Genomic DNA, 72,089 nt, shown 5'->3' with positions numbered 1-72,089 from the left:
ATATATATATATATATATATATAAGATTATTACTCGATTGGGGAATGTGACATATCGCTTGGAGTTTCCAGATGAGCTAGGTTTGATTTATTAAGGAGATAGGACTAAAGATAGTCTAGGGGCAACATCGAAATGGTTCATATTGGACTAGGGAGCTAGAAACGGAGGTATGAGCATGCTATCTAGAGTTGTTTGCTAACGAAGACTTGGAGGACAAAGTTTGATTTAAGTGGGGAGAGTTGTAACACCCCATTTTCCATTATTTGTATATATATATATATATATATATATATATATATATATATATATATATATACATATATATATATATATATATATATAATATTAAAAATAAATAAATGAATAATAGTAAATAATAATAAATAAATAAATATGTAATGATAATAAAAATGATTATTTAAGTTAAGGGATGAAAGGTGTCAAAAATTAAAACCTTCTATTGTCAAAGAATTAGTTTAAGGGACAAATCTTGACATTATGAGTTTGTAGAGGGGAGTGAATTGCAAGTTTGCATTAAACCTCATATTGCCGATTATGGGAGGAGGGTTGTGTTGGATAAGGTGTGTAAATCCATAACTTATTTGGTATATACTTGACCCGACCCGGCATGGTCCATTTGGGTTGCACTTCACCCAAACTATTTATGGATAATTTTATGAGAATTATATACTTATGATTTATTAATATATTATAAGTTATAATATATTAATATAAAGTCATGTTATTTAATTAGTTTTAATCTTGAGTTAATTATGAATTAATTTAGTGATTAAAAGGAAGACAAATTAAATCATGGGCTATTATATTTATATGGTGTGGGCTAACACTCATTTGGGAATGGGCTAAGCTTATATGGAAGTCCATGGATGATCCATGGAGCTTTAACCCATGGATCCTTGGAAGAGGGAAAGACATGGGTTATTAAGGTTTCACCCTAACCATGTACACTATATAAACAAGCTTATGCTGCTTGAAAAACACCCTAGAGAGTGTGTGTTATAGTGGTGGTCGAATTCTAAGAGTTAGTATACTCTCTCATACATTTTCCAAGTTTGTAGTGATTTGTGATTTACATTTGAGGCATTCACATTATTGGTGCTTGGCTCTCAAACTCCAAGGAATCAACAATCAACAAAAGGTATGTAATTCATCTAGTTCTTTTATGTTTAAAAGTACCCCATGCCATGCTAGATAGGTCATAAACCTGGAAAATAATATTTTGTATGTACCTTAGACAAACATAGATCCAAGGTTTATTAGGGTTGCATGTACACTTAGGAAGTGTTAGAAGGCTCAAAACCCAACAGTGGTATCAGAGCCAGGTTTGTTTGTTTGATACTTGATGCAAAATAGTGAAAAAGGTCGAATTTTTGTTGTCTTCCTGATGAACTCGCCGAGTCCATGGGGGGACTCGCCGAGTTCATGTGTAAACTCATCCTACTCGCCGAGTAGGTTCGTGCACTCGGTGAGTAGGAGCCTCAGAATGCAGATTTTCGACTTTTGCTGCTGGAAATGGACTAGAAACATTACCCTAAACTGTCTTGGTACTTGAAAACTTGTTTTAGTTGGTGTAATGGTTGTTCTAATCCATTTACAATAGCATATATCAAAATTCCATGCTTTGTATGTGTTCATATAATTCTTGAAACTTTGATGATCATATTCATGTTCTTATGAATTTAGAAGATGGTAGGAATTATTTGTTGAATTGTTTAGGATTAATTCTTGATCATTTATGTGTTTTAATGGAGTCCATAATTTGTCCTCAAGTTATGGATATCCAAAGGTCACCTCTTTTAAACACACATTTAAAGCACATAAGTTACATAAAAATGAAGAGTCTTCATTTTTATGAACCCTTAATTCATAAGTTATGAAATGAAAAGTTTTGGATAGTTACAAAACTTGCCCTCGAGTTTTGGAATTTGAAAAGTTTCACACACTTTAATAAACTTTAATTCCAACCCTTAGAGTTTTAATAGTTAAAATTCAACACTTATACTATTTATAACATTAATGGTTAATTATTATATATATGTATAAGAATAAGTCGTTTTACCGTTAGTAGGCCTCATTCAGGAAGTCGGTCTATAAGGGGGGTATAAGGTTGTTGCCTATAAAATGGCAGCTTAATGGGTGTCCACTCTCACCCACCGCTTCCTTGATCGGTGGAGGGTCGTTAGCCGAACGGATAGGACAATGACTTTAAATCCTCATTAAAAGTATAATGATTATTATAAAGTAACTAAATATTTTAATTCCCAATCTTAGTTACTTTAGGAAAAATGTGAAAATGGTGCTAGTCCATGGAATTCACACTTTGTAGTTTGTACCTTACCAAGTCGTTGGTGGAGCGTGTGTGGTTAACCGGCACACTAACTTGGACTAGTAAGGATCACGAATGGTGACTTAATGTTTTTCATAGATCAATGGAGCGTGTGTGGTTAACCGGCACATTGATTAGGTGATAATATTAAGGGTACCAAGTGAATTAGTATGGTTATTCACACCTTGTTTTGTGATCCTCGGCATCCCAGTCACAAAACTTGAAGGGCACAATCGAGATTGAAACATGTCATTGAAGAGTTCAATGAATCTCAAAAGAATCTAGGAATTTCAAATCCAATTAAAACCTAATAACGCATTTCATTTTTCATGGTGGAAATTGGTGAATCGTCATTCACCTACCTTTCAAATATGTTATTACTTAGATTACGACATCCCTCTTCTAAGTATAATATATTGTGATTGGATCCTAGCCTTAATATTACATTTGGGTGTCTTATTAAGGACTCTATATATCTAATCTAAACTTGTTTTCTTCTTTCAGATGTCTTCCAACACTAATGCTTCGGGCTCTAACCCAACTGGCTCTTTCTCTCTCATGAATCTTTGTGGGAGAGTCATATTTGATGGTTCCAACTTCATGGACTGGATCAGGAACACCAGGATGGTTACTCGTCATGAGGACAAGGAATATGTCCTCGATAAGGAGTTAAAGGAGCTTGATGAGTCCACTGCTACTTCTGAGGAGATCGTTGAATTCAGGACACATGAGAGAGATGCTACTAAGGTGTCATGCGTCATGATGGCCATGATGACAGCCGAGCTCCAAAAGTCCTATGAGGACTTCTACCCTTTTGAGATTCACCAAGATCTGATGGAAAGGTACCATCATAGTGCTCGTAAGGAGCGGTATGAAATAATCTCCTCCATGATAACAACTCGCATGAAGGATGGTGAATCCATCATAGGCCACATGCAAAAGATGTAAAGGTATGTAGACCGTTTGCTCAAGCTGAATGTGAACTTCCCTGAGGAGTTGGCAATTGACATCATTTTGCACTCCTTACCTTCTTGTTATGACCAATTTAGTATGACATATCATATGAACAAGGAGGAAGTTACTCTTAGCAAACTTGAAGGACTCTTGAAGACCGCGGAAACCGATCTTAAGGGCAAGGCGGTTGTTACCTCTACTACTCCTACTCCAACATCAACCCATGTTTTGGCTATCAGGCAAGGCAAAGGGAAAAAGAGGAAGTCCCCTTCGAAGGGTACCAAGGGAAAGTATCTTGAAGGCTCCTCATCAAGGACCATGAGCAGTTCTGTCACTCCTTCTGCCATTTCCAAGGATGCTGATTGCTACTATTTCCAGGACAAGGGGCACTGGAAGCGAAACTGCCCTAAGTATTTGTAGGATCTAAAGGATGGGAAAGTGAAACCCACCCATGCAGGTATTTACACAATATTGTCTAATTACTCACCATATTCTAACTCTTGGGTGCTTGATACAGGATGTGGTATTCACATATGTTCAAATTTGCAGGGCCTAAGAAGAGGTGAGGATGTGGAGCACGGAAAGATAAACTTGATCATGGGGAATAGGAAGGCTTCAACTGTTTCCAAGATTGGAGTTTATACTTTGTTGTTGAATAATGGGTTAAAATTAGATTTGAATAAATGTGTATGCTCGTCTGAAATGGCGAGAAATATTATTTCCTTTCATGCTTTGTACAAACAAGGTTTTACCTTTTCGTTTGATAATGAATGTGGTGGTATTAATGCTTTCTTTAATAATGTGTTTTATTTTAAAGTGTTACCTTGTGATGGTGTGTATGAAACTGTGTCGATTGTAGACAACTTAGGAAATAATGTATTGTATATTGATTCTTCTACTAGCCTAGATAAAGCATCATTGTGGCATTGTCGTCTTGGACATGTAAACAAGAAACGCATAGGCAAACTCCAAAAGAGTGGAGTCTTGGAGTCATTCGACCTTAAATCGGATGATAGTTGTGAATCTTGTCTACTTGGAAAGATGACAAAATCACCCTTCACTGGTACTTGTGAAAGGGGTGAGGGTTTGTTGGACCTAATACATACTGATGTATGTGGACCATTCAAAACTGCCACAATGGATGCTAATCGGTATTATGTGACTTTTATTGATGATTTTAGTAGATATGGTTATGTATACTTGATCAAACATAAGTCAGAAACCTTTGAAAGGTTTAAGGAATTCAAACAGGAAGTAGAAAATCAATTGGGCAGGAACATTAAGATGTTTCGATCCGATCGAGGTGGTGAGTATCTTAGTACCGAGTTCCTTGACTATCTTAAGGAGTGTGGGATTGTCTCACAATTGACTCCTCCCAGGACACCACAACTAAATGGTGTAGCTGAGAGGCGTAATCAAACTTTGTTAGACATGGTTTGCTCTGATGAGTCGAGCTTTGCTACCAATCTCTTTTTGGGGGTATGCCTTAGAGACTGCCGCCCATATCCTTAATTTAGTCCCTACAAAGAAGGTTACCAAAACACCTCATGAGATGTGGACTGGGAAGGTTCCCAATTTAGACCACATCAAGATTTGGGGTTGCGAGGCTTTCGTGAGGCGTGAGACTCATGATAAGCTCGAACCCCAAAGTGAAAGGTGTATTTTCATCGGCTACCCAAAGAAATCCTTCGGTTACCTCTTCTACAGACCCAGTGAGAATGTGGTCTTTGTAGCAAGAAGATGGGTCTTTCGTGAGAGATAGTTTATAAACCAAGGAGACAGTGAGAGACAAATTGATCTTGAAGAAATTCAAGAATCAATTGGTGAAGGAACCTCAGACACTAGAAATCAACCTGAGGAGGAAACTCCTGTTGAGCCAGCTGATGAGTCTATACCTCCGAGGCGTTCCACACAGGTTAGGAATACACCTGAGTTTTATTATGGTTTTCATATTACTACGGAAGGTGATACATTTATCAGCGATAGTACACTGGTAAATTTGGATGAACCTAGCAGTGTTAAGGAAGCCATGGCAGGCCCGGAGTCTGCTAAATAGAAGGAGGCTATGGACAGTGAGATACAGTCCATGTATGACAATCAAGTTTGGAACTTGGTTGACAATGTACCAGGCCGTAAAACAGTCGGGTGCAAATGGATCTTCAAGAAGAAGACCGACATGGAAGGAAAAGTGCACACTTATAAGGCTCGGCTGGTTGCGAAGGGTTTTACTCAGACTCAAGGTATTAATTATGATGAAACCTTCTCACCGATAGCAAAGATTAAATCTATTAGGTTCATGCTAGCCATTGTTGCATTTCATGATTATGAAATATGACAAATGGATGTCAAAACCACTTTTCTTAATGGAAATTTGGCTGAGGATGTGTACATGAATCAGCCAGAGGGTTTTATCAGTGCAGAATACCCTAATAGAGTGTGCAAGCTTGAGAAATCCATTTATGGATTAAAACAAGCATCTCGTAGCTGGAATCTTTGTTTCGATGGGAAGGTCAAAGAGTTTGGTTTCTCGAGAAGTGAAGATGATTCTTGCGTGTATGTAAGAGCTAGTGGGAGTATAGTTAGCTTCTTGGTACTATATGTGGATGACATACTACTTAGAGGAAATGACATCCCAACCTTGCAGGAGGTTAAGTCCTGGCTTGGGAGGTGCTTTGCTATGAAGGACCTAGGGGAAGTTGCCTATATCCTAGGGATAAGGATATTAAGAGAAAGGAGTAAAAGACTAATTGGACTTAGTCAGAGTACCTACTTGGATAAGGTGCTAAAAAGGTTCAACATGCAGAATTCCAAGAAAGGAGATTTACCGCTCCAAAGCAATGTCAAACTGAGTAAGACTCAGAGTCTGAGTACAGAGGCCGAGATAGCAGAGATGAGTCAACTACCGTATGCTTCCGATGTGGGCTCGATCATGTATGCTATGACTTGTACCCGCCCTGATGTGGCCTTTGCTTTGAGCATGGTCAGCAGATATCAGGGGAACCCTGGCAAGGCTCATTGGACTGCGGTAAAGAACATTCTCAAGTACTTGTGCAGGACTAAGGATTGGATCCTTACCCTTGGTGGGAGTGATGACTTGAGAGTATTAGGGTATAGTGATGCTAGTTTTCAGACTGATAGGGATAACTTCCGCTCTCAGTCGGGTTGGGTCTTTACTCTAAATGGAGGGGAAATCTCTTGGAAGAGTTCCAAGCAGGAGACAGTAGCTGATTCCACTTGTGAATCAGAGTATATAGCAGTGGGTGAAGCAACGAAGGAGGCGAAATGGCTGAAGAACTTCATCGGAGGCCTCGGAGTTGTACCAGCTATTAAGGAGCCTATGGAGATTTTCTGTGACAGCAATAGTGTGGATGCCTTAGCCAAGGAACCGAGAGATCATGGCAGATCTCGACACATTGACAGAAAATATCACTTCATAAGACACAAGATAGAAGAAGGACTCCTCGTGGCAAAGAGGATATCGTCAGATGAAAACCCTGCAGATCCCCTTACGAAGAGACTGACAAGGGTTAAGCATTTGCAGCATGCGAGGCGCATCGGGCTGAGGGACGATATTAGTTTCACAGATTAGATAGCCTTTTCTGAAACTTGTAAAATGTAATCGACGTTTGATGATGAATAAAATTTGTGATTTATTTATGAGTAAAGTGTTACTGTCGTTGTCAATTATTTACTATTGTTTCAGTTTTGCATGTTTTGACTTCCAGAATAATTAATTTATTCAAACCTCCACAATTGGTCATACGTCGGAAGTAGGTATGAATCAAGATTGTCATGAATTGGGTTTGTAGATGGCTAAAGGTGTTTAGACATAGCAATGGCTGCTACAACGTTCATGAGTGCTCATAAGTTATGAATATTGGAATAGACCCACGCTTACTTGTATCACTTCATGGAATTTATCTCGAGTGATCGTGAGATGATAGTATCATATAAGTCTTCAAACCTAGAGATATGAGTTGTTACCTATAAGTTGGTTGTGCATTGATTGCACGTAAACGCATCAGTAACTTGATGTTATAAAATGTGCCTTTGTGTACAATTCAACAAGTAGTAGAACAAGCATATGAGTCAAAGTTTATTTGTTCCTTCTAGAAATAGAAGCGATATCTGGGCCCCTCAATGATTTTGTGTTGACCCATGTATAGGGCCCAGTCAGAACTACATTGATGTGTTCAGTTAAGTTCTTTGTCAAACAAATCGGAAATCGAGAAACAACTGCCAGACAATAAGTAAGACATTGTTCCATGTATTTGTCCGGCTGATAGCATGAGAACAGAGGACTATATGATCACTTATATAAAATGGCGCTTCATAGTTCAACAGGGTTTTCGAGAGCTACTATTGTCGGTTGGTTCCTGAAGTAATATAGGCAAATACAGTTATTAGACTTATTCAAGTGGGAGTCTGTTGAAGGTGTCTAAGTCCATAACTTATTTGGTATATACTTGACCCGACCCGGCATGGTCCATTTGGGTTGCACTTCACCCAAACTATTTATGGATAATTTTATGAGAATTATATACTTACGATTTATTAATATATTATAAGTTATAATATATTAATATAAAGTCATGTTATTTAATTAGTTTTAATCTTGAATTAATTATGAATTAATTTAGTGATTAAAAGGAAGACAAATTAAATCATGGGCTATTATATTTATATGGTGTGGGCTAACACTCATTTGGGAATGGGCTAAGCTTATATGGAAGTCCATGGATGATCCATGGAGCTTTAACCCATGGATCCTTGGAAGAGGAAAATACATGGGTTATTAGGGTGTCACCCTAACCATGTACACTATATAAACAAGCTTATGTTGCATGAAAAACACCCTAGAGAGTGTGTATAATAGTGGTGGCCGAATTCTAAGAGTTAGTATACTCTCTCATACATTTTCCAAGTTTGTGGTGATTTGTGATTTCCATTTGAGGCATTCACATTATTAGTGCTTGGCTCTCAAACTCCAAGGAATCAAAAATCAACAAAAGGTATGTAATTCATCTAGTTCTTTTATGTTTAAAAGTACCCCATGCCATGCTTGATAAGTTATAAACCTTGGAAAATAATATTTTGTATGTACCTTAGACAAACATAGATCCAAGGTTTATTAGGGTTGCATGTACACTTAGGAAGTGTTAGAATGCTCAAAACCCAACAGGTTGATTGGTTTTAATAAGTGAATGGGCTAATCTATTTTATTTTTATATGGGAAAAGTAATTAGATAAAAGCCCATGTCTAGCCCTAGTGTGTGTGTGGGTCACGATTACTACAAGCCGAGAAGAGGGAGAGCGGGACATTTTCTGGTCGACGAGGAAGGCAAGAGTTAGGTGCTATTTTTTTTTAAAAAACCTCTTCTAACCACTTATTGTTGCGCCGCACAGCACACGCATACCACTTGGCCCTTCGCAGCTATTTGTTTTTCAGAAAACTTCTGACTTAAAAACTGATGCGCGTGTGCTACGTGGCGCAGCACTTGACCGTCTGCTTCAAACCTCTTCACGACTTACGTTAACTTATTGCAACAATCTGCAGAGATTAAAAAACAAACAAACTTCTTATTACATGTGGTCCCCCTCTTCTGCTACAGAGGGTTGCAGAGGTGGTCCGCGGACTTCATACATTTTCACTTCGAAAAAACAAACGGAACCTTAGAGTGTCAATCCAAGGAAGGAGAAAAAGTAGAGAGGTAGAGCAAGATGGTGGGATGAAGAGAATATCAGTTGTGAAAGGTGAATGATTGAATTCTTTTCTTCTTCTCTTTTGTTCGATTTTAGTATAACCGAGAATCACTATGGCCTCGGCCATGGCTGCCATTCACATCGACCATTAGCCAATGTACTATGGTGGCAATGGTTGGTGGATTTTTGGGAATAAGAAGCTACAGTTTGTGGAGAAACCAAACCCTAACTCGAAGGACTTACTAAACGGGGCATTATACTATTGTTTTCTTATTAAAGTTGTATGCTTTGAGTCATGATTTGATGTCGGGATTTTCATTTAGACTCGAGACAATATGGCTATTGCTAAGACATCATTTTTCAGGGATTGAAGTCATGGAGTGATGACTTATTGGGATTAAGATGCCAAATTAACCCAATAAATCAAAGCTGGGAAATTAACATAAAAAGTCTAATCTTTCACTGTCTTGTAAAAATCGTATAAAAATTATGGAACATCCTTTTAGGTCGAAACTAGGTCGAAAATTTTCATTCTTGCGTTCTCTACATTTCATTAGTTTTAACAAACAATTAGAAATGCGTCTAACTAGGGCGAAACCGGACATTTACCCAGACTGGTCCGTAATGAACTATTTTGCAAGGCAGTTTTGTAAAAATCGCCAAACATTTTAGAAAAATCGTTCTGAGGCGTGTGAATACTACTTTTAAAGATAAGCATTTGAACTTCATGCATATAAAACAGTTTTGAAAAATAAAGTGTTTAAAGGGGGTAAAACAGGTCCCGGACAGACCATAACTTTTATGTATAAATCTGAAAAAAAAAAAAAAAAAAAAAAAAAAAAAAAAAAAAAACATGAGTCATTTTACTTTTGAGATATCAAAGGACCATAACTTAACTCTTTTTGGTCATTATTAGGAAGTTGAAGGTCGATCTGGTGTGAAGGGGTGTTTGGATTATTTGAAGGGTGTTTGACTATTTGAGGTGAGTTCCTCACTTCATAACCTTAGGGTATTATATGTCTATTGTTAGGTCGGGTGAGACTAGGAACTATATGGTTGATAGTTAAAGTAATACTTGTTCCATTAGTTATATTTGATGTACTTATTTGTTATGCAGAATGTATATGCATGATATGTTTGGGCTCGATGGCTGAATATCGAGCCGACTAACCAAAGGCCATTGTGCCAAGTCTGGGGGACCGAAGGCAGAAACGTCAAGTCTGTGGACTCGACGGCTGAATACCAAGTCTTTATTTGGGTGTTGTTTGGGATGTGTTCACTAAGCTTCGTGCTTACCCTTTCCTTTATAAAATGCTTATTACAGGTACATATGATATGAATGAGACTTTAGCTTGACTGTACACTAGCGCAGTTGAAGATTGGGTCCTTGTCACAGACTCTTGATATGGGATTTTAAGAATATTAGTTTTCTGCTATTGTTTTGAAGTATAAATTGATTAATATTGTTGGAAGTCTATTTTGATTTTGAAATTTTATTTGAATACTTGAAACTTAATGGTTTTGGTTAATTAATGGAGTTAATGGTTTTTATTATAAATATAAATGTTTTGAAAAGTTTAAATTTATTGTAATTTTTGGGACGTTACACGCAGAAGTTCTAGAGTTCATCCAACTCCAAGAAAACAAAGGTTTTGGGACCAAAACATCACTCCATGGACTAAAAATCATAATACTTCAAGATCCAAAGACAAAATACCAAAAATCAAGGAACTTTATGGCTTACAGAGGTCCAAAAAGTGAATGAGAGTTGAGATCTTTTGGAACCAAGCTTCAATGACCAATCTTGCAAGAAGGCATCACCCAAATTAAACCACCAAAAACCAACATATAAGTGTAAGATTTGAGAGGATATGCTTAAACTATGAAGAAGGAGGCTAGGGTTTGCTCCCACGGAGCTTTTGATGTTATGGGGGATGCAAAATGACCTAAAACACAAAATCATTACTTATAAATATGGAGTAAAACCTAATTTTATGGGTTTGGGTTGCACTACTCACCGTGCCGTGGTAACCTTCCCATCGTGTTATGGTGATGGGTTTCACATAATCCATTCCAGCTTCAAACAATCATAAATTTTTCATTCCAAAATCGTATTCAGTGATTTATATGCACATGAAGGTATTAACAAGCCCCATAATTATATTCAATTACGTTCGACTTAAAACATATAGAACTTAATTCATTAATATATACATGCAAAAGTCTACAATATCACTTCTCCAAATTTACCTCTTTGGTTCCAACACATAATTCAAGGACTTAAGTCACTTATCTAACATTATCAACATCTAATAAGGTCCAAACTTTATTCTCTTGAAGCCCAAGATCTTTTCTCTATCAAATTACAGTCCCTACCCAAAATTACAAACATCCTGAAAACTAGATATTACATTAAGTGTTATAGATTTTGAAGATTTTATAGCAAACGTGTGGGTTTTACTATTTCGGATGAGGACGATATAAAAAATTGTTTATTACAAGAAAAAGTATTCATATAGTTTTAGTAAATGCTAATATTTTTATCTCAATACTTATAATTTGTGAACACCATCTATATCTATATCATTATATACTTATAAAGGAAACATTTTTTTTTCTTTCACCACATTCATTTGAAACTCCCATGCATTTTAACTTTCACCACATTCATTTGAAACTCTCATGACTTTTTCATTTCTTTCTAATAATAATTATAATTTGGTTAATTAGGTTAAATAAATATCAAACGTAAAGTGTAATCATATATAAACTATATTTCAATATTAAAATAATATTTTTACTTCTACTTATAAAGTTATGGTTTTTTTTTTTACTTTTAACATATAATACTTAATTTATTAGTTTTCATATATTGTTGGATGTAAACCATTATCATTTTAAAGATACAATTTTAGAACATTGTATAAAATACTTAAATTATTAATTTAAATATAACATTACAGGGTCAACTTAAATATAAATTTTAGTTTAAGCTAAAAAACCTAAAGAATATTTTGTAAATAGTTAAAAGTGGTAAATTGTAGTGTCTTTCTAATAACGATTATAAGTTTGTTAATAAGGTTAAATAAATATCAAATCTAAAGTGTAATAATAAATAAACTAAATTTAATTTTAAAATAATATCCTTACTTCTATTTATAAAGTTATGTCTTTAACTTTTAACATATTATACTTAGTTTATTAGATTTAATATGTTGTTATATGTAAATCATTATCAATTTAAAGCTACAACTTTTGAATAGTTTGGACAAAATACTTAAATTGTTAACTTAAATATAACATTACATTGTCAACTTAAATAAAAATTTCAGTTCCACATAAAAAACCAAAGACTAATTTGTAAATAGTTAAAAGTGATAAATTGTAGTGATAAATGCAAAAACTAAATTGTAATCTCAATTTAAATAAAATATTTCTAAAGATATTTTGTAATCGTTAAAACTTTTCAAATAAGTAGCTTAAAATAACTTACAATAACAATAGTTAAAAATAACTTTATATAAATGATTATATTGTTACCTTTAAAATAAAAAAACTATGTTTGATTTTTCTAAATAATTATAATGATAGAAATTAAAACACTAAGCAAATAAAATTTTAAAAAATTAACTAACAATAACAACAACTATAAATAACGTTAAACGATAAGTTATATATATAATTTTATTCATGTGTAAACCGCGGGTAGAAGTAATTCAAATGATTGAGATTATAAAGTTATAATATATGCATATATTAATCAATATATTATATCAATTTAGTATATGAAAACCTCCATGACTTTTTAATTTCTTTCTAATAATTATTATAAATTGGTTTATAATATTAAATTAATGTAAAAACTAAATTCTAATAATAAATTAACTAAACTACAATATTAAAATATCATTTTTTACTTCTATTTATAAAATTATGAATTTAACTTTTTAACATATTATAGTTAATTTATTAGTTTAAATATTGTGTCGTATGTGAACAATTGTCCTTTAAAAGTCAAAACGTTTTGATAATCTATGATTTTATGCATTATAGTTAAACTATTAATTTTAATATAATGGTAAATGATTAACTTTCGATAGACTATTTTATAAATAGTAAAGTTATAAATTATATGCAAAAAATTATATTGTTATCTTTAAAAACAAAAACAACGCTTGATGTTTAAATAATTACAATTATAGAAATTAAAATCTTAAGCAAATAAACTTTTTAAAATCAAATAATCATAACAACAACTATAAATATCATTAAAGTATATTTATATTTAATTTTATTCATGAGTAACCTCTACATAGAGACCATTGAGACAGTTGAGATTATAGATTTTTAAAAGATGTTTATATTATCATATATTTAAAAACAAATAATGTTTATACCAAATTATTATAAGATTTATTATATAAGAGCTAACAACGTCATTGATATATTTAAAAAACATATATTTGTAAATGTTTCAAGTATATTATTGTATTTTGCGCAACGCGCGGGTCTTCGCCTAGTATACTTATAAAAGAGACATTTTTACTTGCACCGCATTCATTTGAAACCCCATGATTTTTCAATTTCTTTCTAATAATTATTATTAATTGGTTAATAATTTTAAATTAATGTAAAACTAAATTTTAATCAAAAATTAACTAAACTACAATATTAAAATATCATATTTTACTTCTATTTATAAAATTATGATTTTAACTTTTTAACATATTATAGTTAACTTATTAGTTTAAATATGTTGTCGTATGTGAGCAATTGTCATTTTAAAGCCACAACTTTTTTATAATTTATGATTTTATGTAAAATAGTTAAATTATTAATTTCAATATGATATTAAACGAATAACTTAAATAAAAATTTTAGTTAAACTTTAAAAAATCGAGAGACTAAATTGTAATCCTAAATTAACAAAAACAACTATGAAACTAGTGTTATAATCATTAATAATTTTCAAATAAGTAACTTAAAAATAACATACAATAAAAATAATTAAATATAATATTATTTAAAAAATTATAATGTTGTCTTTAAAAAGAAAAAAAAACAATGTTTGTTGTTTTAAATAATTACAATCAAAGAAACTAAAACTATTCATCAAATAAATTTTAAAAAAAGTTAAATTTCTGAAACCAAATTAAAATAATTAAAAGTTTTCAAATACGTTATTTTAAATAACTTACAACAACAATAGTTAAAAGTAACATTATATACAAAAAATTATATTGTTACCTTTAAAAACAAAAACAATGTTCGATGTTTTAAATAATTACAATGATAAAAATTAAAATCTAAAACAAATAATTTTTTTAAAATTAATTAATCATAGCAACAACTATAAATATCATTAAACCATATATTATATTTAATTTTATTCATGAGTAACTTGCATATAGATGCCATTGAGACCATTTGGATTATCGAATTCTAAAAGATGTCTACATTATCATGTAATTCAAAACAAACAATGTTTTTACCAACATATTATAAGATTTATCATATAAGAATTAACAACAACGTCATTGATATATTTAAAAAAACATATATTTGTAAAGATTTCAAATATATTATTGTATTCGGCGCAACATGCATACAAGAGATGTTTCCCTATAGTCATAAGAAAATTTGTGTTGCGTCCAAATAAAAATTATCCCTCGGATCAAATGGTGACAACACATTAGAAGGTTGAATTGGCCACAGGTTTCTGACATTTATAATGTCGATAAGGATGAAGAACATTGACCTAAAATGAAGATGGGTGAAACTGATATTGAGGCAACTACATTGTACTATTTGTTGTACATAAAGTTTACATTGGGTGAGTTGTCCCCAATTCCTCTCCTATGGAGAACTATAGGTGACATGAGGTATCATCCTGCTCTCTCTCTCTTTGAGCAACACATATTCTTTCTATTCAAGGCAACGATCACCACCAATGACAATTGACCTTGTTACTACAAAATAAATATTGTCACGGTTTTAACATGTAGAAGAAGGATTAGAGGACATACGAAAGAGACCCCACAATATTTTGACATTGAGAAATATTTTGACGACGTGATGGGAACACCATGATGGTTCTCATTTAGACCACCTCTATCCCTCTCTCTCTCTCTCTCTCTATATATATATATATATATATATATATATATATATATATATATATATATATATATATATGTGTGTGTGTGTGTGTGTGTGTTTGTACCAATTATTTACTATAGAGTTATAATTAACAACCTTAATTATAATTGTTTGCCACCCCACCAACAATATCGTAGCCCATAAGGATCACAACGGGGTACTAAACGTAGGGATGAGCATCGGAACCAGGTACCCGCTTTTGGAACTTGAACCGCTTCGGAACTGACGGTTCTGGAACAGGAACTGCCTTAAGCAGTTCCGGTTCTAGTTCCTAATGTTACGGAACTGCCTTAAGCGGTTCTGGTTCCAATTCTCATTTTTTCGGAACCACTACCCGCTCGGTACCCGCCGAAACATATATATATATATATATATATATATATATATATATATATATATATATATATATATATATATATATATATATATGTGTGTGTGTGTGTGTGTGTGTGCGTGTGTGTGTGTTACTAAGACCAGTTTAGAATATATTGGTCCGATTCTGTCCCTCTTTGGTCCGAATTGATTCGATTTGGATTGAACTAAGTTGCAGTTTTATCGGCGAAAGTTAACGTAACCAGGTTACCTGCTCCGGGAACCGGAACCGCCGGTTCCGGGACTGGTTCCAAAAATTTAAGAACCACCTAGAGCGGTTTCGGTTCCAGTTCTAACTTTCTAGGAACCACCGGTTCCGATTCTTGCCAAATGAGGCGGGTACCTGCCTATGCTCATCCCTAACTAAACGCCCACCAGATGAAGATGATGTTGTTATAAATGTTGCTCAAGCCTAGTCTCGGAAAACAAAGTTGGCGGAGGCATGCACTATATGATTTTCCTCTATGGTCACCTTCGTTAGCACCTTCACCTAAGGGTGTTCACAGTTCGGTTTGAAACCGTGAAACCGGCTAAACCGGTCATCAGTTTGGGTTTGCGGTTTTCTCTTTATGGTTTGGCTTGCGACTTCAAAATTTTCAACCCGTAATGAGCGGTTTGGTTTGCGGTTTCAAAATTTTCAAACCGTATAAAAATCGGATTATATATATATATATATATATATATATATATATATATATATATATATATATATATATATATATATATATATATATATATATATTTGTAAGAATGGTCCCTGTGGTATGTTCAAAATTGCCACTTTGGGCCAAACATGTTTGGACTAGCACCAATGGTCCACAAGTTTCCATTTTGTTGCCACTTTGGTCCAATTTACTTTAATTTTCTTTGTAATGATGATTTTACCCTTGGATTTTATTTTTTCAGTTTTATTTATTTATTAAATACTTTTATAATTAAAAAGATCTCCCTCTCCCTCTCTCTCTCACACACATACTCTCTCTCTCTCACCACTTCGTTTTTTTTCAAAAAAATGAAAAAAAATTAGTCCATGAACACTACTACAGAAATCAGAAATCCATGAACACCACTTCAGAAATCAAAACTCATATTCATAGTTACAATTTTCAGAAAAATAGAATATCACCACCACCATAGAAGATTTGAACCATATTCAGGGGAAATAAATCGATATCTTGCCTTTAAACATGGACAAACACATACACGAACATATCTCGTTTCATCTTCTGATCTCCAAGAAAATATGATGGGGTAGAGAGATGGATTTCGATTTAGGGTTTTGTCCTCTGTCGGTTTGTCTTCTCTAAACCATGACGTCGATCTAGAAGATGAAATGATGATAAAATCACATACTTCTGCATAGATTCATCCAAATCGATCTTGGAGAGGAACCACCGTCTATCTAACCCTTTTTGAATCTGCCTATTAAAGAAAACACTACCACAAACACCCATCCCTTCACCCCAGGTGTCTCCTCTCGATTTCTAGTCGCCAAACGCCCCATATGAAAACCCTAGCCGCCAAGAAACCCTAAGTTTAGATCTCGACCTCCTATCTGTCGTCAGCGACTGTCGAGGTTCAAAGGGAGGGTAGAAACGATCGAAGTGGGTGTTTAGGGTGGTGCTACCTGACCAGAGGGAGGTGGAGGGGGATTCTAGGCCGATGATAGTTGTCGATTTCTTCTTCTTTGGATGGTAGTAAGCAAGAAACGAGAGAGAGAGAGAGAGAGAGAGAGAGAGAACGTTGATGATATGGGTTGATCAGGATGTAGACGACTTGCTTAATTTTTTGTTGGATATGGAGATGCTCTTTGAGGGTGGCTCTTAAGAACAATAGTGAAACACAAAGATGGAAGAGGGATGGGGAAGACGGTGAGTGGAGAGAGAGAGAGAGAGAGAGAGAGAGAGTATTTTCTTTCTTCTTTTTTTATTTTTGTAATAAAAAAGCTGAAAAAAATACAAAGGGAAAAATCATCATTTTGTAAAAAATAAAACCAAAATGGACCAAATTGGCAACAAAATGGAAAGTTTTGGACCATTAGTGCTAGTCCAACCCTGTTTGGCCCAAAGTGGCAAATTTAGACATATCACAGGGACCATACTTTCAATTTTGTCATTCACAAATTAATGTTTTATATGTATATATATATATATATATATATATATATATATATATATATATATATATATTTGCTTTTATTTTATAGTATATTTTATATAAAAGTAATAAGGGAAATGACACACAACGTATTTTGAATTTGCCCATTAAGTACCTTAACTTATTCCTGTGCTTTTTGAAGGAGTAAAATGTTGTCGACCTACTTTTTTAATCATTGCTACCTACTATAGCATGTTTTATAAGCCAAATAAGTATTTGAAGTTGACGTGGCTTCCTTTTTAATTCTAACTCACACCTTCACTTTCACATACACTCTTTCTGCTACATCCCTTTTTCATGCCTGCAGACTACAACTCGGTTGGAAATCACACCATTTTCCCAACACTTTTTGTTCCTCTATCTCCTTCGTCGCTTTCATGCTCACCACTAATATCGCCTCCTCATTGAATACCCCTTGTTGGTACCACTTCGGCGCCTTCCGGTAATCAATCCATATCCCATCATATTTACTTTTGGATTCAAATCAATTCATCCAAAACACTGATATCCATCGATACACAGCCACTGAACATTTCCAAATTGATTATCTTTATGATTTAACCAGAAAATCGAGACTAACTTTGAACAATATGCAAGTCATTGAATCACTATAAAAAAGTCAATATTTAGATCAAAATCAATCACTTTATGAAGATAATCCGAATTAATCACCAACCAGCAATCGATTTGATTATGTGTTAAAAAAAGATTTAATAAATCAAACAATCAATTTGAATAAAATCGAGATCACAAGTATAGAACTTTCTCGATTATGAACCATATGAACTCAAGAATCATTAATCAACTTTAACAAATCAAAGAGTCAACTTGTTTTCCTTGACCTTCCTATGAACTTTCAAAGTAAAATCGAACATGTTTGGGAGTGTACACTATGAGGAAGCTAGAGAAACTTTGTAATCAAAATTGTGACATCCCCAAAATCACGGCCAGAAAAGACCGATTTCATTTATGCTTTTTAAAAAAATTTCAGAGTAAATCCTTTTGATTTAAAAGAGTTGCGGAATTTGTTCCCAAAACAAAATATGATAAAATAATATTTATCAAAGCATTTCATCAAGAGATGCATTTTCATTATATAATCAAAACTCGGGATGTCATGTTCCGATATAGACCATAAAGCATAAACGATAACATTACAAGTCATTCAACAAATATATACATATACAGACTTGTAAACAAAACAACTCGATGATTCATCCATCTTATGCCCTTGCGCCACTTCCTGTAATACAAATAAAACTGAGTGGGTCAGGCTTGGGAGCCTGGTGAGCATATAGGGTTTCCAACCCACGATAAATAATTATATTTAATTTCACCAACCAACAATAACCCGATTACCCATTCCCGTTATCCTCACTTTATGTCCCTAAAAAAACATCTATCTCAAGGGACCTAATTTAGGATTTTCATCGGGACGGACATTACTGCTAAGGGGTTTCCTCAACAATAGATATCCTAAAGGCAACCATGAGGGGGATAGAGTACACCGGTGAACACATCGTTCACAACACCTACAGGTTATGAACCTGCTAGCGTTCCACAGGACTGTCTAGAAAGAGTCTATGGTCGTTATCCATACTCCGCTGAATAACTACAACAACATTGAGGTCTCTCATCTGTTTATCACACATCAACTATCTACCCATGTTCTACCCAACATATTAGTAGATAAAAATATATATTTTTATACATAGTTTTAAAACCTGTATAGCATTCTCATTCTATACATATTCCACATAACAGATGAGGCACACCCACATAACACGTATTTCATAGAGAATAAATCTGATCTATGAGATAGAAGAAAGTGAATATACATTCACGCATATAACAACAAAATATACACATAACACGTATTTCGTATAAAATATTTCATAATTATGTGTTAGAAGAAGGTAACTACACACTCACTTGATCAGAAGACGATTGGACAGCACTACGACTTGTAGAAGTAGTATTCTTCGGTAGATCTGGAAGATCTTCACAAAAAAACCGGGCTCCTCACGGGCAGAGCTTCGGCTCGAGAATCTTACTTCTCGGGATCTTCGGGGCTTCGGGACTTGCTTCGGGGCTCGGGAATGATACCGGGGCTTTAGGATATGATTGGCATGCAAAACGATGCAAAACTTAGAGAGAGAGGAAGAAAAATCGCAAGGAAAATGGCTGATCTCGAGTTCTATCTATAGGCTGTTGGGTCTGGAATTACGTTGGGCGTAATTTCCAAGTACGTTGGTCGTAATTTGGTTACGCTGGGGGTACTTCGACGTCACTGCATGCGTCATTTGGTGACACTCGAGTATTGGTCAGACAACTTGCACTCCTCTGAGTACGCTGGGCGTACTCAAATTACGTTCGATGTAATTTGACTCGTCAAACTTCTAAATTGCGTAACTTTCGCATACTAGCTCCGTTTTTGACGTTCTTTATATCCACGCGTAGGTGAGACTATGCTCTACAACTTTTGTTTAGACTCCGTCGGCTAATTTTGAATTTATTTTTATTATTTAATTTTAGTAGGCCGGGACAGGAAAACTCTGTTATAAATTCATAACTTCTTCATCCGACGTCTGCTTTCGCCTATCTTTTTATCGTTTCACTACATTTATTGAGATCTTCGATTCTCGTTTAGATTGTTTTGGCTAAAAACCACTCGGTCTCAAATCGAGTATTCAGGCTGCATACTGCTAAGTCGAAACTTAGAAAAATCATAACTTCCTCATACGAAGTCAGATTTGGGCGTTCTTTTTATGCACGCTCTCGGTTTAACGAACTCTACGACTTTTGTTTAGATCACTAAGGCTAAATATCGCTCTAACGTAAATGTCACTTTTTACGTCGTTCAGCGTTGTCGGTTCTGTCGCGAAACTTCGACAGGTCATAACTTCTACGTTATAACTCGGATTTTGACATTCTTTATATATTCGGAAACCTCGTTTCAACTACTACAACAATATACATATATATCCGCTTTATCTAACATTTTATTTTGACGCTTATTTTTATTCTTAATTACATTAAGGCACACAATTAAGCACAAAACACATAATACACTTCTATTATCTCAAAACGGGTTAGAAAGGTTAACCTAGACTATTACATCAACATTAATGACAAGCCCAAAAACACTGGCGTTACAAAATAATCCCAAATAATACTAGGATTATTTTCTCAGGAGTTAATTGGTTCATAGAAACTTAAATCGAAGTTTCGAATTTGGCCATTCAACTGCATACACAACTGCAACGAAGACGGTTTCCTAACCCTATCTTTCAAACGAGATTTCGCGATTGGTGTTGATTTACTACATTCTCCTTATCTACAACAGTATCCGAGTTCGTCTTCACTTTATTTGGTTTAGAGTTCTCTTTATTTTAACTTTTCTGAATGGTCAAAACGCCTTTGTTAGATTCACTTTGAGATCTGTAAGAGGCTTTTGATAGATGGAATTGTTGGAAAGGAGAAGAGAAGGCGGAAAGATGAAGATGAGAAGTCATTGATGGAAGAATAATTGGGTCAAACCTAGGTGGCATATTACATTGGTGATTTGGCAAGGGGTAACCCGTTTACCCCTTCATTTTGTCCAAAATGATTAATTAGACCTGACAAAAACAACTTTATTCCCTAAAAAACACGAAAATAAGTTAACAGACTGAATGAACAAATTTAATTTGATATTCTTTTGAGCGGTATTTGACATTTTTTAATAATATTAGATAGCTTTTAGAACTTTTTTGGATATTACAGTTTTTTCTAAATTAGTTTAATGGATTCTACTCAAATAAGCCTAAAAAGTCTAAACTGTTAAACCAAACCGGAGCTAAATCGTTACAAACGGTTCAGTTTAATTTTTTATGGTTCGGTTTCCGTTTTCGTTTGACAAAAACTGTTACCAACGATTTGACCTAAAAACAAAAAAAAAAAAAAAAAAAAAAAAAAAAAAAAAAAAAACGGACGTGAATACCACTACCTTCACTTTTATCTGCGAATTCGTAAACTCAAAACAAAACAAAAATATAGGTTAGCCGAAATCGCAAACAAAGGCCCGAAACCCAAGCGAGTTAAGCAAAAATGTGCAAATTAGGCTATATTTGTTATTTTCTCATTTTCTTTATTGGTTTCGAGAAAATGAGAATTAATTTATGATTTGATAAGATTTTCCAAATATATTATTATTTATTTACCACATAATTTAAGTGACCTTAAAGTAGAAAATATAAGGAAAAAAATGGATAAATCATAAAATATAGAAAAAATTACAAAAATGGTCCTTGTGGTTTGTTAAAAGTAACAAACTTAGTCCCTATATATTTTTTTTGATGCATTTGACCATTGTGGTTTGTAAAAGTTGCATTAGAGGTCATTTTTCATAACACCGTCAATTTGTAGCCGTTTAGGGTCATTAAGTTGGGGGTATATTCGTCTTTTTATGTTTGCTTCTCCACCCCCTTTAATAAGCCCTAACCAACGTTATCAAAAATCAAGCTAGCATTTCTGAAAAATCAAAGCTCTCCTCTCTTGCAAGAATGGTGATTTGTACGTGTGGAAGTGTTGCTGTGAGAGTCACATCTTGGACGGACCTCAACCCAGGAAGGCGATTTTGGTCTTGTGCTCAAAATGGTCGAAGTTGTCCATTTCATGGGTGGGTGGACGATCCGATGTGCCATAGAGTTGTGGAGGTGATTCCTGGCTTGCTGAGGAGAATGAACAATGTTCAAATGATGTTGATTCAAGCTCGTGCAGATGTTGTGAAGCTCAAGTGGATGCTTATTCTATCTTGGTTCTGTTTTTTCGTTTATATACGTATGCACTAAGTAGTAGTTAGATTTGGAGATGCATTTGGTCAGTGTATTTTGGATATGTAATGTCGGATGTTGTGTAGAACTGGAATGGGATGTCATGTATTATAATCTTAATGTAATGTATGGTTTTGGTTAATCAGTTTAATAGTGTTTTGTCTTATGTTAATTATAAAGCATTGTTTTTTTTTATTATTGATCAGGAATATTGGAATGGAATGGAAAGAGTTGTGTCCATTTATCAAAGATTGGAATGGAATGAGTTGTGTCCATTTATCAAAGATTGGAATGGAATGAGAAAAATACAAGATCAAAACCCTATAAGTAAACAAGGGAATGGAATGTGTTTTGGTCATTTATCAAACAATGGAATGGAATGAGTTTTGGACATTATCAAACAATGGAATGGAATGAGTTTTGGACATTATCAAACAATGGAATGGAATGAGTTTTGGTCATTATTAAACAATGGAATGGAATGAGAAACACACCATATCAAAACATGATAACTGAGATCATTATAACCAGAAATGTAGCATGACATATGGCTAGTATCAACTTAATTACATCACTAATTTAGGTAGTTGCAAAAAGATGTAATTATCTAGATTAAACATGTTTTAACAAAAGCATCAATACAAGTTTATAATCTTAAACAAAAGGTAGCCAAATAACTTGATTAGTCATGCTTTCATATGTATCCAACTTCACTTAGGTCCTACTTGAGGCTTTTTTCCCTTGTCTATCTTCTTTGCTCTTAACCCACCCATGGCATCTTCACTTGATCCACCCACTGAACCTTGACTTGTTCCACCAACTACATCTTTACTTGATCCACCCACACCACCTTGACTTGATCCACCCACTAGTCTCTGACTTGACCCCCTTTCCCTTTACATGTTCTAGAGTTATGTCCTTTGTTATGACACTTGGAACAAGTAAAAGTCAAGAATTTCCTAGATAGGTTTTTTGACTGGTTAGTAGGCTCATCTATAGCCCTCCTCCTCTTTTTCTTGGGTCTTCCAACCTACAAAAATATTAAGGAAATCTTAAAACTAGATGAATAAGAAACTATGTTAACTAACATTCAACTTACTTGTGTGTGATGTGTAGGTGGTTTAAGAGTGGTTGGACATCTAGATTTTGGCCACATGCTCCTGCCATTGATTGGATCTATTTTGTTAGAGTACATTTCCCTCCATGTTGCACCCAATATTCAGGTTGTTGGGCTTTTTCACCATTTTGAATATGTTCCCATATTGCACAAACTACATGCCTGCAGACTATCCCTGTTATCTCCCGGTACCTACAACTACATGTACCCTCTTTCAAGTTGACCACATACTGATCAAACATCATACTAGTCACTTGATATTTTCCAGAACCACAGAAGAGTGCCCTATATGTACTCTAAACATGTAATTATAGGCTTTTCCCTTCCATGCTCTAGCTTAGAGTTGAATACTTCACACAAATTGTTTAAAAGACAATCTGAATGGGCTCTACCTGAGAAATGAGACATAGCCCAATGAACTGGAGGAATCTTACTTAGCCATTCATGAGCCTCTGCACTGAAATCTTTGAACTCATCCATTGTCCTTTCAAAGTGCCTAATGGTTGTATTTGTAGCACACCTCCATAAAGTGATCTCTAAACTCATCTCCCCTCCATTGCAACTTCATGTTTTCATGTATATGTATCAAACACCATCTATGCTCTGCATTTGGAAACACTTTTGCTATTGCAAGTATTATGCGCTACATATAATGTAATTTATAGTTAGTATTGTTACAAGCTTTAAAAGATACTTATGTTATATGTATTCATACCTTTTGTCAATCAGATACAAAAGTGAAGTTGCATGATGCATCCAAATCCAAATCATCACCAAGGCATTCTAAGAACCATGTCTATGAACTTGTTGTCTCAGCTTCCACAACTGCATAACCTAGTGGATATATTCCATTGTTGGAATCAAGACCTACAACTGTTAGAATTTGTCCAGGGTGTGGTCCTTTCAAGAAACATCCATCCAATCCTAATAATTCCCTTTTTCCAGATTTGAACCCCAACTTAAGTGCTCCAAGATAAATGTATATCCTCTTGAAAATACGAGTTTGAACATCAGGATTTGGTTCATTACACACTTCTAGCTTCACTGTTGTACCTGGGTTATTGGTTTGTAACTCCAAACAGTAATCTCTCAGCAAATTATATTGCCTTTCGTAGTCACCATACAGTTGTTCCTTTGCAATTGATTTAGCCCTGAACACCTTCATTCTTGATATGCTTAATTCCAAATCCATTTGAAGCTCTTCTTGTAAGGCTGTTACTGGGATGCGAGGGTTAGAATCCATTTTTTGGAGAATAGTGCTTGCAAGATATCTAGATGTACATGCCTTCGCATTTCTACTTTGTAAGCATAAATGATCATCAATAATTGTCTTCACCAACCATTGTTCCTCTTCCGTAGATCTAGAAATCTGAATAGCAAAAGGACAAGAATCTTTTTGTGAAATTACAGTTTTTCCCTTCGATGTGGCTTTACTTATAGTGGAGGGCCCACCATCAGTGGAATCTGGAACCACCCCTTTACACTTGACTCTTAACCTCAATTTTTCATTTTTTTCCATGTGTAGGGCCTTCCTTGTTTTTATTGAAAGCATCTTCACGTGACCTTGTATATCTTTTTTGGTTTTAAAAGCTTGACCCACAAAAAATGGTGTAACATGAACTACCCCAGAAGAACAAGGCACCTTCTTGTTCATGTTTTTTTAACATTCTCTTCCTTAGGTCTTCCTCATATCCTGCGCTTTCAAAGTCATCGTTGTTGATCACACCTAAATCATCATCTTGATTTAAATCTAATTCTATGTTTGGACCTTGTCCAAACCATTCAACCTCATCCACACAACTGTGAAACTCTCTCATATCAACCTCCCAGTCATCTAAAATAGCTTACGGGTCAACAATGTAGTCAAAATCATCATCTTCTTCTGTATGCTCTTCTGAATCATCTTTTGAATCCTCTGCATGCCCTTGTTCATCTTCTTCATCCTGTTCTCTTCAGTTTCAACCTCTCTTTCAAACTCACCCATATTCTGATATCCATCACTACCAAAAGGCTCAAAATCATCTAGCATTTCCCTATGATTCTGGCAATTAATATCAACTGTAATTTCTTGCATTGTATCAGTTTCTTTTGGTACAGGGAAATACGAATCATCCTTAAACTCATTAACCATGTCTTGTTTGTTTGGCTCAAAAGGAACTAGGGACATGGAATAATCATACACACCATCTTCTCTCTGAGATTGATTAGCTGATTCTTTAAGTGGGACATTCATGTCTAATTTCTTGCTACACGAACCAATTCCCTTCTTCTTAGGCCTAATCCTATTAAGCTCAAGAGAAGGATCATCATCCAGTTGCTCAATAACAACTTTACTTGGGGACATGAAGTAAGTATGAAGTCTTGTAGAACCATGTTCAACGTACACATTAATCACTATGTTTTGAGGGACAAATTAAGTCATAGATATAACGTCTTGATCATTTCCTAAAGCCTTTAATCCAAAATCTAAGTCTAGATTAGGAATTCTATAATGATAGTACATTGTGTCATCCGCAGAATACCCTATCTCACGAATCATGTCATTTAGATCATGAACTGAAAAAAGATCAGTGTCAACAAAGTCATAGAATGCCAACCTTCCCTCAACGTACTTTCTTCCTGGGAACTTTGAAAAAAATCCACCATGATGTATCTTTAAAGTGAAGAAATTTCCGTGACCATCTGAAAAAGAAAAATGATGAGCCTTGAATATATAAACCAAGAAACACCAAACAAAAGATGAAACAACTTACTGTAATCTTTATCAAGGTCGAGTGCAATCGTATGAGGACCACGTAAATTCCACAAAGTACCATTTTCAGTTGATAAAACCTAAAATCGGATGGGAGGGATGAAGCATGAAGATCGTCAAGATGATCAGTAAGCTAAGGTGAAGAGGATATGAAGGGGGTTTCTTGGACTCTGCTTAATGAGGACAGGTTAATGACGTATTGCTGCCTAATCCATCTTAAATGAGCGCCAAACGTAAAAAGACGAATATACCCCCAACTTAATGACCCCAAACGGCTACAAATTGACGGTGTTATGAAAAAGGACCTCCAATGCAACTTTTACAAACCACAATGGCCAAATGCATAAAAAAATAGATAGGGACTAAGTTTGTTACTTTTAACAAACCACAGGGACCATTTTTGTAATTTTGTCTAAAATATAACCTGATTCTCAAGAAAAAGGAGATTTCTTTCTGTTATATTGTGCTTGGGGAAATTTGAAAATCTAGCCCTAATCCGGACACCCAAAACCCTAACAATCGGGCGGGAAACTTCGAACCAGTTTACGGGTGGGATGGGATAGATCAAATTTTGTGCAGAATCTGTGCAAACATCTACATGTTCATAGATCTCCGTGCTCTCACTGGACGTCGTTACTCATGAAGGTTAAAGTCGAAGTGCACACCAACTGTTTGATTAAAGTCCCATAAAGCTCCCTGCTTTTTGAACTTCTTCAAATGATTTTGCATCCACGCGATTGGATTTTCTTCAATTCTTTCCTGTCCTCTGATAGCAACCTGTATGATCTGTACATAAAAAGTCATCACTTTCAGCTTTTCTACAAATGTTTGGAGCTCCATTTCCGTTTTAGTTCCATGCGAGACATATAGTTTTCAAATATGCCTTTTTTCTACTATTCAATGCTTCGATTTACAATTTCCCCCATTATTACTCTCAATGCTCGCTACTTTGCTACTAAATCTTATCAGAACGCAGTCTCCCTTTACCTAGAGAGGGCAAGGCTCATAGATAAGATACGTATCATTCTCCGCTCTAATTCCCAAAACTCACTTCTGTCAATCTTGAATCATCCTTCTCTCGACACTTTTGTAGTCGCAAATGCCCTAAATTCAGCTCCATCACCACACTCTGCGCTTTCCTTAATCGAAACCCTAAAAACTATCCCTCATTTCACTCATAACCAAAACACCCTTCACGCTTTAGCCAAAATCCTTGCAAAATCCGGCCAAATTGGAAAGCTTAAAGCCCTTGTAAATGGCATAAACTCAGGGAAGTTCAGGAATGTTGCTCGTGTAAGCTTTATGGATCAAATGAAGCTGTACGCATCTGCAAATGACCTTGAATCTGTTCTTTCAGTATGGCATGAATGGAAACTCTCCCCAAAACCCCCAAATGTTGAATCATACAACATCATCATGTCACTTTGTGCACAAACAGGTAAAGATTATGAAGCTGTGAAGACTTTTAGTAGAATGATTGATGAAGGACAAGTTCCTAATTCTAGAACTTACACTGTAATCATCGAGCACCTTGTGAAATCTGGAAACTTGAATCCAGCAATGGAAATATTTACCATTTTGCCATCGATGAAGGTTAAAGTAAAACGCAGTTTAAGACAATACATGATTTTAGTGGAAGCATTCTGTGGGATCAATCAGTTTGATGTGGTGAAAACTTTGCTTGATGAAATGCAGGTTGATGGAATTTTGCCTACACAAAGGGTACTTTCGTCATTACAAAAAATGCACAATGCAGGATTTGTGGAAGAGACATTGGAGTTGATTAAAGAAATGTCACCTGATGAAAGAATTAAAAACGTTACATTATCCGATGACAATGATGATGATGATGATGATAATGATGATGATGATGATGTGGATAAAGTCAAAGTCAAAGTCAAACTAAGACCATGGTTTGACCCAAGAATTTTAGCTTCTTCTTTACGTTTTTGGAGGTCTGAAGAAGTGTCAACATTGGAAAATGCAAAATTCATTTGGACAACACGACTTGTTTCAAAGATGATTAGGAGCTTCACTTCTGCTGACTCAGCATGGGAGTTTTTCAATTGGGTTGCTAATCAAAAAGGCTTCACTCATGATGCTCACACCATATCCAAGATAATTACCAAATTAGCCCTCGAAGGGCGTGTTGATTTTATCCAACAACTCATTCCAAAACTCAAAAGTGAAAATATTCAATTATCTTGTAACACTGTGAAAACAGTTATTGATTACTATGGAATCTCACACAATGGTGAAGCAGCTCTTAAAGTCTTTCAAGACTTAAATACCCTTTGTGGGAATTTGTCAAAAAAGTCTCTTTTGTCCCTATACTCATCTCTCTTGACAACATTGGGGAAATGTAAGATGGGTTGTGAGGTTTTGGATACATTAGATGAGATGATTTTATCAGGGGTAGTTCCGGAAATTCAAACTTTTTGTAAACTAATGCATTGGTTTGGAGTTGAGGGGGATGTTAAAACGGTTCAGAGGTTGTTTTGGATGGTTAAGCAAAGTGGATTACAACCAAATAGTGATATGTTTAAGATTTTGATTTGTGTTTATTGTAAATTAAATAGAGTTGCTTTGGGTTTTAGAGCTTTTGAAGACATGAAAAGTTGTGATTTGATGTTTGATGTTTCTACAAAGAGTTTGCTTGTGAAGAGTTTATGGAAAGAAGGAAAGTTGAGGGAGGCTGCATATGTAGAAGAAGAAAGTGTAGAGATGAATGATGATTTAATGAGTGTGGATCTTCAAAGAGTTTATAGAGTTTATTATGATAGTTTTTCAATTACTAATGATAAAAAAGATCTTTGTGAAATTGAGAGTTTGAATACATGATGCCATTGAGATAGATACTTTCTCTAATTTGAAGAACATTTTATGTTTTTATATTCTTTGCTTAAGATTCTTATCTTAGTGACATGAGTAGGATATACGATGATCTCATCATTAACAAATGCTTTATATGACTTTTAGAATATAAGAAGTCAAGTTGTTTATATGTCACTATCAATTTTGTAGCAAGATGTTAAAATAATTTATTTATTTGTAGGATGATCTTATACACACATCACCAAAAGTTGGTTAGCTAGAAAACAAAACCCCACTTTTATGATTTTCCTTTCATTGTTTGTTTTGCAATATACATACCAAAGAGAAAGAGTCCATCAATTCCAAACATTAACATCATGATTCATGGTAAATTTACAACATGAATTTGATCCTATAGGACTTAGGTAATAAAGAAGTAAGAAGTATGTAGTCGTACCTCACATAAAGGATAAAAATAATTAGTACGAAGGTATATATTATTATATTGTATGAAAAGCATAATCAAATAAAATGAACTAGGGCTTATACTACTCAACTACTCTGATTTTAAGTCTCCATTGCTTTCTATGTAAGTGTTTGTCCTTAGAAACCGACAACTCCTTGAATATACAATTATACATCCTTCAACAAATTCTTTGCATCAAAGTTTAACCTTAAAACAATTAATCTTAAAAACCCTACACCATAAACATGGTATGTGACCTTTGTGCATCCATTTGAATCATCATAAGAGTAGAAACAATCTCATTCATACTTAATCTTCTCGATGGTTCACTTTCCAAACAACCAATACTCGGTTTCACCAAACGCAGTTCAAGTTCATCTTGATCTATAACAAACCCGAGGGCATGTCTAGCTTTCAAACGAGGGTCAATAATGTAATTAACCTTACATTTCACATTATTTTCATCACCCATAATCGAAACAACTTCTTCACACAACATCACTTGTCCCCCATCATCATTATCATCAATCTCATAGACTACTTTTTTCCCGTTAGTTACAAAAAACTCCAAATGCATACACATCAGTATTGGTTGTCTCAAATCCCGCCTCTAAATATTCGGGTGCAAGGTACCCCTTTGACTCAAACCGACATGTTATAGATGAATTTCCGTTTCCGCCCCTCTCTATTTACTTTGCAAGACCAAATTTCGAAATCTTTATGAATGTATGTTGGATTCACAAAATTATGAAGATATTAAAGACCTTTCGCAACATCTAAAACAATACGAATACGATTATTCCATGTTTGACTTTCTTGACAAGTCAAATCTCGAAGCCATTCGTTTAAAGAACCGTTTTCCATGAATTCATAAACAAGATAACAAGATTTATTGTGTTCACAAACTCCATAAAGACTGATAAGATTGAAATGATTAATTTTTTGTAGAAATTTCACCTCTTTATTTTGTGTGTGCTCCCGTCTGTTTTATCGTGACCTTGCTACCCTTTAAACTTCCTTTATAAACCGATGAAATTAAATTAGTTTTCGAGGGTAAATCCGTCCATAGCCTTCTCTAATTCTTCAAATTTGTAGATTTTGAGAACTTGATCAACACTAGCAATACCAAGTTGGATATCTTTAGGCAATATCCATTTTACGATTTTACCCTTATTCGTTCTTTTCCTTCTCGATACAAAATATATAACAATTACACCACAAAGAATCGCCAAGAAACCACCTGATATCGTCCCGATTATGATTCTTTTCTTTGACAACTTGTTAATCCGATTCCGAAATTGGACTAATGTTCTTGTTTGAGAACCTAAAGGTTCGGTGGAGAGAGGAACAAGAAGGGTAGTGAACGAAAAAATCAAATCTTCAACAGAAGAAAACCCGTTTTCTAAAACTAAATCTTGAAATTTCACATCAAACTGTTTACTAATTTTCTTGACTGAATCGTCCCAAGTAATCAAGTAAGTCAAGAGAAACCTGATTCCGGCCGTGGTTTGACTAAGGTCCCATTTGATAGTTGCTGACTGGAAAATGTCTGTCTGGATAAGAAATCCTGACCATGGTTGCAGAAATCGGGATTAATCATTTGGCGTTCTCCAACCGTCGAGGATTAGGGCATTAATCGGAAATTTCGGATTAATCGGGTTTGGCGGGATTAATCGGCCTTGGTGAGGTTAATCGGTCAACAAAAGTAAAAAAAATCGAAAAGAGTCAAAAAAAAGTTAAAAAAGTCAAGAAAAATGTCAAAAATTTTTAAAAAAATTCAAAAAACCAACTTTCTTTTTTTACTCCAAAATTTTCAAATTTTCAAATTTTCAAATATTATACCAAAATGTTCATATTTACGTATTTCCAAATTTCCAAATTACAATATTTTTTTTTCTAATTTTGAAGTACTTGTTTTTCGTAAGATATACATATTTAATTAATTTTAATATTTTATTAATAATCTATGGTCCCCGATTAATCCTCGCCAAGACCGATTAATCTCTTAACACCAGTCGACCGTCGAGCTACCGTCAAGCGATTTTTACAACCTTGATCCTAACTAAGTAATAATTAATGTTGTTTGACTGTACATCTGACTGAATGTGCTGAGTGATGAAAAATAACCATTTTACCCTGTTGTTATATATAGTGATGGATGAAGTTGCTGAATAATTATAAAAACATACATATTGTCATATAAAATGTAAATTATAGACAAATAAAAAATGTCATACAAAATTGAAATTAAACATAAATCATTTAATACCCAAATAAAAACATAACGAAATTTAAAATAACATAATAATTTAATGTAAAGTAGGTGAAAGTAGTTGATTTGCAATCTGATCACGCAAAACACACATATATTCAACGACTTCTGGATCCTATTCTATGCCTTGTACGTTTTCTCTATCAATTCCCCCACGGTCAGGAATAACGATACTGTCCTCCTCAAAATTTGTAAACAAGTCCTCTTCTATATTGTATTTCCTTATAAAATTATAGACCGTGACACAAGCAATGACTATGTCTCTTTGCACTGTAAAAGGATAAGGAGCCATTTGTTTTAAGATTGGGAATCTTGCCTTCAATACACCATAAGAACGCTCAACAACATTTCTAAGTTGTGCATGGGCATAATTGAACCTTTCTTCTCTAGTTAAAGGTCTGCCTCTTCGAAAATCGGCTAACCAATACCTAGTATCGCGTTATGGAGCCATAAACCCACGAGTGTTTGTATATGCGACATCACAAAGGTAATATTTATCTACAAATGAGTGTGACACATATTATATAAAGAAGATAGATAATAAAAATTATATAAAGATTACAAACCTAGTGGAGGAATGGAAATCCAAAAGTCGAATTGAATGCAACTTCTTTCAAAACTCTTGAATCATGTGCTATACCCTCCCATCCAGCCTAAAAAAAGGTGAATATCATATCAAAATCACAAATTCCTATTACATTTTGAAAACATTCACCTTTTCCTCTTCCCCTATAACGAGTTTGTTAATCAACGAGTACAATCGCATGTACAAGAGTTCCATCTAATGCACCTATTGCTTCGGAAAAAGTATTTTTAACCGTCTATGTCGTTCCGAGTTATGTCTTGTTGGTACTATAATTTCTTTTGCAAAACACATCATTGCAGTTAGGACCTTGTGAAAACATTGATGAATCGTTTGTGTGGAGTGATGAAATCTTCTCTTAACCGCGCGAAAGCGTTCGTTATGTCCTATAACATGTAAGAACATAACCATCTTCTCTTCAATGTTATTGTCCTACTAGCTTGCAACCAATTTTTTTGGGTAAAATGGTTGCATAAGAATGCAAATGCCTCTTGTGTAAGACGCATCATATCGCAACATTGTGTACGGTCTTCGTACATCAAATCTTGCGTATACGCATACCCGCTTGAATCATTATCTCTAATTCTATGAATTCCGATTAGTCTGCGCTGGTTTAACCTCAACCAATAAGACACAAGTAAAAGAAAAGCTACAACTTCACCATCAGAAACCATACTTGACCCGTTACAAACAATTAGATAACATGTTGAAGTAAAAAAAATCATGCACCAAAAGTCATATTCAATATCCAATAAAATATCATCCAAAGTAACAAAATTCATATAACATAGAATGCGAAAGTCATCAAACATCATCCAAAGTAACCAAAAAAACTAGTAAACATCATCCAAAGTAACATCCAAAAAGGTTATCAAACATAGGATCCAAAAAAACTAGTAACCAAATTTTTCTACTCGCACCCATCAAAGGTAACCATACTTCCTACCTGCACCCATCACCCACGACTCACAACTAGTATGCGAAATTCGTAACCAAACTTTTCGAACATCAGCACTTTCACCAAATAGCAAAAGAGCGGTCTTGTGTCTTTCATCTTCTTCTCCCCCATTCCATTTTGTTCAATTTCTCCGTACACGCATCAACATCCTTATCCATTTCACTTTTTTCAATTCTTTCATTTTTCCCGCTAACGACCTTGCAAGCTTGACAATCTCCTCTTCAACTTCTAATGTCATTGCATCTCTATTTTCCCACCAACTCTTTTGTTTCCACCAATTTCCGTATTTTTTGAACACCCCGAAGACTCTTCACTTGCACCTACATGTTGTGTTGAGGTTTCCATTGGAACATCATCATCAAAATCATGCTCACTAAACTCTTCTACAAGAAGAGGGAGTGTAGAAGATTGCCCCCAACGTTGAAAGCCGGTTGAGGTCGACCCTTCAAATAGTTGGGTGCAAAGATCAGGAAACAGTAGGGGTTTAGTTTTCAGTGACAACACATACTTGTTCAACTGTTTATAATTTTTATAAATATTAGTATTTTTTATAAAAATAATCATAATAGTATTTGTTATAAAAATATTGTAACATCCGGATTCCCAGGTATCCTATGTTAAGTATTTATATGGAATCTATGAGTGGGACTCGACGAGTAGGTGCTCAGACTCGCCGAGTAGGATCGCGCATCTTTTGGTCTGATTTAATGAAGGACTCGGCGAGTCCACGCTGTTTAATGAAACCCTAATTTCTCGGGTTTGGGACCTATTTAATGACCCTTATAGCCACCATTTGCGGCTACCAGACCCTTGAATGAAACCCTAATAGTGCTTGAGCGTTTGTGAGGGAGAAGAAGCCATTATTGGACCTTTGTGGGTTTGTTTTGCAAGAAGAAGTTGATTCCAGCTTAGAGGAGGCCAAGGAGGTTGCTTGTTTGTGCATTGCAAGCAAAGGACATCATCCTTGAGGTAGCATATCGATCCTTTTTCTGTTTTGTTAGAGAATCCATGGATCCAGGGTTTTCTATACCATTTATTGGGTTGATTTGTTGGGAATATGGTCCCTTATCATGTTTAGATACTGGATCTAGATCCATAGTGGCCCAGAGAACTTATTCCATCTTGCTTTATGAGGAGTTATGGAAGAAATGGACTTAGGATGTTGTTTTTGGGGCTAAATCATTAAGTAGTGTCATTTGAACGTTGCATGAGTATCAAGTTTGAACCTTTACCTGTTTATTGATCTTGGGGAGGTTAGATCTATGGATTAGAGGAACATATCTGACCTCAGAAGGTCATTTGAGTATGAGCATGGAATGAACTCGCCGAGTCCATGAGCGGACTCGACGAGTCGAGTCGGGGTTGCCCCGCGATTCGTGACAGGTGTAACTCGTCGAGTGGAAGGAAGACTCGACGAGCCATGAGAGCCTGAAAGGATTCAGAGGACCCGCTTGGACTCGCAGAGTCACCTTTGTGCACTCGACGAGTCGGGTCAAAGTTGACCGTTGAGTTTCGTTGACTTTAGGGTTCTGGTCAAGACTGATTCAAGAGAGTTCAAGGAAGGGTAGAATGGCCTTCTACCCAGTCTGTAGAGATGAGATCATGGGAGAGTATTGATCGGGAATGTTATTTCAATAATAGGAGGAGGCTAGGTCGGGACGTTGAGCACCGAGAGTTTATCCGACTTCATTGAGGTGAGTCTTCTCACTATACTTTACCTAGAGTGGTAATTAGAGTTATGTGACAGAGTATTTGTATGTTTTTGCATGATGTGATTTCTATGTGATTTATGCTATGTATGTGCTAGAGTTTTCAGAGTTAGGACCGTAAGGTCCTTAGAGTTAGGGCCAGAGGGCCCACAAAGTTATGGGACTGGAGGGTCCCACTGAGACACATTGACTAGAGGGTCAACCAGAGTTATAGCCTCGGGTGGCTGATATGTATTGTGTGTGGTATTTTGGGGAACTCACTAAGCATTTATGCTTACAGTGTTGTGTTATGTGTTTCAGGTACCAGTGAGGATCGCGGGAAGGCGCCGGCCTGATCAGTACACACACGAGGAGTTTTTATATTTTGATCTTGGGATGTGATGTTATGTTTGACTATGTGATACAATGGTGTTTTTATAACAATTATGAATGAAAATGTGTTTTATAAAATGTGAAAAATTATTTTGAAAATTTGGGTGTTATAAGTTGGTATCAGAGCCTTGGTTTGAGGGATTCGTGTACACCTTCGGGCGTAATTGAACTCAAACTGATGATTTGGGAGATTTTCAAAATAAAATTTACAAAATTTTCTCAAGAGTAACAAGTTTTTGAAAGAGCGGAGCAGAGCAGTGTGTACGATCAGCCAGCGCCCGAATGGTGATTTCCCAAAATACCCTTGCATTATGAGTTATGAGATATGTTATGATATGATAATGCATGCTAGAGTAGGCTAGGTATTCTTATTAGAACTAGAGTGGCCTGATTTGTGATGCCTTAGCCTAGGGATTTTGCTGCTAGGAGATGTTTGAGAGTGAATAGATAGCAACGAGGAGCTTATGAGAGATCTGCTAGAGAGTGGACTATGCATAGAGAGAGAATAAAGTACTTGGGATTTGGAATCCTAGGAGGAAGACTTGGGGTGAATATTGATGCGGTGTGGACGGTAGTATTGGGCCTGTACTACCGAAGGCACCGGATCAGTGCGCAGCCCAAGTAAGAATCCTTAGGGTACCAAGGATCAAGTAGGATTAGGATATCGAGTGTGTGTACACTCGAGCAAGTCTCTAATATCTTGTGTTGTATTTCAGAGAGACATCATGGTGGGGACACACCACATGCCAGGGACTAGTGAGGGGGGTTTGAGCGATGAGGAGCTTCGCCAGATGATTCATGATGAGGTGGCTGCTGCCATCCGCGCTGAGATTCCAGAGATGTTCGGGTCTATCAAGACCACCCTGATCGAGACTTTTGATGAGCGTTATGCTGCTCTTACTGATGCTGCTGTTGCTGCAGCCACTGCGGCCATTGCTGCTGCCAGACCGCAGGGGGGTGACGTGTTGCTATACCGGGAGTTCAGCAACACGAAGCCATTAGAGTTTGATGGGACTCAAGACCCGATAGCTGCGATGAGGTGGATCTCTGACATTGAGGGGTGCTTCTACACATGTTCATGTCCGGAGCATCTGAGGGTTCGGTTCGCGCTGAACTAGCTTCGCTTGGGGGCGAAGGGTTGGTGGAAGTTTGTGACAACGCACTATTCTTCTGCAGAGCTTGCTGCGGTGACCTAGGAGAGGTTCACCGCTATGTTTCATGATGAGTACGTTCCCCCGGTGGAAAGGGAGCGTTTGGCCCAGGAGTTCTTGACCCTTAAGCAGGGTATAAAGTCTGTTACTGTGATCACCAGGATGTTTCATGAGAGGGAGATATTCTGCCCTAAGCACGTGTCTTCTGAGCAGGCACGTATGAGCCGTCATTTGAGCATTTTGAGGAGAGACATTTGCGAGTTCGTGGCGAACTCGACATACCAGACATTTGCCGAGCTTCAGGAAAATCCCAGAAGAGGGAGATTGAGCTAGAGACTCAGGCCAGGGAGGAGGCGGGTCTCAGGGGAGGGATCGACGACCGGCGCAGTCCCAGCCGGCTGCCAAGCCGGCTAATCCCGCCGATTCGAGATCTGGGAACCAGAAGGGCCGCACTTGTGGCAAGTGCGGCAAGTTTCATGAGGGGGTGTGCAGAGCAGGGTCTTGCTACAAGTGTGGCAAGGAGGGGCGTATGGCCATGGATTGCCCCAAGGGGTTTGCAGTTTGTTTTCACTGCAACCAGTCTGGACACCGGAAGGCCGAGTGTCCGCAGTTGCGAGGGTCGGCTCAGGGAGCTTCTCAGGGGTCTGTCCTTGCCGTTGTTCGAGCTACAGAGAGTCGGCCGGTGAAGGTCGAGGCGCCGAAGGCTTGCAGGAGAGCCTTCCAGTTAACAACGGAGGAGGTCCACGCAACACCCGATGTTGTGGCTGGTATGTATTCTTTCTTATGTTTATTCTGAGTTTGTGGTGTTATGCTTATATTGCTATATGTGTAGGTACATTTCTTGTGTGGTCTGTGCCTGCCTTGGTGTTATTTGACTCGAGTGTGAGTCGGTCTTTCGTTTCGTTATCCTTTAGTCAGCACATCAGTATTTGTCGTGAGGCATTGAGTCGACCTTTACGAGTTTCCGTAGCTGACGAGAGAGCAGTGTATGCCACCGATGTGATTCGAAGATGTGTACTCAAGATATTCGGCGTTGAGTTTCCGATTGATTTGGTCTCGATTGTTATTGGGGATGTTTGTGTCATCGTGGGCATGGACTGGTTGAGCAGATTTGGAGCGGTTATCGACTGCGTGCGACAACTGGTAACCATACGAGACCCTAGTGGGGGAGTTCTTACGGTTTATGGCGAGGGTACCCGTTCTGGGTCGGCGTTTTGTTCAGCCGGGAGAGCGAGGCAGAGTCTACAGTAGGGCTGTAGTGGGTATGTGGCTTATGTGATGGATACAAGGATATGTGCAGAGAGACCGAGGTCGGTTGATGAGGTCCCGATAGTGTGTGAGTTCCCGTATGTTTTCCCCGAAGAGATGTCGGGTGTGCCTCCCGAGAGGCAGGTGGAGTTTCGTATTGATTTGGTTCCAGGGGCAGTTCCTATCGCCAAGGCGCCCTATCGCCTTGCACCTCCAGAGATGCAGGAGTTGTCCTCACAGCTTCAGGAGCTGCTGGGGAAGGGGTTTATACGGCCGAGTAGCTCGCCGTCGGGAGCGTTGATCCTTTTTGTCAAGAAGAAGGATGGTTCACACCGGATGTGCATTGATTACCGGGAGTTGAACAAGCTGGCGGTCAAGAACCGTTACCCCTTACCGAGGATCGATGATTTGTTCGATCAGTTGCAGGGAGCATCTTGGTTCTCCAAGATGATTTGAGGTCTGGATATCATCAGATGAGGGTGCGTGATGAGGATATCTAGAAGACAACGTTCAGGACTCGTTATGGACATTACGAGTTCGTGGTGATGCCTTTCGGGCTCACCAATGCACCTGCGGTGTTCATGGATCTCATGAATAGGGTGTGCAGGCCGATGTTGGATCGTTCGGTGATCGTGTTCATCGATGATATATTTGTTGGGTTTTAAACAAACAATCCTATGTGTGCATGCAACCCTAGATTTGGATCTATGTTTTGCTATTAGATACACAACATTATGAACACAAGAATAAAACCCTAAAGTACAATGCTATTTTCGAAAGTAATATATAAGGTTAGATTACATACCTCTTGTTGTTATATTGCAATAACAACTTAAATCTTCAAACCCTAAGTCTTGAAAGCAAGCACCACAAGTGTAGTGCCTCTAATGGCTCACAAACACCACACGCAAATGGAGAGGCTATAGAGAGAGAAGGGAGGAGGTAGAAATCGTCCAATGGGAGCTCTTAGAAGCAAGTACATGAATTCTCAAGGCCCAGGGGTCTTTATATAGGGTTTAGATTAGAGTTTCAGTCCTTATCCTTATCCAGTTGCTTGCCCATCAAGCAACCACAAGATAAGCCTTGAAAAACCCTTATCTCTTGGACCTTGGACGATTTTAAGGATATCATTATCCTTGAATTCGTCCATCCTTTAACAAGGATAATTATTGCCCTATCTTGCAACTATCTCATAATTACAATTCAGCCCCTATAGTTTAATTAATTACACTTGATCACAAAATTAATTCCTAATTAATTATTGACCAATATTAATTAAACAAATATGATTTTTCCTTTAATATATTATTCTTATAAAATATTAATAAATCATAATAACCTCTCTCTCTATTTAATTTCTCCAGTCAAGTTGCTTTGATGAAAGCAACCCAAAAGGACCATGCACAACCGGGTCAAGTACTTACCAAATATGGTTACGAGCTTAGACACTAATCCAACAATATTGGTGTATTCGAGGTCCAGAGAGCAGCATGAGGAGCATTTGAGGGAGATCCTCAGAGTTCTGAGATCGGAGAGGCTGTACGCCAAATTCTCCAAGTGTGATTTTTGGTTATGGGAGGTCCAGTTTCTAGGGCACCTCGTCAACCAGAATGGGATATTGGTCGATCCGACCAAGAATGAGGCGGTGATGAGATGGGAGGTACCGAGATCTCCTTCGGAGATCAGGAGTTTCCTGGGGTTGGCCGGATATTATCGGAGATTCATTCAGGATTTCTCCAGGATTGCGGTTCCTCTCACCAGGCTGACCTGGAAGGGCATAGCTTTCAGTTGGGGCCCGGAGTAGCAGGCCTCATTCGAGACACTTCGCCAGAGATTGTGCGAAGCCCCAGTGTTGGCCCTTCCGGAGGGAATGGAGGGCTTTGTGGTATATTGTGACGCGTCGATATCGGGTCTGGGCGCGGTGCTGATGCAGAGAGGGCATGTGATAACATACGCATCGAGGCAGCTGAAGCCTCATGAGACGAGGTATCCTACGCATGATCTGGAGTTGGGGGCTGTGGTGTTTGCCCTCAAGATCTGGCGTCACTATGTGTATGGGGTTCGGTGTACCATATACACGGACCACAAGAGCTTGAAGTATCTGAAGGGTCAGCCCAACCTGAACATGCGTCAGAGGAGATGGTTAGACGTGGTAAAGGATTATGAGTGTGAGATCCTGTACCACTCGGGCAAGGCTAACGTAGTAGCCGATGCTTTAAGTCGCAGGGCAGAGAGTGCCCCTTTGCGAGATGTTTGTACGAGGTTGACAGTGATGACACCGGTGTTGGACACCATTCGGGAGGCCCAAGTGGAGGCCATGAGACCGGAGAACCGCAAGCGAGAGCGGGTGATTGGGCAGATATCATAGTTCATTTCCAATAGCCGGGGGCTTATGACCTTCCAGGGCCGAATTTGGGTGCCATTTGAGGGTGGGGCACGTGTTATTTTGATGGAGGAGGCACACAGGTCGAGGTTTTCGATCCATCCCGGGGCCACTAAGATGTATTTGGACTTGAAAAGAGATTATTGGTGGCCCTGTATGAAGAGGGATGTGCCTTGGTTTGTAGAGAGGTGCTTGGCCTGTCGCAGGGTTAAGGCTGAGCACTAGTGTCCGCATGGCAAGTTGCAGCCGCCTGAGGTTCCCAGTGGAAGTGGGAATAGATTTCCATGGATTTTATCACCAAATTGCCGAGGATTGCGAGAGGCGTCGATGCAATTTGGGTGATCGTCGACCGGCTGACGAAGAGCGCTCATTTTCTTGCTATCAGTGAGAGCTCTTCCGCAGAGAGACTGGCAGAAGTGTATGTGAGAGAGGTGGTATCGCGGCATGGTGTATCGATCTCGATTGTGTCGGATCGAGATGTGCGTTTTACCTCTAGGTTCTGGAAGAGGTTCCATGAGGAGTTGGGTACTAGGCTGCATTTCAGTACCGCCTACCACCCGCAGACGGACGGACAGAGTGAGCGGACGATTCAGACGCTCGAGAACATGCTTCGGGCATGTGTGTTGGACTTCGGAGGAAGTTGGGACACGTATCTGCCTTTGGCTGGATTTTCTTATAACAACAACCACCATTCGAGCATTGGTATGCCTCCCTTTGAGTTATTTTATGGGAGGAGGTTTCGGACTCCCATTTGTTGGGGAGAAGTAGGGCAGCGAGTGATGGGCAGCACTAAGATAGTGTTTCAGATGACAGAGCAGATACAACAGGTTAGACAGAGATTGTTGACGGCCCAGAGTCGCCAGAAGAGTTACGCAGATAGGCGTCGATCCGAGCTCGAGTTCCAGGTTGGAGATTTTGTACTCCTAAAAGTGTCTCCTTGAAAAGGATTGATCCGATTCAGGAAAAAGGGCAAGTTGGGGCCCCGGTATATTAGACCGTTCAGGGTTATTGCGAGGGTGGGCAGGGTAGCATATCGATTACAGCTACTTGCGGAGTGATCCAGATTCATGATACCTTCCACGTGTCGCAGTTGAGGAAATGTTTAGCAGACGAGTCGGCAGTGGTACCTTTGGAGGATATTCAAGTGGATGTGAGTCTGAATTAAGCGGAAAGGCCAATCGTGATCTGGGATCGGAAGATCAAAGTTCTGAGGAACAAGGAGGTGTCACTGGTCCAGGTCCAGTGGTAACATCGGAAAGGATCCGAGCTGACCTAGGATCGGAGTTGGAGATGCGGGTGTAACATCCAGAGTTGTTTTTCGAGCAGGACTTCGAGGGTGAAGTTTGATTCTAGTGGGGGAGAATTGTAACATCCGGATTCCTAGGTATCCTATGTTAAGTATTTATATGGAATCTATGAGTGGGACTCGACGAGTAGGCGCTCAGACTCGCCGAGTAGGATCGCGCATCTTTTGGTCTGATTTAATGAAGGACTCGGCGAGTCCACGCTGTTTAATGAAACCCTAATTTCTCGGGTTTGGGACCTATTTAATGACCCTTATAGCCACCATTTGCGGCTACCAGACCCTTGAGTGAAACCCTAATAGTGCTTGAGCGTTTGTGAGGGAGAAGAAGCCATTATTGGACCTTTGTGGGTTTGTTTTGCAAGAAGAAGTTGATTCCAGCTTAGAGGAGGCCAAGGAGGTTGCTTGTTTGTGCATTGCAAGCAAAGGACATCATCCTTGAGGTAGCATATCGATCCTTTTTCTGTTTTGTTAGAGAATCCATGGATCCAGGGTTTTCTATACCATTTATTGGGTTGATTTGTTGGGAATATGGTCCCTTATCATGTTTAGATACTGGATCTAGATCCATAGTGGCCCAGAGAACTTATTCCATCTTGCTTTATGAGGAGTTATGGAAGAAATGGACTTAGGATGTTGTTTTTGGGGCTAAATCATTAAGTAGTGTCATTTGAACGTTGCATGAGTATCAAGTTTGAACCTTTACGTGTTTATTGATCTTGGGGAGGTTAGATCTATGGATTAGAGGAACATATCTGACCTTAGAAGTTCATTTGAGTATGAGCATGGAATGAACTCGCCGAGTCCATGAGCGGACTCGACGAGTCGAGTCGGGGTTGCCCCGCGATTTGTGACAGGTGTAACTCGTCGAGTGGAAGGAAGACTCGACGAGCTATGAGAGCCTGAAAAGATTCAGAGGACCCGCTTGGACTCGCTGAGTCACCTTTGTGCACTCGACGAGTCCGGTCAAAGTTGACCGTTGAGTTTCGTTGACTTTAGGGTTCTGGTCAAGACTGATTCAGGAGAGTTTAGGGAAGGGTAGAATGGCCTTCTACCCAGTCTGTAGAGATGAGATCATGGGAGAGTATTGATCGGGAATGTTATTTGAATAATAGGAGGAGGCTAGGTCGGGACGTTGAGCACGAGAGTTTCTCCGACTTCATTGAGGTGAGTCTTCTTACTATACTTTACCTAGAGTGGTAATTAGAGTTATGTGACAGAGTATTTGTATGTTTTTGCATGATGTGATTTCTATGTGATTTATGCTATGTATGTGCTAGATTTTTTAGAGTTAGGACCGTAAGGTCCTCAGAGTTAGGGCCAGAGGGCCCACAAAGTTATGGGACTGGAGGGTCCCACTGAGACACATTGACCAGAGGGTCAACCAGAGTTATAGCCTCGAGTGGCTGATATGTATTGTGTGTGGTATTTTGGGGAACTCACTAAGCATTTATGCTTACAGTGTTGTGTTATGTGTTTCAGGTACCAGTGAGGATCGCGGGAAGGCGCCGACCTGATCAGTACACACACGAGGAGTTTTTATATTTTGATCTTGGGATGTGATGTTATGGTTGACTATATGATACAGTGGTGTTTTTATAACAATTATGAATGAAAATGTGTTTTATAAAATGTGAAAAATTATTTTGAAAATTTGGGCATTACAAATATTATATTTCCCTCTTCCTTCCATTGTTCATTCGTCAGATTAAATATTTTTTTTTATAGGATCATATATATTGCCGGTTTTGTTTTTCAGTTTCACCCAAGCAACATACTTTGATTTGAAGTAGTCAAAGCGGTTTCTCATTTGCTTCTGATCAACCTCTTTACCATGCTTGTTGATCAATTTTTCACGTATTGTCTTCCATGAACTTGCCTTAAGCCCAGAACCCTCACGACCATTAATGGTTAGTTCGTGGATACATGCATGAAGAAAGGTTTTATCCTCACACTCATTCCAAGCCAACATCCTAAAATATAAATAACAATTTTCTACCGAAATCAACATCATGCTAAATAAAAATAGCACAACTATACAAAAAAAAAAGAATTTCATGACAGTTGTATTCTGATTTCATAGCATAAAACAATTTTCTACCAATAAAATCAATTTCAGATTTCATAGCTTATACACACAATTTTTTTTTTCTGATTTCATAACAATAGCTTATCTAAATAGAAGATTTCAAATTTTGTAGATTATACACAAAGAAAAATTATGATTTCATATCATAACCAAATTCAGATTTCATAAAATTAGAGCAATACACAAAAAAAAAATCTGATTTTATCACATTAGCACATCTAAACACAAGATTTTAGATTTTAAAGCTTATTGGTCACGAGAAGAAGTAGAAATTAGAGGGTAGGATTCAAATTTCATAAGAATAGCACATCTAATCATAGCTTATACATATTTCATAACAATACAACATGACATGAATTATAGAGAGTTGTAATTAACAAACACAATGATAATCATAATCTAATCAAGTATACTTAATTCAATCATAAAAGTGTACAACCAAAAAAGGAATCATATATCAACATCCATCATGTGCAAGTCCATTTATCTTTGTATGGAATTATATACTTATAAGACCAGAAGACATATTAGAGCAATCCAGTGTCCTATTAAGCACAAATAATGTCATATGAACTTTTTTAAGCTCTCAAATCAGCTTATTTGCAATAAAAAACATGACTTGCTAAGAGCTATTTCGTATGATCTTGTCCAACATATTATACAACCAAAAAACATGACACTTCCTCATAGCTTATACATATTTCATAACAATACAACAAAAAAGGATACAAATTTCATAACAATAGAGCAAAAATAATTCTGATTTTAGAGATTATAAACAAAGAACTTATGATTTTAAAGGTTATGTAGCGATTGGGAGGATGAAAATCTTACCTGCCAGAGAAGATGAAGATTTGACTAAAGGAAGGAGGAGGAGATCCGAAGCGAGATGCAACGATTGGGAGGGAGTGATGGAGGCGATAGAGGAGGCATTTGTCTCTTTTAGGTCACAAGAAGATTATTGAGGGCAGGAGTGTCTTTTGGGCGAGTCCGCGACTTCTTCACATCTGACCAAGACATACATTTGGGTCAGACAATCTGACCGAGACAACTCTTATCAAACACAAATGTCTGACCGAATAAGTTGAAACATCTGACACAAACCGAGTCAGATGGGTATCAAACAGGCCCTAACTGTATGACACACACATCTAAGTGGGACATGAAGCTTGCCACCAACTTGTAATTTATTTTCATTATAACTGATGGTGACGATGTGACGACGTTGGAGATTGAAGGTTATATCGGAATATGAATTGTGAATGGTTTTTTTTTTTGGGATTGAGTGGTATAAGTTCACGGGAATAAAAATTTTGAATAAAAATTTGTAGAGGGAACATCCAATTTATTGATGTGTTTTTTTTATTAATAGGTGCAGAGATAAAGCACAAATTTTGATGAGGGGTGATCATGAAGAAGTTTTATAAATTGGTGGTTCGAGAAATGTTAGCAATAGCGGCAACACCTTTAGCGGCGACCACAAGCAACAGCGGCGACATGTAATTGGTGTGTTACATGTCGCCGCTATCGCTTAGCGTCGCCGCTATTGCTGACACCGTGGCGATCCGCGTGAAATAATCCCTGTCCGTTCGATCATTATTCAATCCTACGGTTGTAAACTCCTAAAACGCGCGCTTTCTTTTCCCTCCAGGGGTGTCGCCGCTAAAACCAATATGTCGCCGCGAAAACCTTCCTGTCGCCGCTATTGAGTTGCGACAGATAACCCCCCAGTCGAACCTTCTTTCATTCTATTGCTGTATCTCATAAACCGGCTACGCCTTCACCATCTGCACCTTACGATTCCGACCACCGAGAGCCAGTTTACCGGTGACCGGCCTTGTTTACCGGCGACCCACCTTCATTACCGGTGACCCACCTTTATTGAGGGCAATTCCATCCACAGCAACATTTAAGTGAAATTGAGCAACCTAAGGTCGAATTTCTTTCCCTAATTTCTGTTCTTCTTGTGTTTTGATGTTAGTTTTATCATTCAAACATGATTGTATCTTTGATTTCTATGTTTTCTAAGATTTTTTTTGTTAGTGATTTTTAATGTCGACCAAGTCTTTTTTTGGCTGTAAATTGATATTTTTTGAGTGATTATGTATGTTTTATCATATTTTATGCAGCCTATTGTATAATTGATTTGTGTTTATGCTCATTGTGGTGTATTGGCATGAAAATGGAATTACACATGGTTTGTGTGATTTTGTATTTAGGTGTATATTTTTTAATGAAATTGGTATTGGATGTCTAAAATGGTAGGATTGTATGAAATTAAAGGTATTGCTTAATTATTTGAAAATGGAATTTGAATTTGATGTATTGTATGAAATTGGATGTATTGTTTAATTGTATGAAATTAATTGGAATATGAAAGTTGTATTGTATGTCTAAAATAAAGTGAAAAAATGGAATTGAATCTATTGTATATATGTATGATTATGTGATATTTAGGTTTAATAGTTTGGTATACATATGATTTTCTATTTAGAAGTATATTTTGGTATAATGAATTTGTGCATGGAAAAAATTGAACAAAAAAGTAGGATGCAATAATGGAAAAAAAAGTATGATGTTATATTGTGTATTTATTTGTATGCAATTTGGAAACTACAATGTTATAATAGAAACTGTATTGTTTTTGTATATGTAATATGTGTAAATTCTATTCATATTGTAATTCTGTAGGCTATATATGGGGTTTAGTTGGGCGATACTCTTCTACGTGATGGCGGATGTTATGGGCTTAGGACATGGAGGTGATGGAGCCGGGGATCCACCACCTCCCGGAGGCTTTGGTCGTGGTCAACACGAACAGGATGGTAAGTCTTATTATGATATATTTGTTAGATATTTTTATCCATTTATTATAAGCTATCGTGACTAATATTTTTAATTATATTTTCAGCCGAGCTCCCTAAGAAAAGAAGAGGCCTAGCAAAAAACATTCAACTATCAAAGATAATACGGGCAAACAAGGGAAAGCCTGTAGATTTGGATTTCGATAGGGAGATGACATATTCCCCTATCGGGAACCATGGTAATTGGTTTACCCGTGAGATTGGGAAGTATATATGGATGAACATCCCCTTGAACGTATCTGGTTGGGACAATGTTTCCCCGCTTTAAGGAATGCCACAGTGGTTCATTTAAAGGTAACTTGGACAATATTTTAAATTTAGTTCTAATTGGTATTTAACTAACTAACTTTTTTGTATTTGTAGAATAAGTTTGATTTAGATAAGGTTAACTTGGATCCTGAGCGTGCTCAGTTGTTGCAGAGCATTGATGCGACTTTGCAAAGAATTTATAGAGGTCGGAAAAATAAAGCGCATACTTATTTTGAGAATGTCGGGGGGCATACAGATATCCCAAGGGCACTAGCCAACCCCCACGATGGTATGTCACGTGAAAATTGGGCGCAAGTAGTCGAGCATTTTCAAACTCCTAAATTTCTAAAGCGTTCGGCGTCAAACAAAGGAGTCCGTGCACAACAACAAGTTGTAAACAGAGGGGGATCGTGCTCGTATAGCAATGCATGTTTCAAAGAAGTAAGATATGATATATTTAACTGTTTATTTAAATTATAATTAATCTAATTTTTAATGTAAAATAGGACATCGCTCTAATCGAAGCATTTCGTAAGGCCAATACTGATCGCCAAGGGGTGTTTAATAGTCCTACAGCCGAGCAACAATACATAAGTGGTTAATTTGTATTTTCATATAAGTGCTTATATCGTCAAGAGGTAGTTAGTAATCTAATTTTTATTATATTTTTTATTTTTTTGAAAATACAGAATGCTTTACTCTTTGAGATCAGTCAACAAACTCAAGCTTCTTCTGAAGCCAGCGGTCTAACATCGAAGGATACACAAAATTGTTTTGAAAAAATATTGGGTGTTCCACGTGGCCATATCATAGGCATCGGGCGTAAACCTTCTACAGTTGTGTCGATGTACGATCAGGAACAACCACTAACACAGCCACCACCACAATCACAGGTGACAAGACTATTTAATTTTGGTAATTGTTTAAAATGTTGGTAATTGTTGGTTTAGTAATAGTTTCAAAAATTGGTAATTGTTAGTTTGATAATAGTTTATATATTGGTAATTGTTAGTTTTGTTATAGTTTGATATATTGGTATTTTATAGCTTGGTAATTGTTAGTTTGGTTATAGTTTGATATATGGAGTGTATATTTTGTATATAGAATGTTATAATGCAAGTTTAACTTATAAGACTGTTGTTTTATTTGTAGTTGGAAATGCTTCAAACAATGTTAAAAGATCCGGCATGTAGTGCTGCACTTGAAGATTGGTTTCGTTCGTTGCCACAACGAAATGAAATTGGAGGAAACGAGGAGAGCGATGATGACGAGTAGATAGTTGTAGGATTTTTTTATGTTTTATCTGTGCAAGTATTTTAGACTACTATTTTCGTTATTTTGTTATATGTTAAATCAGACAAGTATTTTAAACGGATACTGTATTAATATTTTGGAATTGAATGTAGGATTAGATTAATTAATATCATACCAGTTTTTTTTTTTTCAATTTTAATATGAAATATATATATATATATATATATATATATATATATATATATATATATATATATATATATATATATATATATATATATAGGGTTAGGTTATTTTGTTTTCACTATCTATTGTGTGCATGTATGACTGATTCTGAACTAATCATTTTAGTTATTTTAAGAAAGTAATTAATGCATATTACATGTTGAAGATATAATGAATATTCATTATATCTTCAACATGTAATATGCATTAATTACTTTCTTAAAATAACTAAAATGATTGGTCCAGAATCAGTTATACATGCACACAATAGATAGTGAAAACATTTGAACCTAACTCTTTCTCTCTCTCTCTCTCTCTCTCTCTCTCTCTCTCTCTCTCTCTATATATATATATATATATATATATATATATATATATATATATATATATATATATATATATATATATATATATATATAAGAAAAACACCAATACCAGCGACGCCTTTAGTGACGACAGTCGGTTATTACCGGCGACAGGTTTTTAGCGGCGACATGAGCTTATTAGCGGCGACACGTCTTTAGCGACGATAAACAAGTATTAGCGGCGACAACTCGATCAATAGCGACGAAACATTAGCGTCGATGTTTTAGCGACGACACGTCGCCGCTAATGCTATTAGCGGCGACAAGCCCCACTTTTAGCGACGTCATTTGTCGCCAGTAATACCCTAGTTTCTTGTGTTCATATTAGTCGTGTAATTGAAAATAATGATGGATTAAGAAGTTATTGATGCGGGTTTTTTTATTACTAATTGGTGCGATTTGCTTTTTTTATGCGGTTTTCTTATTAATTGGTGCGGTTTATTTATGGGTGTGTTTTACAAAAAAATTGCACCAAATAAACATGTTTAATGGTACGGTTTTGGTCTACCGCATTAATAAATGCGTTTGTGATTCTTTTTAATGCGATTATATGAAAACGTCACCAATAAATATATTAAATGATTCAGTTTCTTTGTTTGATGATGCAAATCTTATTTAATGATGTGATTTTGAACATCAACCACACCAAAAAAAAAAAAAAAAATTAGGCATCGCACCATTAAATCAGTTTTGTACTAGTGATACTTAGCAGGTGTTATTTGATCGGTTCAAAAAAAAAAATTAAAATAAATAAATGTTGAACAAAGACAGTCACGCGAAGATTTCATCATGAACCTTTATAATCATCGTTTTAAAAAAAGGTTAAATGATGATTTTTTTTAATATATATCACTCAAATATCCAAACCCATAAAAGACACGATCGTAGGTAAAAGTTATATGCAGTATGATATGTTAACTAAATATTAAGAATAATTAATTTGCAACCAAAAACCCTAGACACGAACAGAAAGCTTTTAAACGCCAAATTAACCATATATATACATCGATCAATTAATTAAGATTAATCAGACTTTATCGTCCTTATTGTCCACGACAACAAAGAAACAAACGTTGAAATCTTTTCATGCAAGTAATTCTTCTTCTTCTTCATGATCATGGATTTCACATCGTCTCTAGGTTTAGTTAAAGGGTAGACACGCAGGAAATTCCGCATGTGTCGGATACGATCATGATCATTGTAGGCCAACAACATGGGTGTATGTCCTTCAACGTTGTCGTTGTTGGAGGCTGCAGTTAGCTTCTCGAAGAACAGTTTATCGGTTTCTAACCCATCGTTCCAACTGCTTTCAATATCCATAGAGCTTCAACACCTTCTGATCTTGCCGATTTGATTTTGCTATGTTGGTATGTGTATTATGAAGATTGAGAGGAGATGTGGATTTATACCGGATGTAGTTTCCTTTTTTAGTTCGGATGGTTATGTGTAATGACCAAATTGCCCATGTTCAAATCGGTAAGAATATGGAGGGGGAATGAAGATTAGAGGTGTATTGGTAATTTAGGAATGTAATATTTAAATATTAGGGTTTTGGATGTAAAGCTTCCTTGTGGGCTTCTAATTGTACATACATCCGGATAACTTCGTCTCCACGTAAAATCAATAACTAAATGGTTAACTTTCAAAATCTAAGTTTCTTTTGTTTTTTTTATCTCGTTAATGTAATAAATGCACTATATTAAATTATTATAATACTTAATAAATCCTATCCTAATCCTAATAAATAAGTACAACTCTGCCACGTGTCAATCTATAGAACCCCCAAAATTGAGTTTTCCCGCTCATTTATTCATCTATATTTAAGTAAATGTCATTCAATCCAAATATAATAAATCCGGACAATTCAGCAAACAAATGCTTTCAAAATATTCAACCAATAATTTTAAATGAATAAAAGTTATGGAAATAATTTGAAAAAATTGGTTAATCAATATTCAGATTTGAAATTCCCGATTAATTTTGAAAGTTTGTTTATTTTGATTGCAAATTAAATAATTTGCAATCATTAAATCCCTAAAAATCTGCAATATTATTCTTTGCAAACCTAATCTTCTTGATTCTTATTGATTTATAGAAATCTTTGCAAACATAAATACCATTCATACGGTTCTTTTGTTTTTACCATTCTACTCCATAGAAATCTTTGCAAACTTATTATTCTTCATTCTGCAACGCTTCAAAAATCAAATATCAGGTTAGTGTATTAAAATATCAGGATTACTAATATTTCTATGCTCTTCATGGTCTGATTTATCAGTTTTATCATTTTGTCATTATATGAGTGATCTTCTTCTTCTTCTTTTTACTAATTCTTGTTAATCATCATCTTCTTCTACCTTTTCAGTTAAAAAGACGAAAAAAGTAATGAACATGAGAACTTGATTTTCTTTAAAAAAAATACTCTGCTTCAGATCTGAGGCTTTAACTATTACAGTATGTTTTTTTTGTTTTGCTGTTACATTTACTTTGATTTGCTGTTACTGTAAACCTAATTTATGATGTCAATTATTATTACTTTGTCTATTTACATATGAATGTAGATGAGGACGAAAAAACTAATGAACATGAGAATTTCATTTTCTTTAAAAAAAATGAATAGTCTTCTTCAGATTTGAAGCTTTAACTATTAGAATATGTTTTTTATTTTATTTTGCTGTTACATTTACTTTTATTTGCTGTTACTGTAAACCTAATTTATGATGTCAATTATTATTACTTTGTCTATTTACGTATGAATGTAGATGAATAAATGAGCATTTAGCAGTACAAGTTCAAGATATTTACATTACCATTACTAATTGTTATGTTATCTATTAGTGAGTTGCAGGGGCATTGTCGGTATAATTGTCTTTTACATGTTAATTTTATATTTAAATATATCTACATGTTAAATATATTGTTTTGCTGTGATTTTTAATTTAGGAAAATGCCATCTTTTTTCAAACTGTAAATCCGAAAATGCCATTAGTTAAATCAGGGAAAATAAATCTGGAAAAAATTAACATAAAAAAATGCAATCAAATAATTAAAAATTAAAACAGAAGCGGGGCAATTTATATTTTTGTTCTATTTTATTATAAAAAGTTTTATTCAATCTAAAAAAATATTTCATATGAATTATTGGTTTTTGTTTGTATTCCATTTTATTAAAAAATATTTATTGAATCTAAAAAATTATTTCATATGAATTAATGGTTTTTGTCATGTGCTGATTTATAATTTTTCTGTTTTAGTTGTTAGTTAGGATGTTCTGTACATTCTTGAAGTTTGCTATTTTCCCTTACAATTCTATATGGTTTAAATTTTCTTACAGAATATGAATATAGGAAATAAAGTTTACCTAAAAAACATTGACCAGATAGATGAAAAATCACATATCAAGGTTCGGGTTCTTAAAATTTGGAACTTTGTGAGAAATAATAAAGTTTGTTCAATTGAAATGATCCTGATGGATGATGAGGTTTGTTGTATTTCATATATTTTTTATTCATCATTCAATATTACACATGTTTCAACAAAATAATAATTCTTAATTTTTTTTAACAGGGTACACAATACCATGCTCGTGTCTTCAATCAAAATTTCTCCAGATTTCGTCATCTTTTAAAGGAAGATGAAAGTTATATAGTTATAAAACTCAATATGGCTGTTGTTACTAATGGTTTTAGTTATACAGTTCATAAACAAACCTTAACTTTGGATTGGAAAAGCATCCTAAAAAAGTGTGATGATTTCTCGGGTCCGGTCAATGGATTTATGTTTGTTGATTTTAATTCTATCATAGAACAAACATGCCCAAGAGACACATTCTTTGGTTAGTTATAAAATTTTATTCAAATCATTTTTTATCATTTGTGTTCTTGGTTATACATTTTATTATTTAAATATTATGATATTAATGCAATAGTTTATCTTGTGTTATCTCCTGTGTAGATGTTATTGGACAGATTGTGTCATTTAGGCCTCTTGAAACTTCAAATCTATTAGAATCCAAGCATTATATAAAACTCACGCTTAGCAACCTAGAGTGAAATTATATTTTTTAATTTATTTATTATCTTTAATTATTCACAAATTAATATTAATATATGATTTTCTAGTTTATTTAGTTCTGTACATTTGAAGGTTACTATTTTTGGAAGTCAAGCATATCAAATGTCAGAATACCTAAAAAATAACCCGACTGTTAATTGTGTTGTTATCGTGATGCAGTTTTTGAAGCTAAACATTTGGAATGATTTGTATTCACTCTTTATATATACATGTTTATAATTATTGTTTTTATATACTTTTTATTAATTGGGTACACATTTTTTACAGGTATTGGTGAAGCTAAAAGTCATTTTAAAGTAACGAAATTGTTCATAAATTCTGACATTTATGAAATAAATGAGTTTAAAAATAAGTTAGTTTACAATTGTTTTTTAATTTTTTATAATGTATTTTAAGTTAAAATAATACAAATCCTAATATTTTTTTAATTTAATTTAAACATCACAAATTGAAATGTCATGACAATTTCGTATAACTGAAAAAACATAACTACACTTCAAAGCTACTCTTCTTCATATACAGATGACTTTAAGGGCAATTTTCCATTAAAAACAGTTTGTGAGATCACCAAACCAATTAAGATATATTGCATTATTTCATATGTTTTACATTTTATTTTTGCATAATTTATTTTAATAACTTTTACATTTAATTTGATACAGGAAATGAAGTTATTATTAGTTGCTTCCATTGTTAATATAAGGCAGAATCTATCATGGTATTATGAAGCATGCAACATATGTGGAAAAAATATAACCCCTGTTCCCAAAGCCAATCATTCGTATACCGACCCTGAAAAAATTTCAGAAACTATTGTTGTCGGGTGTACAAATGCACAATGTAAAAAATCTGAAATTCAGACAGTTATAAAGTAAACACATATTTATTTCTATTAATTTTATCAATCGGTAAAGAAAACTAACAATGACATAATTTTTTTGTTTTAGGTATATAATTCCAATCAACGTACAAGATTGTACTGGAACCATTGGATTGACTCTTTTTGATAGGGAAGCAAAGAGGCTGTTAAATATAAGTGCATACGAGTTAAAAAAGATACATGAAGCGGTATATTATTCATATCTTAAAATCATAAAACATTTACTTTTTTTTAATTTATTAAAATATATCTTACAGGCCGGAGACAGTGGTGGACTATTTCCAATGCAACTTAACGTTTTGAAAAACCGCAAGTTTGGTTTTCTTGTAGATATTACAGAATACAATGTCAACAACTATAATAACATCTACACAGTTCTTAGAGTTACAGAAGATATGTCAATTGTTTCTGAATTGGAAAGTAAAATAGAACTTATGGTACATAACCTTTTATTTTTGAACAATTATAATTCTTTACTGTTTAAATACATATGGAATAACATATTTCCATTTTATTTTTTAGAGTATTCAATCTGTCTCCTTAAATCAAGTTGCTTTGGAATCAGATGATGTTGTACAGCCTGTTCAAAAGGTTTTTCAATTCATTTTATTAACTTTTATTTATATTTAATTTTTCGAATACTATGTTGTATATATTTATAAAATTCATTGATATTTTATTCAACACTTTTATTTTACATAATATTTGGATCATGGTGATCAAGATATTGTATGTCAAACATGTCGTGCAAAGTTATGGAAAAATGAATCCATTAGAGGTAAAGAAAAGGGAACACAAATTATTCATTATGTTGTGCTTACGGCCAGGGGCGGAGCTTGAACATATAATTTAGGGGGGGGGGGGGGGGCGTAAGTATTAGAAACTAAAATTAACGTTTTTATAAATAAAGAAACCTAATTTCAGCAATTAAACATCAAAATACCAAAAATTACCATGATTGTATCTATAAAAATCAAAATGGAGGAAAAATTCATTCAAAATCAGCCTCTAACTTAAATCAAAATTAGGACAATACAAATCAAATATTAGATAAACAGAAGTAATGCTCATCACTCATCACTCATCAGCTCAATTTAGACAAAACATTAGCAAATTTCTACAAAAGAGAACATTTAACAGTGTATGAAGTCCTAATTGGTTGATTCCCAAATTCCAATCATCGCATTCTAGACAAACATTATAAATTATCTACAAAAATCCATTTAAATATGTGTGAAATCATAATTAGTTGAGTACCAAATCCCAACCACAAGCAAAATAGGGAACGGAGGAAACGAATTCAATATTCTAGTTTCAATACTCAATAGATTAGCTGCTAATTTCTAGTAGAATTGGAAAAGAGAGAAGACATAACAGCCAAACAGGAGATCACTCAGGAGCATACCTGATTTTCTTCAGTTCTGTGAACAAGAAAGAACATCAGAAGTGCAGAACAACTCAACAGTAGGTGGACGGTGGTGACTGGCAGGCGTCGGACACTCCATTGTCGTATGAAGTTTTTAACAATCCAACCTATCGTGGGGCCCCACGTTTACTTTGATTTTCTCTAAAGGAGAACCAAATCAATTTTTTTATGTTACTATGGTGTCCTTAATCGATAGCTTGATGAGCTAAGCAAATCATCAACTTGATGAGCTAAACAAATCATCAACTAGAGTACTAGACAACTAAGTAAAAAACAGAAACCCTAAACTAACTCAGGATATGAGAATTGAGATTTCAGATTTGTAAATTCTAATTCCTAATTATACTATTCCAATTTCAAGAGGAGATGAATCCGAGAGATTAAGAGAACGAGAGAACAGGAGAAGAAAGAAACACTGAGTATTACATACCTAATTTCCGATGAACGGTGACAGTTGTTGCGGTGGTGAATGGCATGACCAACAGGCAGCGGCTAATCGAGGTAAGGAGGTAGCGACTAGCGACGATGGGGAGGAACTGGGTAGGATACGAATCAATTTTGACTTCTTGTCGTTTGGTTTGGAAATCGGACTGAAATTGGGAGGGGCCACAACCCAAATTTAAAACTAACAGGCCTATAATTAAATTTTTTGAAGATATATTTGCTATTATAACCAAAATTTCAGGGGGGGCCAAAGCCCCTCCTAGCCCTATACATAATCCGCCTATGCTTATGGCAAAGTTTAACTTCCAGATTTAAAGAATGCACCCCCGACTTATGAAAGAATGTTCCGAAATATGGATTCAAAAAGCAAACACTTCATGAAAATCATTCGACGTTACAATTCAATGTTTTCTTTTACGTTGATGGGTGGTAAAATTGATTCTTCAATCAATAGAGGAAACGCTCCATACATTTTTAGATTGGGTGGTCAAAATTATCATAGTATTGGAAGTCTACCAGCAAAAGGATCGGAACCAAAATTCTCTCAGTTATACATTTATGACACTGACAACGAAATTACAAATAGACAAAGATGTTTTCGGTATTTTTTCAAACTTCTTTTTCATAATTATATATATATATATATATATATATATATATATATATATATATATTACTAATATTATGTATAAATTTATTTATTTTAGTGGTGAAAAGGATCAATCAACATCAATTGATAGTGATATTATTGAAGATATTAAGGTGATGTTGGATTCAAATAATGTCTTGGTTAGATCTTATAGGATGGTAAAAGATACTTTTTAGAAAAATCCAGAAGTTGATATGAAATTACGACTTATCGGGAGAAGGGAGCAAGATGGAAGAACATATAACCTACCGACTACTTCTGAGGTTGCTGCTTTAATAATTGGTGACATTTCGGATTCAATCGAAAAGAGGGATATCATCGTTCAAACAAAAAATGGTTGTCTACAACGTATCAGTGAATTGCATCCTTCGTACCTTCCTCTCCAATATCCATTGCTATTTCCATATGGGGATGATGGTTACAGTGTAGACATTCTTCATAGAGGTGTGTCATTTACGACCGACAGCACGCGTGCGAAATGTACAATGAGAGAATATTTCGCTTATAGGATTCAAGACAGAGATCATTCGTTCTCTCTCATACTTAATTCAAGAAGGTTGTTTCAACAATTTCTGGTAGATGCCTATACTATGATGGAAACGGAGAGAATGTACTACATACGTAGGCAACAACATGTTCTTAGATGTGATTCTTATGAAAATTTACGTAACCAAAAAGCTCAAGAAACGAATGATATCTCGAATGTCGGCCAACGTGTCATATTACCTTCATCCTTTACTGGTGGTGCACGCTATATGCTGCAAAACTATTTGGATGCCATGTCACTATGTAAATTGTTTGGATATCCTGATTTCTTCATAACCTTTACGTGTAATCCCAAATGGCCTGAGATTAAAAGGTTTCTTAAGGATACTTCACTTCAACCAGAAGACATGCCTGATATACTATGTAGGTTGTTCAAGATCAAGCTTGATGCATTCATTAAAGACTTAAGGGAGAAACAAATTTTCGGCAAAGTTCAAGCATGTAATTAAAACTATATTTTATAATTTTTTATAAAACATTGATCTTATTATTATATTTTAAATATGTTTTAATATCTAATCACATTTTTTTTTTGGAAAATTCTTTTACAGATGTGTTATACCATTGAATTTCAAAAAAGAGGTTTGCCGCATAGTCATATATGTCTATTCATGCATTCTGACAACAAGCTACCAACTGTTGAACTTATGGATCCGATAATTTTAGCAGAGATACCAGACAAAATTGAAGATCCTGAATTGTATTCACTTGCAAATGAGTTTATGATTCATGGTCCATGTTGAGCTGAAAATATCAATTCTCCATGCATGGTGGATAAAAAGTGCTCTAAAAACTTTCCAAAACAATTCAGTAATCATTCCTCTGTTGATCAGAATGGTTTTCCGTTATATAGGCGAAGAAACGATGGTTATTTTGTAGAAAAATCAGGTGTAAGGTTGGATAATAGAAATGTTGTTCCATACAACAAATATCTATTGAAAGATATCAGGCACATATTAATATTGAATGGTGTAATCAGGGATCTTCTATAAAGTATTTGTTTAAATACATAAACAAGGGTCCTGATAGAGCTACAGTTGCTGTTGTACCAACCAATAATGAATGTGAAAATAATGTTGCGGTCGATGAAATAGCTGTATATTACGATTGTAGATATTTATCAGCATGTGAAGCATCATGGCGAATTTTTAGATATGATGTTCATTGCAGATATCCTTCTGTTGTCAGAATACCTTTTCATCTTCCTAATCAACAACATATTGTATATGGCGAAGACGATGATATTGATGATGTTCTTGACAAACCTTCTGTTGCGGCTTCAAAGTTCACAGCTTGGATGGAGTGTAATGCAATCGACAGTGAAGCACGAAAACTCACATATGTTGAATTCCCTACAAAGTTTGTTTGGATATTAAATGGTAGGTTTTGGAAGCGAAGGAAAGTGGGAAAAGCCATCGGTAGAATTCATTCTGTTTCACCTAAACTAGGTGAAGCATATTCTTAAGGATTCTTTTAAATAAAGTAAAAGGACCAACATCATTTGATGAAATTCGCACGGTAAATGGTCAAACACATTCTTCTTTTAGAGATGCTTGTTATGCACTCGGGATATTAGATGATGACAAGGAATACGTTGATGCAATTAAAGAAGCAAGTCATTCTGGATCTGTTTTTTATCTACGCTTTTTATTTGCTACATTGTTGATGTGTAATAGTATGTCAAAACCAGAGGTCGTTTGGGAAAATCCATGGGAATATTTGGCAGATGGAATTCTATATAGCCAACGACAAAGATTTAAGTCTGCAGGTATAACATTTTTTCTTATTTTTTTTAAATTAATTTCTTTTTATTATTCAACAACCATTAAATAATTAGTAATAAAATTATTAAATATCGACCACATATTTTATTAATTATTTAATATTTTCGTGCAGAATTGTCACTCGGGGTAGATGAACTTAAGAACTTAACTTTGTTCGAAATACAACAAATTTTACTTCGAAACACCTCTACTCTCAAAAACTTCAAAAACATGCCATACCCAGATGTTGAATCCGTTTCTTCTTCAAACAATCGACTTATCACCGAGGAGCTAGATTACGACATTCCCGTGATAAAGAATGACTATGATCGTATGTTTCTTGCATTAACAAATGAGCAACGTAACATTTTCCTAAACATCATGAGTGTTATTCAAGAAAATAAAGGAGGTGTCTTCTTTGTTTACGGTTATGGTGGAACGGGTAAAACTTTTTTATGGAAAACAATATTTGCAGCAATTAGATCTGAAGGAAATATTGTATTAAATGTTGCTTCAAGCGGTATTGCTTCCTTATTATTGCCCGGTGGTAGAACAACACACTCTCGATTTATAATTCCATTTGAGCTTACAGAGGATTCTTTTTGTAACATAAATCCAAACCGTGAGTTGGCTAACTTAATAAGAAAAACCTCTTTAATAATTTGGGAAGAAGCACCTATGGTCCATAACCATGCATTTGAAGCTTTAGATCGAACTTTGAAGGATTTATTAAGGTGCGTAAATTTAACCATCTCAAATATTCCATTTGGAGGGAAAGTTATTGTCTTTGGAGGAGATTTTAGACAAATTCTACGTGTTGTTCCGGGTGGCAGTAAACAGAACATTGTAAATGCTTCTTTGAGTTCTTCATATTTATGGGAATATTGCAAAGTCCATAGATTAACAAAAAAACATGAGGCTAACTGTTGGAAATGATCAATCAGATATAGGAAAAATAAGAGATTTTGCAAATTGGTTGTTGGATATAGGAGAAGGAAAACTTGGTGGTCCGAACGACGGTGAAACGATTATCGATATTCCGGATGATATCCTCATTAATGATTCACATGATCCTATAGATTCCTTAATTGAGTTTGTATATCCTTCAATTTTAGAGAACTATAGCGATATAAGTTATTTCCAAGAAAGAGCGATACTTGCTCCAAAAAATGAAGTTGTCCAGGAAATAAACGACCGTCTGCTTAAGAAGTTTCGAGGAGATGAAGTTGAATATATAAGTTCAGACATCATATGTGAATCCGAATTTCTACATGATCAATTTGATTCAAATTTATACTCTCCTGATGTATTAAATGGTCTCAAAGTATCCGGTTTACCAAATCATAAGTTAGTTTTAAAAATTGGTGTTCCAGTAATGTTACTGAGAAATATTGATCAGAAAAACGGCTTATGTAATGGCACAAGACTACAGGTGTTATCATTGGGCAAACGTGTTATTGAGGAACGTATAATAACTGGAACTAATCAGACTTTTATTCCAAGAATGTCTTTAACTCCATCAGAAAAAAAGATTTTCTTCAAATTCACAAGAAGACAGTTTCCTTTGGCCGTATGTTTTGCAATGACTATTAATAAGAGTCAAGGACAATCGTTATCAAAGGTTGGTTTGTTTCTGAAAGATCCATTTTTTTCACATGGACAATTGCATGTTGCCTTATCTAGAGTTCAGAGTAGAGAGGGATTAAAATTATTAATTTTAGATAAAGATGGAAAACCCACAAATAAAACTTCCAATGTTGTTTATAAGGAAGTTTTTCGAAAATTGTAGCCAACTTTTTTGTAACATATTTTATTCATTTTTAGCAAATCACACTTAATCCATCATATTACTGTATTTTTTTATAATTATGTATTGTTGTATTTTATGTTAATTTCATTACACACATTCATAATGCATCATATGCATATGTCCAACAAGAATCATGCATCAAAAATAAGAGTTTTCAAAAATCTTCATTCCTAATTAAATACTTCCCATTTACTTTGTAATTAAATACTTACAAATAAAAAAATTATTGAAAAATGCAATATTAAAATTCATAAGTTATCAGAATTAATGAAATATAATTTTATTAAATAATTAATTTTTAAATTCAATTCAAAATTAGCACCCGTGGGTTCCACGGGTTTTAACTTAGTATACTGATAAAACTAAACTTATCTTAATCTTACAGTGTTTTTAAATAACAGTGTACAATTAATAAATCCTTTTCGGCCCATACTTAATTGAATTTTTCTGCTAATATTTTTATTTTACGCTAATTTTAATGAGAAAATTACAAGCACAATCTAATCCCTTAATCCCTTAATGACTATTCATAAAGTAGCAAAAAATTATCATTTTTTCGGAAAATAGTCATATAAACTGTAGACAAGATTAACTAACATACGGTTTCTGATGTTACGTACAGTTTGGCCATTTGACACACGTGTTTGACTTCGATTTTGGTTAATGGATTGTTGTTTGGTAGCCCACATGTAGAATTGCTACCCCTCAAGTTTGTTAGAGAAGTATAAATTTTTTGATGTTCCCTCGTGCTACTACTAGATTTTACCCGGATGCTACTTCTTAGACCTTGTAGAGGAAGATGATTAGATGAAGAATGTGTTCTTAACCCACTTTATTCTCAAAATTATGATTTTGTTAAAATTGGTTCTTCAAATAATCACTTTCACACTCAATTTACTTGATCAAAATCGACTCAATGTTTGTTCAGGAAGTCTACTTGCTCGATTCAATCTTAACCCACTTAATTTATTCTCAATATGGTGCTTCCATTTTCTCAAAGATATCCTAACGATTGCTTTGAAAGAGTCAAAGCTGACTCAACATTATCATATCCTTCCCGATTCGTTTTTGACTTATATTCCAAATGGGTTTTTGCATTTTTTTTTCATAATCAATCTCATTTGCAATTGTTGATAAGTTTTTAAGTCATTTGGGCAATCCTTATTGCTGGAAATTGGTAAGTGCTCACGGTTATTTCATTATGCGTTCTAGATCGAAACAATTTGATCATGACTAACAATATTTGAGTGTCACTACAAGAATAAGCATCTATAGGGACGACATTTGTCGTCACTATAGGCTTGTCGTCGCTATAGAGTTGACGATCTTTTTTTTGACTTTTGAAGCTACAGCGACGACTTGTCGTCTCAACATGTTAAGCGGGAAATGAAGTGGGTTTGACGCGTTCTTGAAAAACCTGTGGCAACGAATTATCGCTCCAACAAATAACAAAAATCAAAAATAACATATTTTTTTAATAATTTCACCGAAATAAAACTGGGACATCCAACTATAGGGACGACTTGTCGTCCTAATAGCTTTTTATGCCTGAAATTACGAGAGCAGGTCCCTTCGTTTAATTCATGCACGCTCAATCATCAGTCTCACTCTCTCTCTCTCTCTCTCTCTATCTCGATCGACAATTCTCCCCTAGTGAGTTCCTCACCTCCCACTCCCGACAAATCTTCTTCCTCTCTCTCAATCCTCATGCTAGTTGCTGAAGACCACTGGTGATTACCTTCAACGTTGGCGATTCTAACTACCAGCTTCATTTTCACCTCCGGTTACGAATTCTAACGAATACATATCCGACTCCGGCAACCTAGGTTAGTAATTCTCTGTTTGAAACTGAAATTGGGGTTTATGTTAGCAATTACGTGTTTGAAACTAGAATTGTGATTTTCTATGGTTTCACAGCTTCTCGTTTTGAAGATGCAATATTGATAAATTGTAACCACATCAACGATTTTTTTGTTGATTTTCCTTCTGGTTATTCGTTATTCAATATGATTTCTCTGTGGATTTTGCTTCTGCAATTGAAAGGTATTTTTTTCACCGAGATATGCTTTCAGCACCGATCACTGTCATGACAACCTGTAATGGGAATTAGGAACTTAGAACATGCCTCATAATTGGATATGATTCTCTTTCTCTATATACATTGTGCTTCTTGACCTGTTGAAAGTGATGAAAAAGATTATTAGTAATTGATAAACTTTAGCATATAAACATATAGTCAAGTAATATATTCACAGTTAGGATTATGAAAATTTGTCTATTAAGGAAGAATTTTCACTGTATTTCATTCGTTATAATGGTCAATAATTAGGGATTTTTTATATATAGGGAAGTATTAATGATATTGACTTGCATCAGTAGTAATCTAGTATGACTTATAGATGATTGTAGGTTATTGAACTAATATGAAGAAACTGGTGAAAGCACCTGATTTTTGTAGAACTGTTACTGATCTACTAACTGATTGTGTTGTAAATTGAATGGTATTCTTAACTTCCATAAGAATGATATTCTTAACTTCCATAAGATGGTTTTTCAAGAACAACACTTGTAAGAAGAATAACAATTTTTCAGCTCCAAAATGTATCTTAAACATGTGTAAGAAGAATAACAATCTTTCAGAAGTTTGATAGATATGATTTGTTAAATTGTTATTGTGTTTTGATTGGTAACTGAGCAAGTTATATGAAGAAAATCAGTTAACAGGAACTTCTCCATTGACACTAGGACTTGTTTATAATCTTGAGTGTAACAACCCAAAATTCAAGCCCAAAAATTTCATTTTAATTATTTATTTCATAAAAACATTCTTTAGAAAATACCGTGCCAACACGACATTTCATAAAACAATGTATCATGTTCGAAACCCATGTCATAAACATATATCATATCAGAGTACAATCCCAAAAAACTTCGTGCGTAAAATGAGATGTATGTGTGATGTCATGCTACGCCGCCAGCTCCTTCCCCTTAGACGAAGAGGTACCTGAAACCAAAAACTGAAACCGTAAGCACAAATCTTAGTGAGTTCCCCCATCATACTACATACCATACAATACCATCAGTATCTTTCAACCGGTAATCATCATCGGTATCTTTCAATCGGTAGTCTTCATCGATATCTTAAAACCGGTAATCATCATCGGTATCTTTCAACCGGTAATCATCGTCGGTATCTTTCAACCGGTAGCTGAGGTCTATTCCACCCCCTACTAGTAGCATACATCAACAAGGTATAAGCATACAATCAGGCATATCCGAGTACTGACCTACCCTTCGGTCCTAAGGACCACTGTCAGGGAAAACTATCCCTATGATGCACGTAACATATCATACATATATATCTCATAACCAAACACGTATCCATACCAAGATAATTATCACAAAGACAATCATCTTCTAAAATACTCCTACTTGGTGGGCCGGCATTGTGGCCTTAGACCCACCCCTATTGGAAGGTAACTCACCTAAAAAAGCTAGCTGCTAAAAAGCTGATCTGCAAATGTCTGACAGCTGCTCCGGTGATCCCCCAGCTATATTTCCATAAAACACTTAATCAGAAATTGATACTATTCCCAGGGTAAAAAGAATATTTTACCCCTGACCGATTCCAAACCAAAGTCAAGTCAAGGTAAAAGTCAACTTCCAGTTGACCTGACTCGTCGAGTTGGCTTGCCAACTCGTCGAGTCCATATCCAATCGCTTGTCCTTACTCCCGTCTCTACTCGTCGAGTTAGGCATTGATTCGACGAGTTCACTTCCTAACTGATACCCAATGGTCCTTCATACTACTCGCTGAGTTATATGAACAACTCGTCGAGTTAATCTTCATCCGATGAACACGTTCCGTCCTCGACTCGCCGAGTTGTATGAACAACTCGTCGAGTTCTATGAAGATTGCCTTGGACTCGCTGAGCACCTTCATGCACTCGCCGAGTCCCATGAACTTCCAGATCAATGGCTTAGTCCATAACGTTGGGTCACTCCCCGGAGACCCCCTTGAAACTTTCCACCCTCAACTGGGTCCTTTCGACCCTCAACAGAATGGGACAGAACCCCCTAGACTCGCCGAGTCCAAGAATGGACTCGCCGAGTTGGTCACGTCCACTCCCTAAATCTTTTCTTTCTGATGAACATCCTTTGATCAAAAGATAGATCTAAGCTTCTACAATCGATCTAGCACGTAAAGTTACAAACTGTATGTGCTTGCATGGGACTTTGAGCTCAAAAGGACATAAAACAAGCTCATATGGCACATGGGACCTTTCATGGGTGCAAAAGCAACCCAAATCTGCCTAGTGACTCATTTCATGACATGATTCAGAAGCTTAAACCCCCAACCATGTTTGCACACATGGTTGGCCACCAGAAATGGCTCATAAAAGCCCTAAACCTCCCCAAAGAGGGATCTAACAAATGAATGAGCAAGATCACAGCTTTTTACCTTCAATGAGCTGAAGAAGGTGCACAAACTCAGGTTCCCTTGATCTCTACTTGCTTCCTCAAGCTTCTCTCCTTCCTTCCTTAAGATCACAACACCAAAATCCACCAACAAGGCTTAGATTGCTTCAAAAACGGCTAGGGTTTCAGTGAGGGGTGTTTGGGAGCATAGAGGAGTGATGGAGGCTACATAAGGTCGTTTAAATGGGGTGCAAACCCTTGGATTAGGGTTTTTTTGTCCAGACAGTGGCTACTCGCCGAGTCCGCAACTTAAACTCCGCGTCTCATCCCGCTTCTACTTGGTGAGTCAGTCCTTCAACTCGCCGAGTCCAAGGCCAAAATTGTAAATCATTAACATAATTAAATACAAGAATACGTACCAAGAACCAGGTGCTACATTGAGGTCTTTTTAGTATCATTAGTTATTATGATTTTTTATAAAGCCAAATGAAACATTTCATATTTGTTTTCATCTAAAAGTTTGGTTGTTTTCATCTAATGTCAGGAACTCAGGATGATGCAAGATACAAGGCTTCGAGGATAAGTACCTGTTGACTTATTTCGCATTCCACAAATAGAGTCTATGTGAGGACATCTTCGTAATTTTACCTATTTTATTTTCTTGTTAAAAATTAAAATACTGAAAATGGTTTTTCACAGGGTACTAAGAAACAACCAGTTTAATGGAATCCTTGATTTTGGAGCTTCTTATAGCAACCGTTTACATTTCATTGATATGACAAATATCTTAATTTCTGGATACACATAAAGAAGTCGATTCTCTGTTATCTCATGTATGTTCTCTTGAACCATGAGTTTTTGAAAATGAGAATGAGGAGGGTATTTATGTCTTTTGTTCTTTTGCAGACTCATCAGCAACCCAATTTGTAGGGAATCAGATACAACAACATCATATTTTGATCCTCCCATAGACTTATTTACCATTCCACAAATCAAGACCGTGTGAGGACATCTTCGTAATTTTTGCAACATAAATACCAACAACATAACTTTTTGCAGCAACCACAAGGTGAAATTTCCTTAACATGTAATTTCTCTGCTGCACATTGGTAGTTGTTTTAGTTACCAATGCTTGATAAAAGTATACAATTACGACCAACAGACAACCTGCCATACTGGCAATATGTACACAAAAATAGAGAAGGACACAATGAATATTAGGATGGTCTTTAATCGTATATAACTACCTAGAACCAATGGTAATGAGATTACAAGAAACATTGCCCAAATCCATTGGTTTACTCCCTTTTGATGGTGGCGTTACAGGTGACTTAATCTTTAACAAAAATGTTTTATTTTTTATGTGGTAAGTATCTAAACTTTTTTATATATTTTTAGGCTGTATGAGGCTTGTGAAAGAACTTCTTAAGTGGAAGTTAAAAACAGAAGTTAAAGCAGAGATCCTACATGGGATTAAGGAGGTTGGAAGTGCATTATATTGGATGGCCTGCTTGATATAGTTTTGGTAAGTTCCCTGCTCTTATTATCTATATTATAGTAAGCTACATTTTTCCCTGAATATATATGATTTTTGCAATTTTGGTTCCAAAAAGTTTTCTTATGCAATTTTGGTCCTTATTTGAGGTTTTTGGTCCCCGACTATTGCTGGTTTTTGCAATATTGGTTCATTTAACTTGGAACATGGACCAAAAGTGGCTACAACAACCTCAAATAAGGTCAAAATTGAAAAATCAGCTATACCCATTGACCAAAAATGTAATTTGCTGTTATTTGTTATATTAAATAAACAATTGCTTCTTATTCTTGTAATTTTGTATGGTATGAATATGATCAACAGAGAGAAATTGACACAACACAATTCATGCAAGTGGCCTCATGGTTAGGCTTAATCCCTGGTGCAGATGGTCAAAGAAGACGGAAATACCCCTGTTGTCACTCTCTTCAAGTCAACTACTGCTGCCATTGTATCCAGCAACCCTGTAAACCCCACACCCTTCTACACAATGTCAAAACAAGCTGAAGATGCTGGTGTGTGTGTGTATCTTATAAAAAAACTAAGGGATTATTTATAAAACTAATAATTTTGAAAGATTTAAAATCGTTTTTTGGCTGTTGCAGATTTATTGTACAAGGCCAACTTGAATACCAGAAGTGTCCTTGCTTTTACCAGTGCTGCACCAAAGGCCAGATTTATTGGCATTACAACATCAAAGGATTTTTACTGTATATTTAGCGGTCTCCAAATTGTAAGTCTATCATGATATTGAAGAGGAGGGCATTTACATCTTTTGCACATACGACAGACTGAGAACAAAGTCCTTGTCCCACCTTTCTTGGGGTTGTACCGTTTTTGGTCATTATTTTAAGTAATTGACTATTTTTGTACCAAATTTATAGAAATCTATATTATATTCAGGGACCAAATTGTAATTGACTATTTTTGTACCAAATTGTAATCGAATCTTTTTTGTTATTTGCAGGAATATCTGGAAGATTATATGCAGGGGTTACGCCAAACAACCATGAAATGTTGGGCGATTCAGTTGTTGCATGGGGTGGTTGCACGATCATCTACTTGCTTGGTCCTCAATATTGTTGAGCTTCAAATAAGAGTCCACAGTCTGCTCAGGTTTTTATTCATTTTCAAGTAGGTGCATATAAAATTTAGCTGTAATTACCTTCTTCTTCGATTCTGTTTTTCTTTTTCCTTTTATCTAGTGCAACCTACTTTGTTTATATGTCCCACTTAAATTCACCCCAATTTGACTTTCTTAAGTCATTTGGTGAATAATAGTTTGAATTAGTTTCTTGAGTCATCTCTTCAACTTTTTGGTTTAAAACATCAAAATACTAAACCATTTGGAAAGTATATTAGTTAATATTAAGTAAGATACAACATATGGTAGATAATATACTTTGCAAATGTCTTAGTATTATTCTATTTTGTTGACTCTTAATATTATATATATTGCAAATTGCTTACAAGAAAATGAAACTGTTTTGCAGAGATGACATCTTCCAGTAGCAACAGTAACTCGCATGATGGGGGTTCAAATAATGAAAGCGGGAAGAGTGCAAGAAGCTTTAGGGAGCAAAGAAGGGCACATATGAGAAGCAATCCATTGTTGATGGTGTTTTTTTTTATAAATCATGTAGAATGTAGTGTTATGTACACAAATGATAAGACATGTGATAATTATGCAAATTTCCTCAAGTTAATACTTTTGTTCTTCATATGAATTATATATGCAATAATGTAAATTTTTGAGATTGTAACATATTTTATTGTTTTGCAATTAAATTTACCGTTTCAGCTTATATTGTAAATTTATTGCTTTAGCATTTTCTGATGTGAAAACTGGGAAATTATAGAGAAAAAAAAATTAGCTGAATGGGCACACCTATAGAGACGACATGTCGTTTCCATAGGTGCATCTATAGAGACGACACGTCGTCTCTACTGGTGCATCTACTCTACATTTCTATCTATGAAGACGACATGTTATAGATACACCTATAGAGACGACATGTCTCTAGTGGTGCATCTACTCTACATTTCTATCTATGAGGACGACATGTTGTCTTTATAGATACACCTATAGAGACAGCATGTCGCCTCTATAGCTTCATCCATGGAGACCAGCACCATATAGCGACGAACCAGAACAAGACGACATGCCGTCTCTAAAGGATACCTATTGTGGCGATATTTATAGCGATGACCAAAAAAATATATTGTGACGGGGCTATGGAGACGAAAGCTATAGGGACGACATGTCGTCCCGGACACCTATAGGGACGAATTTTTAACCTATAGAGACGACATTTGTCGTCCCTATAGGTCCTTTTTCTTGTAGTGTGTTTTTCTGTTTATATATAAAATATGATGTGGATGGACACAACATACATAGACTTTGTCTTTTCAAGCTGACTTCCTTTTGATCATTGTTGGTTTTTCTATTTTTAGTTGTTAATGTTCATGCATGAATTTATAAACATTTCAGGATCAAAAGTTTGTTATATGAATGCAACTAACCTCTTTGTATATTACTAGTTATATGACCAGTGAATTTTCTTGTGGTTAATTTGGTATTACTTTTTATATTTTATCGGGAAAAAATGTGCTACCCCTGTCGAAAATTCCTAGCTAGTTCCGCCCCTGCCATCAACAAGAAACAAAAAAGATACTGTAGGCAATGTTTTAAAAACCGGTTTGAACCAGCCAGTCAAACCGGTTGGACCGGGATCCGGGGGAGGGAGCGGTTCAACTAACACCGATTTTACGTCGATTTTTAAATTGGATTGCACCGGACGGTTTTTAGAAAAATCTGGTTGAACCGATCAAAATAGAGCGTTTGAACCGGTTAAACCGAATAAAAACATATGAAAATGAACCATTTGCATAATAAATTTGGTGATTTTTTTCAAATATATTTAGTTTTCTCTAAATAAAAACATATGGTAAATGTTATAAACTTTTTTGATGTGTTGTATTCATCTTAAACTATGTTTTGTTTCGGTATTATACTTTTTTTTGACGTATATGAATTGATGTAAAACAATTAAACTTATGATTATTTGTTATTTTAATGTATTTGGATTGATCTACAACTTATTTTTATGTATATTTTTAATGTTTAAACTTGTAAACGTCAAAATCATAATTTATATATATGTATGTATGTGTAGGGAAAAAAAGATGAAAATTATAGAAACCAGTTGAACCGGGAATCGGTCACTATACCGGTTCAACTAAAAAAACCGGTTTTTAAAACATTGATTGTAGCACCAAAAACTAGATCGGCCGGTATAAAAGTATTGTTCCGGTTCAGTTCCAGGTATTATACCAAATAAAATGGGTCTACAACCAGAAAACTCGAAAATGTCAAATTGGGTAGGGTGGAACCGGATAGAGTGAGTTTAGAACCAGAAAATTTGGAAAACAAAAATTGTTTGGTAATTACTTAGTGAGTTGAACTTTGAAAAATTTCACATTTGATATCCAGAATTCGGGTATTGTAAGTCATTGAATTTGAAAACAAAGATGACAAAATTATCGTCTATAATCATGTATAAACTCTAAACTATATACTGGAAAAACCTTATGTGAATCCGACTTCAAATGAGTGAGATATGTATGTTATAAAATTTTCATAGAATATCGAGTACAAAAACAAATGGCTGAAAATATGAAAAATTCCAGCTTTGATGTCATCACGACTTCGGGTGACTACAAGTCATCGAACATTAAACCAAAAATGACAAAATTGTAGTTGAAAATCATGCAAAAACAATAAAATACACGTTGGAACAAATCCATGTTTATCCGACCTCAAACGAATTAGATAGATATGTTTTAAAATTTTCACAAAATACAAAAAAAAAAAAAAAAAAAAAAAACTAAAAAACTGAAAATTGCAACTTCGATATGTAGACTTTGAAGGACTGTAATTCATTGAATATAAAACCAAAATCGACAAAATTATAGTCTAAAGTTATATACAAACTCTAAAATACACGTTGGAAAAAACCGTATGTCAATCCGGTTCTTAAACCCGATTTATCTGGACCCGGCGGACCCAAACTCGGATTAACCGAACCACGAATAAAGTCATTTTTTAACTTGGAAACCAGAACGGTTCTACATATTCCAATTATAAAAATTCCAGTTCCGACCCAATTCCGGTACGGGTCCGATTTTCCGGTTTTAAATCTCATTCCTAGAATCCACCGAATGAGTGACGAAATGACTTGAATCCGAAAAAGCACACGAACAAAACCACAAATGAGTGACGAAACCGTAGATGAAGCAATCTCATCTTCATTTTCGTTCATTACTTTTCCCCTTTGTTATCCTTTTTGTTTGCATTTTTGCATTGTTATGTAGTACTACAAAAATATCTAGTAGTACTTCGTATGAATTTGGCTTGGATCCAAAAAAAAATATATCGTGGGTGATTGACGAAACCACAGTTGAGGTCATTCACATATGCAATTTTGTTTTTCAGTATCTTTAATTTACCCTTTTTAATAGTTCTTAATGCTTAATAAGCATATGAACAAAAGACTACATAGTTGTGTAAGTATAAAAGCATCCCATTATAATTTATGGGAAATATTTAGTCATTTAGATGGTCGACATCGTGACTTATTTGCAAGGACAACATTCGGAGAATGGTTACAAGTATCGATAACGACGTGCAATTCGTTACTGCGTCATGGTTTTTTTTTCATGAGTTAGGTCTTACCGATAAAATGAACATTGAACAACCATTATACTTTCAATTTTCTAGTAAAGATATGGTTTGGGGTCGAAGAGTTTTGCTTGAACATGGGTTTTTGGTTTCGACGATGTCCTCAATCAGAAAAAGAATTAGAATATTTTTACAAAATAGGACAATGACATTTGGCCTTTCTGATCACGGATGTTCTCAATATAGACAATTCCTTAATTGTTATATGTTTGGGACATTTTATAGCAAGGCGCATTTTTTTACTGTTTCAGACGAGGATGTTAGAGCTTATTCGTTATAAGAAAAAATATTCATATAATTTTATTAAATGTAATGCTTTTATCTCAATACTTATAATTTTGTGAACACAATTTGTTTGATGTAAATATGCGAGATGTTTCCCTATATATAATTAGAAGAAATTTGTGTTGCGTCTAAATAAAAGTATTCCTCGGATCAAACAGTGAAAGCACATTAGAAGGTTGGAATGGTCTTAGGTTTCGGACATTTATAGTGTCGATAAGGATGAGGAACATCGACATAAAACAAAGATTGGTGCAATCGATACCAAGGCAATTACGTTGTACAATTTGTCGTACATAATGTTCACATGGTGTGAGTGGTCCCCAATTTTTCCACCAAACGGAAGAGCGATAGGAAAAAGGAGGCCTCTTCGAGCACACATATTCTTTCCATTCAAGACGAAGATCACTGCGACAATTGACAAAAATATGCCAACACTAACCGATAGGAATAGTAATATACATAAATGTAATAGACTAAGGTTGTAATGTTTGTGTTATATTTATAAAGACAAAAGATTTCATAATTACATATTTGTAAAAACACGACCAATTAGGGACAAAAACCAAGAATTATGATCGCAAAAAGATATAATACCTTACAAATTGGATAACATATTTGGAAACTACGCGTCGACGTGATTTCGAAAATATAAATTTGTAAAAATCCGTTTTCATATGGAAGAGATGATTTTTTATAAGATATATAAATCAATCGCACACAAAAAGTTACATCGTGAAAAGTTAAAAAGAGATCGGTTGACTTCTAGCTAAAGTCATTAAAAAGAGAAGCATAGTGCTCCTTGTAATGTATCATTTTCACAACCAAAATTTTTCATTTT

The 72,089-nt window shown here is 35.5% G+C and overlaps 3 protein-coding genes across 4 annotated transcripts; 2 read left to right on the top strand and 1 right to left on the bottom strand.

Moving 5' to 3' along the window:
• Positions 1–24,419: 24,419 nt before the first annotated feature.
• On the bottom strand, positions 24,420–25,277 carry LOC111884212 (uncharacterized). The gene has a single exon (XM_023880532.1). The coding sequence runs from the start codon at positions 25,275–25,277 to the stop codon at positions 24,420–24,422; it is 858 nt and encodes a 285-aa protein (XP_023736300.1).
• Positions 25,278–26,842: 1,565 nt separating this feature from the next.
• Positions 26,843–29,298, top strand: LOC111884146 (pentatricopeptide repeat-containing protein At5g66631). Of its 2 annotated transcripts, XM_023880476.3 has the most exons (2): positions 26,843–27,968; positions 28,071–29,298. In XM_023880476.3, the coding sequence occupies exons 1-2, from the start codon at positions 27,255–27,257 to the stop codon at positions 29,214–29,216; spliced, it is 1,860 nt and encodes a 619-aa protein (XP_023736244.1). In that variant the 5' UTR covers positions 26,843–27,254; the 3' UTR covers positions 29,217–29,298. The 2 variants fall into 2 exon arrangements, with proteins under 2 accessions (XP_023736244.1, XP_023736238.1); XM_023880470.3 differs by having other exon boundaries at positions 26,843–29,298.
• A 20,831-nt stretch (positions 29,299–50,129) lies between these two features.
• Positions 50,130–65,414, top strand: LOC111884203 (uncharacterized). The gene is made up of 16 exons (XM_052771273.1): positions 50,130–50,156; positions 52,015–52,161; positions 52,248–52,515; positions 53,022–53,050; positions 53,417–53,625; positions 53,702–53,822; positions 53,892–54,071; positions 54,157–54,225; positions 56,330–57,130; positions 57,251–57,399; positions 57,511–57,589; positions 57,679–58,078; positions 58,189–58,467; positions 58,596–59,348; positions 59,407–60,083; positions 65,391–65,414. The coding sequence occupies exons 1-16, from the start codon at positions 50,130–50,132 to the stop codon at positions 65,412–65,414; spliced, it is 4,212 nt and encodes a 1,403-aa protein (XP_052627233.1).
• Positions 65,415–72,089: the final 6,675 nt, after the last annotated feature.

Source organism: Lactuca sativa, chromosome 4 (assembly GCF_002870075.4).
Source record: "Lactuca sativa cultivar Salinas chromosome 4, Lsat_Salinas_v11, whole genome shotgun sequence".
NCBI lineage: Eukaryota > Viridiplantae > Streptophyta > Magnoliopsida > Asterales > Asteraceae > Lactuca > Lactuca sativa.
Note: the sequence above shows the minus strand (reverse complement) of the source record. Positions and strands in the feature narration are given on the sequence as shown.

What these genes read in the sequence shown, in the direction of transcription:
- LOC111884212 (XM_023880532.1), bottom strand. Translation starts at nt 25,277, where the DNA reads ATGAACAAGAAGGTGCCTTGTTCTTCTGGGGTAGTTCATGTTACACCA.
- LOC111884146 (XM_023880470.3), top strand. Translation starts at nt 27,255, where the DNA reads ATGCCTTTTTTCTACTATTCAATGCTTCGATTTACAATTTCCCCCATT.
- LOC111884203 (XM_052771273.1), top strand. Translation starts at nt 50,130, where the DNA reads ATGACCAAATTGCCCATGTTCAAATCG. An exon ending in TTGTACAGCCTGTTCAAAAG is followed by an intron (nt 54,226 to 56,329) that starts GTTTTTCAATTC and finishes GATACTTTTTAG; the next exon opens with AAAAATCCAGAAGTTGATAT. An exon ending in ACAAAGATTTAAGTCTGCAG is followed by an intron (nt 58,468 to 58,595) that starts GTATAACATTTT and finishes ATTTTCGTGCAG; the next exon opens with AATTGTCACTCGGGGTAGAT.